This window comes from Pezoporus flaviventris, unplaced genomic scaffold (assembly GCF_033815535.1).
Source record: "Pezoporus flaviventris isolate CSIRO_AGI_PZ_B2104156 unplaced genomic scaffold, CSIRO_AGI_Pfla_v1 ptg000259l, whole genome shotgun sequence".
In the NCBI taxonomy this organism is placed as follows: domain Eukaryota; kingdom Metazoa; phylum Chordata; class Aves; order Psittaciformes; family Psittacidae; genus Pezoporus; species Pezoporus flaviventris.
Genome location: NW_026892806.1, coordinates 236,735 through 307,411, shown reverse-complemented (window position 1 = coordinate 307,411; position 70,677 = coordinate 236,735). Strand labels below are relative to the sequence as shown.

The window sequence follows — 70,677 nt, the reverse complement described above, 5'->3', positions numbered from 1 at the left end:
AAGAGGTCACCGAGAGGAAGTCTGGCTCAGCCCATGGCTTTGTGTTTCAAGGACCTGACAGCCATGGGTGCAGAGATGGGACTGAAGGTACAGAAATGCCAAGTGAGAGCTAGCTGGGAAAGCAAGATGGGTGTCAACAGCCTGAAGGGAAAGAGGTGCAGGCATGGGTCAGTGTAGGACAGCCTGCAGCAGAGATGACAGGGTTCTGGCATGACTGAAAGGCCCGAAAGAACAAAAGGCCTCTGTGCCCTGGGCTATGGCAGTTGCCTCTTTCATCAAGGCCTATGAGGAGAACTTTCATTCTCAGGATTTCAGGCTCTGCTTCTCCAAGGGCTGTGGTCAGGGCTTGGCCTTTCTGCATCATCAAACAAACCAAGGGTTTTCTCACCATCAGACACCTGCACTTTGCCTTTCTCTCCTGTAATCACAGCCTGCAGTTACTTGCTTTAACGAGTCCCTGGGGAGGCTTTGTCAGCAGCAGCCCTCAGTGGAGCCCATAAATGCTGAAGGGACTTGGGGCTTTGTTTCTGAATTGGACTTCTTGAGAGGTTTCCTCAGTCTTCTCTCAGCACCTGAGGTTCACGGACTCAGCCCAAATACACCATGGGACTCATTAAACCCTGATGAGCCATGTCTCACTGTGTAGTTTTTGTCAGGTCTTCCAGATTGTCTTCCAGGGAACTGGGGAGGTTTCTGAGTGCAGGAAGATTACAAAGGGCATCTGATAGAAATTATTTGAAAGGAAAATCTACGAAAGATGAGAGGAATGAAGGACACGGTGTAACAGGCAGTGCCGTTACAGGGGAAGATCGGCATTCCTTTGGGATCCCCCTTGTGAAAGGTTATTGTATTGGCAGAGGTCTCTTGGGAGGGAGGACAAGGCCATGTTGCAGGTACCTTTGATAAAGGTACCAAGGGCAACCCAGAGGAACCCAGGCTGTACAAGCTGCCTTTGGTGAGGCGTGTGCCAGCATCAGAGTCCTCTTGGGTGACACCTCTGGGCACCTAAAAGCCGTCCGAAGGGTAACTGCTGCCTGGCCAAGCTGAGAGCCTGCAGTTGCGCGTGAGGAGGCAAAGAGTGGATGTGGTTTCCCTCAGCTTCAGCACAGCTCTTGGCACGGTCTCCCTCAACGCTGCTGTACCCAAAGGAAGCCATTGCAGCCTGGGTGGGTGGACAAAGAGGAGGGTGAAGCACTTGTGTCAGCAGAGCCAGCTCCAACAGTTGAGGAGCCACCAGGGACATCCCAGGCACCAGGAGATGCAGGTGCCTGCTCCGGGGCTGTCACCTCCGCAGCCACCGCGACACCACAAGGAGCAGCATCAGCCAGGGCCCTTCTCCTGCCGCAGTACCCGCAGAGCCAGCAGTGCCACCATGAGTCAGGAATGTTGGGGGCTGGGCCCCCAGGTGAGAGCAGACCAGGTCGACAACAGCGCAGGGCTGAGGTGCCTCTAGCCTCTGACAGTGGCAGCAGGAGGCCAGAGAGACGCTGCTGCTGCAGTGCACGGCTCTGCGTGTGCAAGGTGATCTCAGAGAAAACTCCAGGAACAAACTCACCAGCAAAGTTTTCAAGCTGACAAGCAGGTATTCTTTCTTGCGGAGACGGGAGACACGGCGGATAGCTCCTCCTAACGTGTGTCTCTCAGTTGCCACACAAGCCGTCCTTTCATAGTCCCTGGACATACATACATATTCATAAGGCTGCATATAGATTACATCATTTTCCAGAGAGTTCCCCGCATGCGTGCAGAATTGTGGGGGTGGTGTCTGAGGGTCGTTTACTTCTTCCAACAATCTTCATCACTTCTGGCCACCTTTGAGGGATCATAGAGAAGTCATAGAGGAGTCATAGAGAAGTGATAGAGGAGTCTTAGTGTCATAGAGTCATAGAGGCATCATGCAGGAATCACAGAGTCACAGAAGAGTCAAAAACAGTCATAGAGGAGTCATAGAGGGGTCATAGAGGAGTCATAGTGAAGTCATAGAGGAGTAATAGAGAAGTCATAATAGAGTCATAGTGGAGTCATAGAGGAGACATAGTGTCATAGATTCATAGATGAGTCATAGAGGAGTCAGTGGAATCATAATGGAGTCATAGAGGAGGCAGAGAGGAGGCAGAGAGGAGGCAGAGAGGAGTCATATAGAAGTCATAGTGAAGTCATGTAGGAGTCATAGAGGAGTCATAGTTTCATAGAGCCAAAGAGGAGTCATAGTGGAGTCATAGAAGAGTCATAGAGAAGTCATAAAAGAGTCATAGTGGAGTCATATAGGAGACATAGTGTCATATATTCTTAGAGGTGCTATAGTGGAGTCATAGTGGAGTCTTAGACAAGTCATAGTGGAGTCAAAGTGGAGTCATAGAGGAATCATAGTGCAATCATAGAGGAGTCATAGAGGAATCATAGTGGAATCATAGAGGAGTCATACAGAAGTCACAGTGGAGTCATGTAGGAGTCATAGAGGAGTCATAGTGGAGTCATAGAGGAGTAATAGAGAAGTCATAAAAGAGTCATAGTGGAGTCATAGAGGAGACATAGTGTCATATATTCTTAGAGGTGTCATAGAGGAGTCATAGGGGAACCATAGATCAGTCATAGTGGAGTCATAGAGGAGTCATAGTGGAGTCATAGAGGAGTCATAGAAGAGTCATGCAGGAGTCCTTGAGGAGTCATAGAGTCGTAGAGGAGTCATAGAGGAGTCATATAGGAGTCAGAGAGGAGTGATAGAGGTGTCATAGAGGAGTCAGAGAGGAGTCATAGAGGATTAATAGAGAAGCCATAGAGGAGTCATCAAGGACTCATACAGATGACATAAAGGAGTTATAGTGGAGTCATAGTGGTGTCAAAGAGGAGTCATAGAGAAATCATAGCAGAATTGTAGAGGAGTTGTAGAGGAGTCATAGAGGACTCCTTGAGGGGTCATAGAGGGGTCTTAGGGGACTGTTAGAAAGGTCATTGTCGAGTGTCCTGGCTTTAGCAGTAGCAGTCATTTTTCTCCTTCTTAGTAGCTGGTGCAGTGCTGTGGTTTTGACTTTTGGCCTGGGAACAGAGCTGGTAACACCAATGTTTTTAGTTTCTGCTCAAATGTTTTGGTCTGACGAAGGACTTTGTGAGCCTCATGCTCTGCCAGGGAGGAGGGGAAGCCGGGAGGAAGCAGAGACAGGACCCCTGACCCAAACTGACCAAAGAGGTATTCCATACCACCACACATCAATCCCAGGATGTAACTGAGAGTTACCTGGCAGGGCTAGGACTCCAGGTTAGAGGAGGTATTGGTCGGTGCTTGGTCAGGCTGCGGGGCAAGTTATTGATTGGCTGCTGCTGAGGTGTTGTATTCTCTTCCCTTGTTACTTCCATTATCATTATTGTCATTGGTGGTAGCAGTTGTGATTTGTGTCATACCTGAGATACTAAACAGTTCTTATCGCAACCCATGGGAGTTGCATTCTTTTCAATTCTCCTCTCCGTCCCTCGGGGGGGGGGGGGGGGGGGGGGCAAGAAATGGGGGAGCAAGTGAACGAGCTGCCTGACTAGTTTTAAACCATGACACTTCCCTTGCCTAGCCTTGCCTGACTTGGCCTGGCCTGGCCTTGCCTTGACGCGCCTTCCTTTCATTGCCTTGCCTTGTAATGCCTTGCCTTGTATTGCCTTGCCGTGCATTGACTGGACTTGCCTGGCCTTGCCTGGCTTGGCCTTGCCTGGCATTTCCTTGCCTGTCCTTGTCTTGCATTTCCTGGCCTTTCCTTGCCTTTCCTGGCCTTGTCTTGCCTTTCCTTGCATTGCCTAGCATTGCCTTGCCTTGTCTGGCCTTGCCTGGCATTGCTTTGTCTTGCCTTGCCTTGCCTTGCTCTTCCTGGGCTGGCCTGGCCTTGCCTTGCCTTGCATTGCATTGCATTGCATTGCCCATCCTTGCATTGCATTGCCTTGCCTTGCCCTGCCTTGCCTTGCCTTACCTTGCCTTGCCTTGCCTTGCCTTGCCTTGCATTACCCTGCCTTGCATTGCCTTGCCTTTCCCTGCCTTGCTTTGCCTTGCCTTGCCTTGCATTACCCTGCCTTGCATTGCCTTGCCTTTCCCTGCCTTGCCTTGCCTTGCCTTGCCTTGCCTTCCCTTGCCTTACATTGCCTTACCATGCCTGGCCTGGTGTTGCCTGGCCTGGTCTGGCTTTGCCTTACCTAGCCTTGCCTTGCCTGTCCTTGCCTTGCCTTGCCTGTCCTTGCCTTGCATTGCCTTGTGTTCCCTTGCCTTGCCTCGCATCGCCTTGCATCGCCTCTCATTGACTTGCCTGGCCTGGAATGGCCTTGCCTTTCCTTGCTCTGCCTCACCTTGCCTGGCCTTGCCTTGCATTCCCCTGCTTTGTGCTGCCTTTCTTTCCCTTGCCATGCCTTTCTTTCCCTTGCCATGTCTTGCCTGGCCTTGCCTTGTCTTTCCTTGCCTAGCATATCCTGGTCTTCCCTTGCATTGACTTATCTTGCCATGCCTTGCCTTGCCTTGTCTTGCCTTGCCTTGAATTGACTTCCCTTGCCTTACCTTCCCTTGTCTTACCATGCCTTTCTATGATTTTCCTTCCATTGCCATTCCTTTTCTTGCTTTGCCTTGACTTGACTTGCCTTGCTTTGCCTTGCCTGGCCTTCCCTTGCCTTGCCTTGCCTGGCCTGGCTTTCCCTTGCCTTGCCTTCCATTGCCTTGCCATGCCTTGCCGTGCCTTTAATTCCCTTGCCATGCCATGCCTTGCCTTCCCTTGCCTTGCCTCACCTCGCCTCGCCTGGCTTCACCAGGACTTTCCTTCCATTGCCATGCCTTGTCTTACCTTGCCTAGCCTTGCATTGCCTTGCCTCACCTTGCCTTGTCTCGCCTTGCCTTGCCTCCCCTCGCCATTACTTTCCTTCCTTTGCCATTCCTTGCCTTACCTCTCCTCGTCTCTCCTCTCCTCACCTTGCCTGGCCTTTAATGGCCTTGCCTGGCCTTGCCTTGCCTCGCCTCGCCTCGTCTCACCTCGCCTTGCCTGGCCTTAAATGGCCTTGCCTTGCTTTTCCTTGCTTGACCTTGCCTTGCGTTGCCTCGCCTTGACTCGCCAGGTCTTTCCTTCCCTTGCCTTGCCTGGCTTTGCCTCGCTTTGCTTTGCCTTCCTTTGCCTCGCCTTGCTTTCCCTTCCCTTGCCTCGCCTTGCTTTCCCTTCCCTTGCCTTGCCTTGCTTTCCCTTCCCTTGCCATGCCATTCCTTCCCTTCCCTTGCCTTGCCTTGTTTTGCCTGGAATTGCCTCACATCGCCTCACCTTGCCTCATCTAGCCTCGCCCTGCCTGGCCTGGAATGGACTTTCCTTGCCTCGCCTCGCATCACCTCGCTTCGCCTCTCCTTGCCTCGCCTTCCCTTGCATTGCCTTGCGTTGCCTTGCTTTGCCTTGCCTTGCTTTGCCTCGCCTTGCTTTGCCTCGCCTTGCTTTGCCTCGCCTCGCGTTGCCTCGTCTCGACATGCCTTGCCTTTCCTTGCCATGCCTTGCCTTTCCTTCCCTTGCCACGCCTTGCCTTTCCTTGCCTTGCCTTGCCTTGCCTTGCCTTGCCTTGCCTCGCCTCGCCATTACTTTCCTTCCTTTGCCATTCCTTGCCTTGCCTTGCCTCTCTTCACCTCTTCTCGCCTTGCCTGGCCTTTAATGGCCTTGCCTGGCCTTGCCTTGCCTTGCCTCACCTCGCCATTACCTTCCTTCCTTTGCTTTGCTGTTCCTTGCACTGCCATGCCTTGCATGGCCTTGCCTTGCCTTGCCTAGCCTCGCCTTACATTTCATAGAATCATAGAATCATAGAATCGTTAGGGTTGGAAAGGACCTTAAGATCATCCAGTTCCAAACCCCCTGCCGTGGGCAGGGACACCTTACGCTAAATCATATCACCCAAGGCCTCATCCAACCTGCCCTTGAACACTGCCAGGGATGGAGCATTCACAACCTCCCTGGGCAACCTATTCCAGTGCCTCGCCACCCTAACAGGAAAGAACTTCCTTCTTACATCCAACCTAAACTTCCCCTGTTTAAGTTTTAACCCGTTACCCCTTGTCCTATCACTACAGTCCCTAATGGAGCGTCCCTTCCCAGCATCCCTATAGCCCCCCTTCAGATACTGGAAGGCTGCTCTGAGGTCTCCATGCAGCCTTCTCTTCTCCAGGCTGAACAGCCCCAACTTCCTCAGCCTGTCTTCATACGGGAGGTGCTCCAGTTCCCTGATCATCCTTGTGGCCCTTCTCTGGACTTGTTCCAACAGTTCCATGTCCTTTTTATGTTGAGGACACCAGAACTGCACACAATGCTCCAGGTGAGGTCTCACAAGAGCAGAGTAGAGGGGCAGGATCACCTCCTTCAACCTGCTGGTCACGCTCCTTTTGATGCAGCCCAGGATACGGTTGGCTTTCTGGGTTGCAAGCGCACACTGAAGCTGGCTCATGTTCATTTTCTCATTCACCAGCACCCCCAAGTCCTTCTCCTCAGGGCTGCTCTGAATCTCTTCTCTGCCCAACCTGTAGCTGGGCCTGGGATTGCTCCAACCCAGGTATAGAACCTTGCCCTTGGCATGGTTAAACCTCATGAGGTTGTCATCAGCCCACCTCACAAGCGTGTCGAGGTCCCTCTGGATGGCATTCCTTCCCTCCAGAGTATCAACTGAACCACACAGCTCGGTGTCATTGGCAAACTTGCTGAGGGCGCACTCAATCCCACTGTCCATGTCAGTGGCAAAGATATTAAACAAGACCGGTCCCAACACCGATCCCTGAGGGACACCACTCATTACTGGTCTCCAGCCGGACATTGAGCCATTGACCACAACTCTTTGCGTGCAGCCATCCAGCCAGTTCTTTATCCACCGAGTGGTCCATCCATCAAATTGATGTCTCTCCAATTTAGAGACAAGGATGTTGTGTGGGACAGTGTCGAACGCTTTGCACAAGCCCAGGTATATGACATCAACTGCTCTACCCCTTTCCATCAGTTCTGTAGCCCCATCATAGAAGGCCACCACATTGGTCAGGCAGGATTTCCCCTCAGTGAAGCCATGCTGGCTGTCACCAAGCACCTTGTTGATTTTCATGTGTCTTAGCATGACTTCCAGGAGAATCTGCTCCAAGATGTTGCCAGGCACAGAGGTGAGACTGACTGGTCTGTAATTCCCCGGGTCATCCATTTTCCCCTTCTTGAAAATGGGGGGTATATTTCCCTTTTTCCAGTCATCGGGAACTTCACCTGATGCTACGATTCTTCAAATATGGCCAGCGGCTTCGCAACTTCATTCTCCAGCTCCTTCAGGACCCGCGGATGGATCTCATCAGGACCCATGGACTTGTGGACGTTCAGATTTTTAAGATGGTCTCGAACCAGATCCTCTCCTACAGTGGGCACAAGGTCTTCATTCTCACAGTCCCTGTATCTGCCTTCCAAGACTTGGGTGGTGCAGTCAGAGCCTTTGACAGTGAAGACTGAAGCAAAGAAGTCATTCAGAACCTCAGCCTTCTCCAAATCCTGTGTAGCCAGTTCTCCTGAGAGCTCCGTGAGGGGGCCTACATTCTCCCTAGTCTGTTTTTTATTTGCTATGTACCTGTAGAATCCCTTCCTGTTATCTTTAATACCTCTAGCTAAGTTTAATTCTAACTGAGCCTTAGCTTTCCTAACCTGGTCCCTAGCTTCCCAGACAACATCCCTGTACTCTTCCCATGCTGCCTGTCCTTGCTTCTACCTTTTAGAAGCCTCTTTTTTTTTTCCTTCAGTGTTTCCTCAGCAGCTCCTTTTTGATCCAAGGAGGTCTCCTGGCCCTCCTGCTGCACTTCCTTCTGGTTGGGATGCAACACTCCTGAGCTTGTAGCAGGTGATCCTTGGATATCAACCAACAGTCTTGGGTCCCCCTGCCCTCTAGGGCTATATCCCATGGAACCTTACTAAGCAGGTTCCTGAAGAGGCCAAAGTCTGCTCTTTTGAAGTCCAGGGCAGTGAGCTTGCTGCACGCTCTTCTCACTGTCCTGAGGATCTCAAATTCAACCATCTCATGATCGCTGCAACCAAGGATGCCCTGGAGCATTGCATTTCCAACGAGCCCTTCCCTGTTGGTGAGCACGAGGTCAAGCATGGCACCTCTCCTTGTCGGCTCTTCTATTACTTGCAGAAGGAAGTTGTCTTCTACACAATCGAGGAACCTCCTGGATTGCTTGTGCCGGGCCGTACCGTCCTTCCAACAGATGTCAGGGTGGTTGAAGTCACCCATGAGAACAAGGGTCTGTCTGCGAGCGTGAGGCTTTACCTATCTGCCTATAGAGTGCTTCATCCGCAGGTTTCCTTGCCTTGCCTTGCCTTCCCTTCCCTTGCCTTGCCTTCCATTGCCATGCCTTGCCTTGCCTTTTCTTTCCCTCCATTGCCTTGCCTTGCCTCGCATCACCTCTCCTCGCCTTTCCTGGCCTTTAATGGCTTTGCCTTGCCTTATCTTGCTTTGCCTTGTATTGCGTTGCCTCACCTCGCCTCACCTCACTTTGCCTTGCCTTGCGTCCCCTCACCTTGCCATGCCTTGCCTTTCCTTCCCTTCCCTTGCCTTGCCTCGTCTTGCCTTGCCTTTCCTTTCCTTCCTTTCCCTTCCCTCGCCTCGCCTCACTATGTCTTTATTTCCGTTGCCCTGCCTTGCCTCACCTCGACTCACCATGAATTTCCTTCCCTTGTCTTGCCATGCCTTGCCTTGAATTGCCTCCCCTTGCGTAGCCTCTCCTCTCCTCACCTGCCATGACTTTCTTTCCCTTGCCATGTTTTGCCTTGCCTTGCCTTCCATTGACTCGCCTCGCCATGCCATTCCTTCCTTTGCCATGCCTTGACTTGTCTTGCCCTGTCTTCCCTTGCCTTGCCATGCTTTGCTATGCCTTTCCTTCCCTTGCCATGCCTTGCCTTGCCTTGGGTTTCCTTCCCTTGCTTTTTCTTGCATTGTCTTGCCTGGCCTTGACTGACCTGGCCTTTCCTGGTCTTGCCTTCCCTGGCCTTGCCTTTCCTGGCCTTGCCTTGCCTTGCCTTGCCTTGCCTTGCCTTGCCTTGCCTTGCCTTGACTTGACTTGACTTAACTTGACTTGACTTGACTTGACTTGACTTGACAGCCCTTTCCTGGCCTAGCCTGGCCTGGATATGCCTTGCCTTGCCTAGCATTGCTTTGCCTGCCCTTGCATTGCCTTTCCTTTCCTTGCATTTCCTTGACTTGCCTGGCCTGGAATGGCCTGTCAGAGGCTTGCCTGGCCTTTCCTTGCCTTTTCTTGCCTTGCCATTTCTTGCCTTGCCTTGCCTTGCCTTCCCTAACCTTGCATTGCCTTCCCTTGCCTTGCCTTCCTTTGTCTTGCATTGCATTGCCTTGCCTTGCCTGGTGTCCTGGGTTCAGCAGTAGCAGTCATGTTTCTCCTTCTTGGTAGCTGGTGCAGTTCAGTGTTTTGACTTTTGGCCTGGGAACAGAGCTGATAGCGATGTTTTGGTTTGGCCAAGGACTTTGTGAGCCTCATGCTCTGCCAGGGAGGAGGGGAAGCCGGGAGGAAGCAGAGACAGGACACCTGACCCAAACTGACCGAAGAGGTATTCCATACCACAGCATGTCATGCCCAGGATGTAACTGGGAGTTAGCCGGAAGGGCTGGGAGACTGCAGGGTTGGAGGAGGTATCGGTCGGTGCTTGGTCGGGCTGAGGGGGGCAAGTTATCGGTCGGCTGGTGCTGAGGTGTTGTATTCTCTTCCCTTGTTATTTCCTTTATCATTATTATCATTGGTGGCAGCAGTAGTGATCTGTGTTATACCTTAGTTACTAAACTGTTCTTATCTCAACCCGTGGGAGTTGCATTCTTTTCGATTCTCCTCTCTGTCCCTCTGGGAGCAGGGGGAGGGCAAGAAAGGGGGGGGAAGTGAGCGAACGAATTACCTGACTGGGTTTAAACCACGACAAGCAGCTTCAAAGTCCCCTCACATTTAGAAATGATGCTTTAAACCCCACTTTTCCTAATGCAGTTCTTGGCTGAGGCTTCAGGTTGCATGAAATGTAGATTATTGTAGAATCATAAAGTAGTTTGGGTTGGAAAGGACCTTGGTTCCAGCCCCCTGCCATGGTCAGAGACACTACACATTAGACCATGTCACCCAAGACTCTGTCCAACCTGGACTTGAACACTGCCAGGGATGGGGCAACCACAGCTTCTCTGGGCACCCTGTGCCAGCGCCTCAGCACCCTCACAGGGAAGAGCTTCTGCTTTACATCCAACCTGAACTCCCCCTGTTTCAGTTCTAACCCATCACCCCTTGTCCTGTCACTACAGTCCCTGATGAAGAGTCTCTCTTCAGCATCCTTGTAGCCCCCTTCAGACACTGGAAGCTGCCCTGAGGTCTCCACACGGCCTTCTCTTCTCCAGGCTGCACAGCCCCAATGTTCTCAGCCTGGTTCCATACAGGAGCTGCTCCAGCCCCTGAGCATCCTCATGGCCTCCTCTGGACTTGATCCATGTCCTTCTGATGTTGAGGATACCAAACTCAGTTTGCCCTTTAAATTTTTTTTTCATTAAATAGTCTGGGCTATCCATACACAATTTGAAGTGCTAATTCCTGGTGTTTTAAATGATTCTCTTCTCCATCAGTTGTTTCCTATAGATCCACAGATCCCTCTCAGAAAGTGTCCCCATTGCACATCTTTACTCCTGACAAAGCCATCCCAGATTTTATAATGAAAGCAAACGAGAACACATCAGATCACAAAACAGGTAAGGTCTCAACCTTTATCCCAGGTAGGTGAAGGATTTAATTCCTTGTTGTTGACGTATGTAAATCACGCCCATCAGCACCTAAATAATCCCAGCTGGGCTTATTTAGGTGCTCTCTGATGCTGAATTAAATGGGTGAGGATGCCTATACAGTAACCAAGTTCCTGGGCTACTGGTGGATCCATCCTGGTAACTAACCTGCATGGGGTAGGAAACCCACCTTTTGTTACAGAGGATTAAGTGCTAGGCAGGAATAACCAGGGTCGTTCCCTACTAGGGCTTTTGGGGAGTAAAGAGGTGATTTCTGTCCTTTCCTGGAAGGCCCTGCAGCCCCCTCTCATCTTTGGGAGCACAGTAATGGAAGCATTTCTGATTGAAAAGTAAAGGCAGCTGCATCAAAATGAAAAGGAAGTTGTGCTTTTATATTTTCATTCTAAGTAGCAGCATGAACTGAGATGAAGGAAAACTGGATTTCTCCTACACTGAGGCTTGAACACATCTAAGAGTGCTTCCCAAGAGGTAATCTTGTTTTTGAATACGGATATGACACACTACATACTGCTATGTACTAAAAAACTACCTTTGGGGATTTTTGAAGGCTGGATAAAACTCTTAAAGGCAACAGTTTGGGGCTGGTATTGTTCAAATAAGACCTTCTTGTGCTATTAATTTTAAAACCTGTTGGGTAGATCCTGACCTGGTTCTTGGGAGCCCTTTGGGCTGACCCTTGCCTAGTCTGACAGCTCCCTGGCAGTTAATGTGTAATCCCCTGACTTGTTTTACCCCTGGCTCTGTGAATACCACAAAGGACAAGGCTCTGGAAGGACGGGTAGATGCTGCATGGGAGAAGAAGGAGCAGCATTACCCTTCTAGCTGGAGCCTGGAGAAGCTGGGAGTATTAAAACCCATTTCAAGTGGATCTGAGACCAAAGAGGAAGAAATCCCTGATGTGAAAACCATGCTTTGTCCTGTGGCATCCACAGGATCCACAGGCCTTGTAGCAAACCTTACCTCCTCTGCTTTATTTCAGGGCAGCAGAAACCATCACCTTGAGGAACCAGAGGGATGCTGGTGGTGTGAGCATGGGGCTCTTTTGCTTCATATTTTAAACGATCCTTTTCTTCACTCATTAGACAGTTTGTGTTGTATAACTCTTGAAAGAGCAGCTAGCCAAACACTGTGTGATTGCTGGGGGGAAGCTGTTGTGTATAGCACAAGCTGCAGCCTTAGAAACACCCCAGGTTTCATATCTGCACTTTGGATCACTTCAGACCAAGCACTTGGTTTGTCAAGCAAGAAAAAGCGAGGGTGAGCCTTTGTTAATTGTGAGCTTCAGGTCAATTCTCCCCTGGCAGGAGATGTGTGTGTCTGGGCAGGTGGATGCTGCAGGGGGGAGGATTGAGCCCCAGACCCAAACAGTTTGATTTTCATTATTTGGGTCACATCATCCAGCTCCGTGATGATGTTTCAGGAGCTGCTTTGCCTCCGGCATCTCTATGTAAGCAGTGAAAAGCAGCTCTAAATCCCCATTAATAACACCAGGAGACCACATGCATTGCTCACAGGACATCTGAAATGAGGAGTCTGGCTCTGGAAGTGAAACTCACCCCTTCAGCAAAGGGTCATCGAATAATGGTGATTTAAGCACGGCTCTGCTTGTCAGATACCAGGCAGCGAGCACTCCTGCTTTGCTCTCTGGTGTAACTCTGTCAAGTGATGATTAATGTTAGGCAGGAAAAATCAATGAGGATTTATTCTGCCTCTCATAAGCTGTGAATTTAGGAGCTGCTGATTTCTCCCAGGCAGAATTTATCTTTGATCAAGCCTGAATGTATCTTTTGTCTCCAAGTTAGCATTGTGTCTAAAGCAAAGTAAGGTGAGAAATCCTGGCTCTGCACCATCCTACCCTAAGGAAAAGCCACATTTGCCCTCAAAGAGCTCCTCCTGGGACTCAGAGAACAGCTATTTATTCCTCATGTACTCATACTGGACTGGCAGCACCCAAAAGATGAGAAATAATTCCCTTTTCCCAGCAGTTACTGGGGAATTCAAGGACTTTCATGTGTCAATGGCTTGAGAGGAACTATGAGGAACCCTGTAGTTTATTCATTCTGGTATTGCCCTCCCTCCTTGCCTTAAAAGACCTACTTGCTTCCAAGTGTGTTGGTGGTGGTTGGGGTGTTCAGCCAAGACTGGCCTTGGGAATTTGGTGTTTTCCTCTCTCAAAGACAATTTAACTAATATTGACTTATTTATATGTATGTGTGTGTATATATGTATATGTACACACTTTATATTGACTGAAAGTCGTGTAACTGAATGATAGACAAAACCTGACATTCTTAATATTATTGAGGGAAGGGGGGTCTGAGGAGGCTGTGGGAGCGAAAGCTGCTGCCACATCTATGCAGGGTTTGAAAACACATTTGGAGCTCTTCAGTACTGTGGAAGTAAGGAAGGAATATGTAGACATGATGTTTCCCTGTGCATCATTAGTGCAGTGTATATCAATCATGGTAGAATTATTCTCTTTTAATTTCAGGCTGTGTAATGTGCTCCTTCACTTCACTCCCAGTCCCCAAGCCTTTGCTTTAGCCCAGTACCCAATGGGGAAGAAAGACATTCAAAACCACACAGAAATCCTTTTCTACCCTCCTTCAGTGCATCTCCTGGACTGTCAGTCTGGTGACTTCCAGCAGAAAAACAGGTTGACATTGGAAACGTCTAAAGCCAACTGTGCACATTCTTCTCTTTCTTCCTTCCCCACATTTTCATAGCTTGGTTTCCTATCTGCCTCATCCTATGTCTTTTCTAAATGTCTGGGACAAGGTTATCATTTAATATTTCTACTAAGGGTTTTATAGTGTCTCTTCATCTAGGAGAAGCATTCAGGACACACTGGCACTCAGGATTCTTCAGATGAAGACTGGGAAATCTGACTTCATCCGGTTATATCCTCAAAGCAGCCACGTTTGGAGCCAATGCTTTTGACCAAAGTGTTGTACAATCACTAGTCAAGTGTATGGAAATAAAGCTGTCTTTTGGAAACTAATCCCCATGAGCACCTCAAACCATCCACATAGAGGATGCTTTGTTCTGTTTGTTTTCAGCTCCCTTCAATGCAATATTAGATGATCTCTGTGGAAGTAAAGGGCTTTCTCAGGGAAACAATGAAAGGAAGAGGTATGTGATAGATGGGGAAATACGTAGCAAACTGTCCTGGGCCTGTCTTCCTGGGTAGGTCTCTGCAGGAGAACTGGTCTTGGAGGTGTTGATGCAGCCAGAAGGAGTTTGGGGAGAGAGGAATTGAGAGGTTGTTTTGCTGATCAAGTCAAACTAATTATCCGATGGAGGAGGGTCCTCTGGGAGAACAGTTTGCACAACACAAGCCTCTGAGGTAATGCCTCCTGTGAGATAAAACCCCTCCACCAGCCAGCCTGGAGCATCCTACTCCCAAGCATCTCTCCTTCAACCCATCGCATGCGCTCCAGGACGAGCTGCAGGCACTTCATCCACCACCACCTTCCTCTTTAACCAAGCAGGTACAAAAGGGTTTGATGGGTGATGGGTCCAGATTGACCCTGGTCATGCTGCCTCTCCCATGCTTGATGGCATGTTGAATTTCACTCTTCTTCAGGGACTGTATTGATAGGGCAAGGGGTGATGGGTTTGAACTGAAACAGGGAAATTCAGGTTGGAGATAAGGAAGAAGTTCTTCCCTATGAGGGTGCCGAGGCGCTGGCACAGGGTGCCCAGAGAAGCTGTGGCTGCCCCATCCCTGGCAGTGCTCATGGCCAGGTTGGATAAAGGGGCTTGGAGCAAGATGCTCTAGTGGAAGGGGTCCCTGTTAGTGGTAGTGGGTTTGGAGCTGTATGAGCTTTAGTTTCCCTTCAACCCAAACAGTTCTATGATAAACTATGTTGTGAATAAGAGTGCACTACTACGGGGCAGGTTTGCTTCAAAAACAGCAACCTTCCAGACCCCATCTACAACAGATTTAGTGATATTTTAGCATGAGAATATCCAAGCTAAAGCCTTAAAATTTTGGTTTATATTTTATGTCTTTTGTATTTTACACCCTTAGGTGGATATTTGGGTTGGTCATAGGAAGCTCACTGCAATCACAGCAGAGCTCTGCTAGAGCCAAGACCACTGCATTCCCTTAACCTTATGCAGCGTGCGGGTTCTTGGCAGGAGGTTGGGACTGGATGACTTTTAAGGTCTGTTCGACCCAAACCATTCTATGATAGCCTGCGGTGTGAATAAAAGTGCCCTAGTACGGGGTAGCTTTGCTTCAAAAACCCACATTCCTGACCACATCTACAACAGATTTAGGGGTATTTTAGCACTGATGTAGCCATTCATAGATTGATATTCCATTAAATAATTCATCTGCAGAGGAATTGTATGGTGGAGATAAAAATATCCAAGCTAAAGCCTTAAAATTTTGGTTTATATATGATATATTTTACACCCTTAGGTGCATATTTGGGTTGGTCATAGGCAGCTCACCGCAATCACAGCAAAGCTCTGCTGGAGCCAAGACCACTGCTTTCCCTTAACATTACGCAGGGTGGGAGTCCCTCAAAAGCAGATAAACTTAGAACATAAAACAAATTTCAAGTACATGGCTTTGTGTTGTGATGAAAACAATGCAGCACAAGTAATGAATCTACAGAAGAGCACTGATCCACTCTGAAAAAAAACCAAAAAAGAGAGAAAAATAAACCTTAAAATTCCCAGAAATCAGTGACGAAAATACAAAATCTTTTCTGTTTTCCGCATTTTGAGATGCACTTCTTTGATTTTATTGTATTACGTTTGGATAGACATGGTGTTTTGCAGTGTTTCATTAGTGTGTATCAATCATGGTAAAATTATTCTCTTTTAATTTCAGGCTGTGTAATGAGCTCCTTCACCTCTTTGACTTCAGATCTTGGGCTACACACAGAAATACACCGTTACAAATACACCATTTTCCATTGCATTTACTTTATGGATTAAACTCCAAATAAACTTCCACATTATTTCTCTTGTAGGGATGTATTTCACTGATTCCTTTCATTTCCATCCAAATCCATCAACTTGTCAAAATGACAGAGACTGGAAACCTCACTGTTCTAACCAGCTTCATCCTCTTGGGTTTCTCTGATGCCCCAGAGCTACAAACCACCATCTTCACAGTCTTCTTATCCCTCTGTTTTAATGGTGCTGGGGAACCTGACGATGATCCTGCTGATCAACACTGACCCCCACCTCCACATCCCCATGTACTTCTTCCTGATCCACTTATCTTGCATGGATGTTTGCCTTTCCTCCGCTATCATCCCAAAAGCTCTGGAGACCTTCCTGCTGGGGAGAAGCCACATCTCCTTTTGGGGTTGCTTTGCCCAGATGTATATTTTCCTGGGTCTGGCTATCTGTGAGAGCTTCCTCCTTGGGGTAATGGCTTACGACCGATACACGGCTGTGTGCAAGCCCCTGCTCTACACCACTGCCATGACCAGGGCGCGTTGCTATGGCATGATGGTACTGGTGTACACCATCGGGTTCCTCACCTCCCTGGTGCACATCACACTGGCGGGGAGGTTGTCCTTCTGTCAGGCCAGGAGCATCAACCACTTCTTCTGTGAGCTGCCCACCCTCCTGCAGCTCTCCTGCTCAGACACCCACAGAAACAAGTTTGTGCTGGTGTCCAGTGTTACATTTAACGCAATGGTCTCTCTCCTGATGATCCTGGTGTCCTACATCTACATCCTCCACACTGTCCTGCAGATCCCTTTGGCCATGAGGAGGCTGAAGGTCTTCTCTACCTGCGTCTCCCACTTGGCTGCCATCACCATCTTCTACGCACCCGGGATCCTCACCTATGTCCAGCCTCATGAGGCATCCTCATGGGATCAGGCAAAGCTGGTGTCGGTGTGTTACTGCATCCTCACCCCAACCCTCAACCCCCTCATCTACAGCCTGAGGAACAAGGAGGTGAAGGGGGCTCTGAGGAGGCTGTGGGAGAGAAAGCTGCTGCCACATCTAGGCAGGGTTTGAAAGCACATTTGGAGCCCTTCAGTACTGTGGAGGTAAGGAAGGAATATGTGGAATATGTGATTATGGAATTGAGCATTACTGGCCATTATTGGTCATTCTTGCTCACTACTGGTCATTATTACAGATAAGGAGATCATACAGCAAGTGCAGGGTATGGAGAACCAGCACAACGAATGGTTCTCTTCAAACAGGTTCAGGTGGTTTTAAGCAAGGCCTGAGCCTTCAGTAATTCATCCAAATAAGTATCAGGTATTTAATAGCAGGACTGAGACGGCACCATTCTGTTTTGTGTTTAAATTGTGCTAAATGAAATTAGAGCCCTCAAAAAGGAGGCTCAGACTTCACATAAGGCACTGACCACTGTCTCCATTGCCTGCTTTATAAGCATTTCCTCAATGATGAACTGCGGGAAGGTCAAGAGGATTTGATCCAGCTCTGCTGTCCCCAACACAAGGTGGACGTGGAGCTGCTGGAGCAAGTCCAGAGATGCAACAAGGATGCTCAGGGGCTGGAGCAGCTCCTGTATGGAGCCAAGCTGAGAACATTGGGTCTGTGCAGCCTGCAGAACAGAAGCTGTGTGGAGACCTCAGAGCAGCTCCCAGTGTCCGAAGGGGGCTACAAAAAACCTGCAGGAGGCCAAGGGGAATGGCTTGAACCTGCCAGAGGGGAGACTGAGATGAGCTCTTAGGCAGAAGCTCTTCCCTCTGAGGGTGCTGAGGCGCTGGCACAGGGTGCCCAGAGAAGCTGTGGCTGCCCCATCCCTGGTAGTGTTCAAGGCCAGGTTGGACACAGGGGCTTGGAGTAAGCTGCTCTAGTGGAAGGTGTCCTTGTCCGTGGTAGGTGTTGGAGCTGGAGGAGCTTTAAGGTCCCTTCCAACACAAACCAGGCTGGGATTCTGTGAAATAAAGCTCTGACAGTCTGTTGGTCAACAAAGCCCTTGTGCTAAATGGGGACAAGTCATATCTGAGCCTCTGCTCTGCTGCAAATTTAAGTAGGGGTGTAAAGAGCCTGAGTGCAGGTCTTCCTCTCCCCTGAACACCCAAGGTGCTGCTTGCCTGGGTATCTTGACGAAGCTGATAGAGCAAGTGTGGTACTCAGCTGTCTGCTTCTGGGATTTCAAGCTGCATTATTCACCCTGCACAAGCACACCCAGGTATTCTCAGTGCCTCTTTCCGGATTCATGTAGTTCTTTTCAATAATCTTTGAATTATATTATTCTTCTTTTCCAAATTAGGTTGAGGGTTATTTCTCCCTCTGCTATACTGATTTTCCCACTCCCCAAGCCTTCAGTTTAGCCCAGTACTCAATGGGGAAGAAAGACTTTCAAAACCACACAGAAATCCTTTTCTACCCTCCTTCAGTGCATCTCCTGGACTGTCAGTCTGGTGCCTTCCAGCAGAAAAACAGGTTGACATTGAAAACATCTAAAGCCATCTACATTCTTCTCTTTCTTCCTTCCCCACACATTCATAGCTCAGTTTTCTCCTCTCATTGCCCCATCCTTTGTCTTTTCTAAATGTCTGGGACAAGGTTATCATTTAATATTTCTACTAAGGGGTTTATAATGTCTCTTCATCTAGGAGAAGCATTCAGGACACACCGGCACTCAGGATTCTTCAGATGAAGACTGGGAAATCTGACTTCATCCTGTTATATCCTCAAAGCAGCCACGTTTTGAGCCAATGCTTTTGACCAAATTGTTGTATGTTGTATGGAAATAAAGCTGTCTTTTGGAAACTAATGCAGCCAGAAGGAGTTTGGGGAACGAATGGTTCCTTCAAACAGCTTCAGGTGATTTTAAGCGTGGACTGAGTCTTCGATAATTCATCCAAATAAGTATCAGTTATTTAATAGCAGGACAGAGATAGCACCATGGTGTTTTGTGTTTAAATTGTGCTAAATGAAAGTAGTTCCCACAAAAAGGAGGCTCAGCCTTGAGGTAAGGCAGTGACAACTTCCTCCATTGCCTGGTTGATAACTGTTCATCCCAAGCGAGCTTGAAGATCTGAGGGAAGGACCAAAGGTTCAATACAGCTCTGGTATCCCCTGCAGTTCTGATACAGTTTTGGTGTCTATAGAATCCTAGAATCATAGAATAGTTAGGATTGGAAAGTACCTTAACATCACCTAGTTCCAACTCCCCTGTCATGGGCAGGAACACCTCACACTAAACCATCTCACCCAAGGCTCTGTCCAACCTGGCCTTGAACACTGCCAGGGATACAACATTCACAACCTCCCTGGGCAACCCATTCCAGTGCCTCACCACCCTCACAGGAAGGAATTTCTTCCGTATATCTAACCTAAACTTCCCCTGTTTAACTTTTAACCCGTTACCCCTTGTCCTATCATTACAGTCCCTAATGAAGAGTCCCTCCCCAGCATCCCTATAGACCCCCTTCAGATACTGGAAGCTGCTCTGAGGTCTCCATGCAGCCTTCTCTTCTCCAGGCTGAACAGCCCCAACTTCCTCAGCCTGTCTTCATACAGGAGGTGCTCCAGTCCCTGAGCATCCTCGTGGCCTCCTCTGGACTTGTTCCAACAGTTCCATGTCCTTTTTATGTTGAGGACACCAGAACTGCACACAATGCTCCAGGTGAAGTCTCAGAAGAGCAGAGCAGAGGGGCAGGATCACCTCCTTCGACCTGCTGGCCACTCTCCTTTGGATGCAGCCCAAGATACTGTTGGTTTCTGGGCTGCAAGCACACACTGCTGGCTCATGTTCATTTTCTCATCAACCTGCACCCGCAAGTCCTTCTCTGCAGGGAACATAAGAAGGCCATGGAGCTGCTGGAGTAAGTCCAGAGGAGGCCATGAGGATGCTCAGGGGCCGGAGCAGCTCCCGTATGGCGCCAGGCTGAGAACACTGGGGCTGTTGAGCCTGGAGAAGAGAAGCTGCTTGGAGACCTCAGAGCAGCTTCCAGTGTCTGAAGGGGGCTACAAGGATGCAGGAGAGGAGCTCTTCATCAGGGATTGTAGGGATAGGACAAGGGGTGGTGGGTTCAGACTGAAACAGGGGGGATCCAGATTGGATGTGAGGAAGGAATTCTTCACTATGAGGGTGCTGAGGCACTGGCACAGGGTGCCCAGAGAAGCTGTGCCTGCCCCATCCCTGGCAGTGTTCAAGGCCAGGTTGGATAAAGGGGCTTGGAGCAAACTGCTCTAGCGGAAGGTGTCCCTGCCCGTGGCAGGGGTTGGAAGTTGAGAGCTTTTAGGTCCCTTCCAACATAAACCAGTCTGGGATTCTGTGATACCTGATATGAGCATCCAATACATTTATCCCGTGTAAGTGAGCTGGAGCAGTGCTAAGGACCTGTGATAGGCACACATAGGTTAGCATGTGGCCAGAAGTGTGTCCCAACTAAAATCTTCCTGGGATGTATGGTCCTCACATCTTTTCCTTTTTGGATGCTCAGTACCAGCTCTGTGCTTTGTGGATTTGACTATGTCGCATCCCCTTCTGTATGTCATCACATTATTGAGGAGGAAGATGCTCTAAATGAAACAGTAGATGGAGGGTTTTTAACATTTAATCCAAACACACCATTTCTGTTTAATGAACTGTACAATTGCTGGAAGAACATGTACTTGTATAATGACAAACTGAATAAATTTGTGGTTTAAAATAAGCACCTTTGGAAAACGTGGTCTTCTGCAAAGAACTGTGATGAATAATGAATGAATGCAATGGCAACCAGTCAAAATCTAATTTAAATTGGTGTGAAGTGAAATGCTCACTTTATAAGCTTTTAATCAAAGTTTCTGATGGAGTTTTCATGAAAAATAGAGACATTTGGAAAATTCCCTCAAGAAAAGAGAACACAACATGCGAAGCATCTTATCCAGATAGAATAAGAGAGGGACTCTTCATTAGGGCCTGTAGGGACAGACTGGGGAATGGCTTTAACCTGCCAGAGGGGAGACTGAGTTGAGCTCTAAGATAGAAGCTCTTCCCTGTAAGGGTGCTGAGGCGCTGGCACAGGGTGCCCAGAGAAGCTGTGCCTGCCCCATCCCTGGCAGTGTTCAAGGCCAGGTTGGATAAAGGGGCTTGGAGCAAACTGCTCTAGTGGAAGGTGTCCCTGCCCGTGGCAGGGATTGGAAGTTGAGAGCTTTTAGGTCCCTTCCAACATAAACCAGTCTGGGATTCTGTGATACCTGATATGAACATCCAATACATTTATCCCATATAAGTGACCTGGAGCAGTGCTAAGGACTTGTGATAGGCACACATAGGTTAGCATGTGGCCAGAAGTGTGTCCCAACTAAAATCTTCCTGGGATGTGTGGTTCTTACAACTTTTCCTTTTTGGATGCTCAGTACCAGGTCTGTGCTTTGTGGATTTGACCATGTCACATCCCCCATCCCTGGCAGTGTTCAAGGCCAGGTTGGACACCGGGGCTTGGAGCAAGCTGCTCCAGTGGAAGGTGTTGGGGTTGGAGCTGGAGGAGGAACTTTAAGCTCCCTTCCAACCCAAACCATTCCATGATTCCATGATTTTGCATAACTGAGGAGGGGTGATTCTCCTTAACACAATAAAGGAGCTCTTTGCTTCCTTTTGCTCCATTTTTCATCCTCTGCACACAGGAATACATCAGAGGAGGCTGAATGCAGAGCTGCCGCTGTGTTTAGGGCATTGGGTGGTGGAAAACCCAGTTCCTCTCTCCTTGAGACATCAGGGAGTGCAGCCACAGTAATCGCCATGCCCAGCGTCACTTGAGTCCTTCTCACACACCCTCTGCCATAGGCTCAGGCTCTATTTAAGCACAGTCCTGGGACTGGGCCCACTTCCAGGGCTGTGCTGTAACTGGGCTTGCTCCTGGTCTGTAACAACCATGAACTTGACTCTTAGTTTACCCTGGGAAACTAAGGGAAGAAGCACTGGAAGCTGCTGCTGTGCTCAGGCACAGGAGGACCGTGCTCTGCTTTGTGGCCACTTTCAGCTCCCAGCTCGCCTTCCCATTGGAAATAACTGGTCCTAGCTGCTCCCTTGAGGCACCTTGCGTCATGCAAACAGCACAAACAGCTGTCAATGAGAGGCAAGACCCTCTGGTGTCCAAGCTAGGGACAAGGCAAGCTCTAATGGAAACTAAGTGTTATAAACATCTCCCCCTCCTTGTCTGTGTCTGTCTCTTAGGGAAAATGACCCCTGTTCAACTGGGTGCTCCAGATAGATTTTGGTTTACTCTACATCAGGCATCCAAATGCAAACTCCTACATCTGAGGGGGAAAAAAGAAGTTAAAATTCTAGGCATAGCATACAGTGAGTATGCTTAGTCATGATTTCCATGTCCAACTAACAGAAATGATGCTGGGAGTCTTTCTCTTTTATTTTTAGCTATGAAAAACACGTCAGGACTAACTTGAGTGCAGCCATGTGCAAAGTACCATGAAGTAACAAATGATCCCCCCCTCTCCTTCAATGCATCCAGGTCTCTATTTGCTACAGAAAGAGCTTACTGCTAAAGGTCTCTAACAGGTTGCAGTTGGTTATTTCTGCTTTGCAGAGCATGAAGTTCTGCAGCATTCCTCAGTGGTACCTTCTCAGTTAACAGGTTGTGTTGGGGAAGAGTTGGGAGGGAGGAAATAATCACTTAAGCAGCCCCACGGGAAGAAAATAGGGGAAGAAACATACTTCTCCCTAAAGTCATTACATTCAATCATACTAAAATCCTCGTCAATAGGGGAGAATCCTACTCTCAGCTGCTACTTCTCCTAAACCAGATGTGAGATGAAGCCCACAGCAAGGAGGTAAGAAATAGGTGGCCTTTAAGCTCCCTCCAACCCACACTGTGCTGTGAAACCTCTTTGGCTGAGCTGGATGTTTGTGGTGGTAGGAAGGAAGGTGCAGGATGACAGACACAGCTGTGCTGCCTCCAGGCTGGGATGTTCTGGTCACACAGCGATTTAGCATCTTCCCAATGCTCAATCACAGCACATACCATGCTCATCCTCTGGCAGCTCAGTGGCTCTGCTTCTCCTCCCGTTTCCTTAATTTGCACTGCACATCCTTCTGGAAGCAAATGGGATTTTATGCATTTCCTTGCATTAGCCCAAAGTAAAGTGATGTTTTTCAGATATACGTCCTCAAAACCCTTCATCCCCCTTTGAACTTACCTCTGGATGAATCGCTGCTTGAATCAGTGCAACTTCTAAAGCTAAACTGAAGAGGGAAATTCCTCATGGGCTTATTTTTGCCACCTCCTATGATATCACATCTATTTCCCCCCCCCCCAAAAAACAAGAGATGACAAGAGAACATTTATCAGAGACCTACATTGAGGGGATGCTTAACATCACTGAGTCTCTGCAGAGTTTAAGGCATGGTTAGAATGTGCTGTACCTGCTCCTGTAAAGACATTCAGTTCCTTCCTCCTCCAGACAGCTGACACCAAATGAGTTAAAAAGGGAAAGATTAGGAGTTCTATCAACCAGCTGGGACCAGGTTGGTCAATGAGCAGCTCGCAATGAGGTTATTTGCTGTTGCTTTTCTAAGGGCATCTTTAACATCCTTGTTCCTCAAGCTGTAGATCAGAGGGTTGAGCATAGGGACAAGGAGGGTGTAAAACACAGCGGTGACTTTCTCTGTCTCCAGGGAGTACTTGGAAGCTGATTGCATGTGGCTGAGCCCAGCAGGGACGTAGAACAAGGTAACGGTCAGGAGGTGGGAGGCACAAGTAGAGAAGGCTTTGTGCCTTCCTTCAGCAGACCTAATCCTCAGGATGGACAAGAGGATGTATACATAGGAGGTGATGATGAGGATGAGCACAGACATGGAAATGCTCCCATGAAGAATTACAAGCAAAAGCTCATTGAGGTGGCTGTTGGAGCAGGAGAGCTTCAGCAAAGGGTTAGTGTCACAGAAGTAATGGTTGATGGTGTTTGGACCGCAGAAAGGCAACAGCAGCAAGCAACAGGTTTGGATTAGGGAGTTCAAAATACCCCCCCCCCCATGTATGATGCAGCCACCAGCTGAACACAGACCCCCTGGGGCATGGAAACCGTGTAGAGCAGTGGGTTGCAGATGGCTACGTAGCGGTCATAAGCAATCACAGCCAGCAAGAGCACCTCTGTGGTCACAAACGTGAGGAAGAAGAAATGCTGCAGGAAGCAGGCAGGGTAAGAGATAGTTTTGTTTTCCACCAAGAAGGCAAGAAGCAGCTTTGGAGCAAAGACAGAGGAGTATCAAAGATCGACAACAGAGAGATTGCAGAGGAAGAAGTACATGGGGGTGTGCAGCTGGGGGCTTGTCTTGATCAGTGCCATCAGCCCAAGGTTGCCCGTATGAGTGATGAGATAAATCATGAAGAAGATTACAAAGAGGAGTCTGCAGCTTGGGCTCGCTTGTCAGGCCGAGGAGGATGGAGTGTGTCACTGCAGTGTGGTTGCCTTCAGCCCTGTTACTGTATTGCATGACAGCATCCCTGTGGGAAGGAGGAAAGAAGGAGTGAAATAGGGAAGAGCAATGCCATGTGGCTTGCATGTACTCTGTTAGGCTGGACATTAGAACAATAAAGATTTGATAGTTAAGGCAACATCTAACTGTGGTTCTTGGTGAATCTTCACAGGCAGAGAAACACATCCAAAAACCCTTCAGAAATCTCTTAATCATGAGGCTAAATCAGACCTTTTCCTTTTAAAAACCCAAACCCCATCTTGAACCATTTGAAAACTGGAGAAGAGCTGAAGAACTTGCAAACTTGTCATGACATTTCATTAAGGGGGCAGAAAAAGGAACTGTACATTCCATTTGCTCCATGAGAAAGACTGAAAACATCTGAGTGTTGTCCTGGGTTCAGCAGTAGCAGTCATGTTTCTCCTTTGTGCTAGCTGGTGCAGTGCTGTGTTTTGACTTCCAGCCTGGGAACAGTGCTGGTGATACCAATGTTTTCGGTTGTTGCTAAGTGATGTTTACCCTGACCAAGGACTTTGTGAGGCTCATGCTCTGCCAGGGAGGAGGGGAAGCTGTGAGGAAGCAGAGATGGGGCGCCTGACCCGGGCTAGCCAGGGAGGTATTCCATACCACAGCATGTCATGCCCGGGGTGGGGGGTAACTGGTAGTTACCCGGAAGGACACGGGCTTCCAGGTGGGACTCGTTTTCTTGGCCGGTGGTGTTGTATTCTCTTCCCTTGTTATCTTCTCTTATCATTGTTGTTGGTGGTGGTAGTGGTGGCGATTTGTGTTGTACATTGGTTGCTGGACTGTTCTTGTCTCAACTCGTGGGAGTTGCACTCATTCGATCCTCCTCCCCATCCCTCACAGGAGCAGGGAAGGGGAGAGCCCCAGTGGGGGGTGGGGGGGCCTCAATTGCTCTCAGCCCGGCACCACTCACTGGGAGTGAGTGAACAAGCTGTCTTCTGGCTAGGGTTTAAAACAAGACACTGGAAAACACGCTTCTCCTTAAACCAGGGCTACATTCTGTGCTGGGATGGACAAGAGTTTCTCTGGCTGCAGCCTGAGACCTGACAGTGACTGTGTATTGGAAAGAAAGTTGTTGTCCAAAGAGATTGTTACTTAAATATTACTTGAAATTAATATATTTTATTATTTAAATGTTATTAAACATAACAATAAACTTTATTTCAGGGTTCAGAGAGCAAAAGGGAGAAGCTGGTGGCTTTGCCCTGCTGGCATCAAACCAACTGGTATCTGAGCTCATGTTTTATATTAGCAAATGATTTCTGGTGTTATTTCTGGTTTTAAGGAAATATTAACTGATGTTTCCAAATATTTCAACTCCAGACCACAAGGTTTGGTCATGTGAAATGACAGAGGGGATATTGAGGTGAGCTATTAGGCAGAAATTGCTCCTTGTGAGGGTGCTGAGACACTGGCACAGGGTGCCCAGAGAAGCTGTGGCTGCCCCATCCCTGGCAGTGTTCAAGGCCAGGTTGGGCACAGGGGCTTGGAGCAAGCTGCTCCAGTGGAAGGGGTCCCTGCCCGTGGCAGGGGTTGGAGCTGGAGGAGCTTTAAGGTCCCTTCCAACCCAAACCTTTCCCTGATTCTATGATTTCAGGGACAGAGAAAGGATTAATGCAAGAATTAATGGTTTCACACTCTTTTTGACTTGATGCCATCTGAAAGTTCTCCATGTGCTTTATCTTGCAGATAAGGGTAAATCTGAGATTTCCTATTGTGAATTTGCAGCATGGGAAATTCCAGTTAGAAACAGAGGGTGGGGAAAAACCCCACTTTAAGAGCTGTCAAACACTGAAATAGGGGCCAGGGAGGGTGTGAAATCTCTGCTCCTGTTTGTCCCCAAGACTCAGCAGGAAAACAACTGTCATCTGGGTTAAATAATAACCAGGGAATTATCAGGAAGCTTTGGGAAGAAAGCAGGATTCAGCTGATTGACCCTGGGTGCCTGTTAGTTGTGTGTTGTTAAGAAATGAGCAAACACTTTGATCCTGGCTTGATTCAATTCAATCATGGAGCTTCTACCTCCAGCCTAGGTTATTGCATGTCTCCAGGATAGCCCTAAGGCTCAGCCATGGCTCCAGATTTTACCATGCTCCTGGCAGTGGCTGCAGGCCTATGGGCTGAAGTAATGGGATGGTTTATGTATGCAATGTGTGTCCATCACCCATCAGCTCTCTGCGCAGGAGGGCAACAGGAGAGACTTAAGTGCAGGCAATGCCATTCATGCAGGCTGCCATGGGCTGACACATAGGAGGTCTAAAGGCTGATGAGCAACACCACAGCTCCTGTGCTCTGTTGTGATCAGGCTGCCATGGAGATCATGGCTTCTATTGCTGCCAACAGGGGAATAGAAAGCAAAGGTGTGGATCAGGGGACAGGGGTTCCTTGATAGTATCTGCCCTTTGGTGAGGATTCATCACTATCACGTCTTAAAATGCTTTCAAAGTGCTTTCATTCATAACAGAGGTCACACAAGTACCATATTTCACTTAAATTCTTTGCTGTCTGAAATGAAATGAGGTGAATGGTGCTGGAAATCATTGAATGAGGTTTGTACATCAAAACCTAAAAATACTGCCTGCATGGCATCACACTTATTTGCTGTCATCTCTATTTCTCTTGCTAAAGGTGTTTTTGTCCTTTTCTTAAAGCTCTTAATGATTTTAACAACACCGTCAAGAAATGGAGTTTGATTCAGTGGAACGATAGAATTCACTCTCTGTTTATTCTCATTTGCCAAACAAAAGGGAGAGCAAAAAGGAAAAGAGCTTTAAGCTCACCAAGTTCAGCCGTTCCACAGCACTGCCAAGGCCACCACTAACCCATGACACTGAGGCCTTGCCTATAGGTTTGTGAACACCTGCAGAACCGGTGCCTGCAGCCCTGCCCTGGGCAGCCTGTTCCAATGCCTGAGCACCCTCTGGGGCAGGAATTGTTCTTCAGCTCCATCTAAACCTGCCCTGGTGCAGCCTGAGGCCATTTCCCCTTGTCCCATCCCTTGTTCCCTGGGAGAAGAGCCCAGCCCCACCTGGCTCCATCCTCCTGTCGGGCAGGTGTAGAGAGAGATAAGGTCCCCCCTCATACTAAGATGAAGAGAAGTGCATGCTTGTAGTTGTCTACCTGTGTCTTGATTAGGTGAAATAAAATACTAATTAACCAATTAGTTGAAATTAACTACTAAATAGATTTATCAAAGTTTGGAGAGTGAAATTAGTTTTATTCTCAATCACATCAACCAGTGCATCGTGTAAGTCCGGGTGCAGAAGACCCCCAACATGTTGTCCATACCTAACCAAAACCCGAGCATCTCCCCCAGTATCTCTATTTTATTTGGCCCTAAACTTACAACATTCAATATCACTTTATTTTCAACAGTCTTCTCAGAGCCTCCTTCATCTCCTTATTCCTCAGGCTGTAGATCAAGGGGTTCAGAATGGGAGTCACCACGGTGTAGAGCACCAGAGCCCATTTATCTCCTCCTCTTGAGTTGTCTGAGCTGGGGAATAAATACATAAAAAAGGAAGCTCCATAGAAGATGCTGACAGTGGTGAGGTGGGACGTGCAGGTGGAGAAGGCTTTGCGCTTGCCCTCGGCTGAATTGATGCTCAGGATGGTGGCGATGATGGCCACGTAGGAGAGCAGGATAACCAGGATGCTGGACACACCAAAGAGAGATGCTGCAGTGGTCAGGATGATGTGGCTGAAGGTGGTGTCAGAGGTGGAGAGTGAGATGAGAGGGGAAATGTCACAAAAGAAGAGGTCGATGGTGCTGGAGCTGCAGAACGACAGGGTGGACATGCTGATGGTCTGTCCCACACCATTGGTCAGCCCCACGAGGTATGAGCCAGTCACCAGCTGGAAACAGCACTTTGGGGACATGACAAGGGGGTACAGCAGGGGATGGCAAATGGCCACGTAACGGTCATAGGCCATTGCAGCCAGCAGGAAACATTCAGTTATCCCAAAGATATCATAGATGAAGACCTGAGCCACACACCCAGCATAAGCAATGCTCTTCTTCTCTGACACCAAGCTAACCAACATCTTGGGGGTGACGATGCTGGAAGAACAGAGGTCTACAAAGGCCAGATTGCCCAGGAAATAATACATGGGGGAGTGGAGGTGGGGGCTGGCCCTGATTAAGATGATGATGCCCAGGTTGCCCACAATGGTGACAAGGTAGGTGAGCAGGAAGAGCAGGAACAAGTAGACCTGAGTCACCGGGTCCTCTGTGAACCCTGCCAGGCTGAACTTGGTCACTTGGGTGCAATTGCTTTGTGCCATGGGCTGGATGGTGCCTTGTGTGTGAGCTCCTGGCTGGAGGTTTCTTCTCCAAGAGGCAGGGATGTCCCAGGTGGAAAAGCCTCTGTGTGGTGGGAGCTGCTCAGAGACAGTCCCACAGGATGGAAAGGGAAAGTTCAGGCACAGATCAATGAGGAACAGGTTGGTGAAAGTCCTGTGCCAGCACAGGTAGAACAAAGGGGTGCTCAAGCAGTTAAACACCATGGCACAACGTGGTGTGTGCTCCTCTGGCTCCCCTTGAGATGTTGATCAATGACCCCTGTGGAAAGCAGTGGGAAGGTTGCACACCAAGGTAGCTTTACCTTAGCGCTGCACTTCATTGCCTGCGTTAATGCTGAGCCTGGGGCTTGGAGACCATCTGGATCAACCTGGAACACAGAGAAACGTGATGTTTTCACAGTGCACAGTTGATCCTTCATCCTCTCATGGGCATTTGCCAACCACCTGCTTCTTCCCTCTCTGCTTCGGTTTCTTCCTAAATGGAACGAATTCCTGACCTATGGAAAGTACAGGTTGGACAGGGCAACCTGCTCTAGTGGAAGGTGTCTCTGGCCATCACAGGCGGTTGGAATTGAGTGAGATTTAAGGTCTCTTCCAACACAAACCATACTATGATCCTATGCAACCTTACACAGTGGTTAATATCAGTTTCCCCTCCCTCCTGACACACTTTGTCAGATCTAAAACCTTTTATTGGTTAATTTGTTCCTTGAGTCTCCAATAGAAGTGGGCAAACCCCAGAGCTCAGCAATCTCTTCTCAAACACGTTTTTGGGGAAAAAAGTCATCTTTTCGAGCTGCCTCATCTCAGCAATGGGGAGCACCCTGAATGTCCTGTACAGGAAAGCTTCTGGTGCTCATCCAGAAGCCCTTTCTGGTCAGTGAGGAGAGGAAGTCTCCTGAGTGTGTTCTCCACCTGGGTGATCTTCAAACCTGCCTTCTCAGCAGCAGCGTGGGGATCACACAGCACAAAGCAGCTCCCTGGGAAGCCCAGAGCATCATCAAGCAGCCCAGGACCCTGCAGTAGGGCAGGAGATGAAGACAGGAGCTGCTGCTTGTTGGCAAGAGAGAACCACAGGAGAATGATGGGCTGGAAGATGCTGCCCGTCACTTACATCTCAGCTCTGTCTCTGCTGCCCTCCTCATGCTCTCGGAGATGGATGTGAAGATGAATGTGCCTGGAGCTGTGCAGGGAGCCTGGGAATGAACCAGCATCAGCAAACCCCCTTCCTATTTCAAGTGACGTGAGGATGTGGGACTGTGAATCTCTTTGGGCCCCAGGAGGTGACAAAGCCCAAAGCAGGTCATTATCTCTTCTCTGTGTTGATTAGTTCGGAGAAGAAATATACCCAGAGGAGATGACCTCAGCTTGAGCAAGCAACAGGGCTTTGGGCTCCCTTAGAGCAAACCACAGAACAGCCCAACCTTTCAAATCCACTTTTGAAGCATTTCTGAGGCAGTTACAGCTTCACAAGGGCCATGGTTGACATTACCATGGCAGGAAGATGAGGGGAATCTCTCTAATGGGAGCTGGTACCGGGGTCCATAAGCAATGTCAGGCACCACAGGCAATGAACCAGCTTTCCACCCATTTTCAGTTCCTTGTACTCAAACCATAGCTCACAAGTTTGGCTGCAAAGGAGCCAACAGAAGATCGTGGTGACCTTGCTAACGGTGAGGTAAATGCTGTCCTCTACTTCTTGTCCATGCAACCATCAATGCTCACATCACCCAAGTCACTCAGGTTGGTCAGGCGTGACTTGGCCTTGGTACCTCTGTGCTGGCTGCTCATGGTCACCCTCCTGTCCTTCCTCTGCCTGATGACGGCTTCCTGGGGAATTTGGTTCTTAATCCCATGGGGGACACAGGCAGCCCCAGTCCTTGTGCTCTCCCTGATGATGACATTCACCTTCTTCCACACATCATGCTGGAAGCACAAGAGACAAAGGAGAGCCTGAGGGAGCGGTGCCCAAAAGTGGAAGGAAGGAGATAGGGAGGAACAGTGAAGAGTGCGGTAAAGGACTGAAATGGGCAGCACCAGGGGAAAAGGGCCCTTCTGAAGGGATGCTTTAGGGTTGCCCCTGTTGCTGGTGGCTCTGATGGATGCTCCCAAGCCCATCACAGAATCCCAGCCTGGTTTGTGTTGGAAAGGAACTTAAAGTTCCTCCAGCTCCAACCCCTGCCACAGGCAGGGACCCCTTCCACCGGAGCAGCTTGCTCCAAGCCCCTGTGTTCAACCTGGCCTTGAACACTGCCAGGGATGGGGCAGCCACAGCTTCTCTGGGCACCCTGTGCCAGCGCATCAGCACCCTCACAGGGAAGAGCTTCTGCCTAAGAGCTCATCTCAGTCTCCCCTCTGACAGGTTAAAGCCTTCATGGGGGTTGTGGGGAACCTCCTTCTACAGCCAAACATGAAAAGAAAGTGCATGTCACACGGATTCCCACCAGAGATCATCCGGATCCCCTGGCAGTGCACACTGGGAGCAAATCCCCACAATCTGGGCACCATTTTGGGTTCCAACCCCTTCCAGAGCCACATCCTCCCCTTTCCTTCTCTCTCCAGTCGTAAAACCAGGCATAGGAGCCTCAGGACACGGTGCGATGCTGCGGATGAGGCCCCTCCATCCTCCTCCTGTTGTCAACTCTGCCTCTCTCACCTCCTCATCTCCCTGTTCAATATCACGACCACAGCCACAGCCTGGCTGACAGTGGGAGATGAATGGGACTGAGTCAGTCCTCCAGGGCATGGGATATGTGTATGAATGTGTAGAGATGTGATGGATACAGGGGAGATGTGAGGAGATGGTCCCTCCTTGCTTTGCATCAGTCCTGGTCCCAAATCCTCTCACTGGTCACAGAGTCCCTGTGGCCACCCTGCAGCACATGGAGGGCAGAGGCTCTCTTCTCTGCTATGATGGCTATAGGAAGGATTTAAGCACTGATCCCAAAGAATTGAAAGCTGAGTCCCAGTTTGGAGCCAGCTCCATGCAGAGCATAGGGGGATTTCAGCCCTTGCCCAGTGCCTCCACCACCAGGGTACCACCAGTGGCAGAAGCCATCAGCATCCATATGAGAATGTCCCTTGTTTCCTGCAGAGCCCCAGCATCCTTCATCCTGCCCCATGGTGTGCAGTGAGGTGCTGGAGTTTGCAGTTTGAGGGGGACTATGGAGCAGCCCCTTTGCTCTCTGCCCCCTCCAGACTTTATCCCTGTGTCAGTGACCTCCCTGCACACATTCCTGGTCCCCAAGGCCATGGCTTCTCCCCATCCATCTCCTGCTGTCAGGCTGGGATTGAGCATGGAGGTGGGAGGTGTGGGACAAGATGGTGAGGTTCCGGGTGCCAGCACAGAGACAGGACCAGCGTTTGGAATGGGTGCAAGGGGACAGGGGACCACATTGCACATTTCTCTTCCCTATTCCAGAGCTGCCGAGGCTCTGCACAAGCAGCCACAACGCTGTGGATGCTGCAACACTTCCCTGTGCTTTTTAATATCATCAGGTGTTGATGGCTGAGCTTATGGTACCCAGGGGGACTTTGACCAGGAGAGGGAGTCACAGCAACCCCTATGTCCCTTCAAGCGGATGTATGACATCACCCTAATGAAACCAAGAGGAGAAGGAACATCAAACTTCATTTCAATTCACAGTCACCAGCTTTGAGGAAGAAATTAGCCACAATTATCCCAGGCTTCTTTTCCTCATGTAAAACACCAGTCAGCTTTATTGAGTTATAGCCTTGGTCACTGATAAATATCTGTTTTTCTCACAAGATTCTTGACCTTCTCCTTCAGCTCCAATACAATTCCTCACTCTTATCTGTGAGCTCTTTATTAATGCCTCTGGGGTGGGAGGGAAGAGGAAGTGTAGTTTTACATTTGCTTGCTGAAAAAGTCAGAGAAAAGGTTCCAAAAGATTCATTGCATTTGTTTGTGCCTTTCAAAGAGAAGTTGGTGGGAATCAAGATCTCAAGCTGCACCTTAAAATGTCAAGGGGAATCCCTCCCCAGGCTGCAGCTTCACAAGAGATTTCACTCCAAAGAAGAAATTGTAGATAATATAATTTGTAATACAAAATGATGAACTGTGCTGAGGCCACCCACTGTTAAGGACAATTTGGGCACATCAAAGGATCCTTGCATTTATTTTAAGTGTGTTTTACATTCATCTGAAGTGCCGTTCACTCAAATGGTGAGAGAAATGGAATTCCATCTGGAGATAAGCACCCACATCCCACGGCCATGCCAAGCTCATGCTAAAGTACACCAGGAAATCAAATAGTGGTTTTCATATAAAAGTTAAGCATGTGTCTAGTTTCCATGGATGAAAGACAATCCCGAACACACAATCAGTGATAACTGAGAGTTTTCTGGGTGTCAAGCCAAAACACACTGGTGTGGGAAAATCTTTCTTTTACCTGTTGTGAGTGGGAATTAACTTGTATTTGTAATGTATATGGATGGTGAACAGTCTCTTGTGTGTGCTCTGCTGAACAGCAACTTGATAGGAGATGTTGTCTTAAGGCAGGGGAAAAGTGGCTTCTGTCTTTGTGAATGAATGAGCTAGAATCAGTATTGATGGCTTGGCTTTGCGAGCAAACATTTGGGAAGGGCTTTAACCACGCTTACTACAAGCACGATGACCAAGGGCAAGTGGGATATCCAAATCTGGTTGGAAAAAAGGTTGCTTAGGCAATCAGGAAGTGTCCAACCACAACTGTCAACTCCTGATCTAATTCAAAGTACCCATGCTCTGGTCTGCCCATATGCAGCATTGAATCTGCAGCTTCCCATGCACCTTGTCACCTACTGTTTCGACCCTTGCCTGCCCATAGACAAGTGAGAGTGAGCCCTTCCAGACTCCTCAGTGGATTTTTTTAGGTGAAGCGCAGCTTGCGTAGAACTGGCCCCACCCTTTAAACCTGAGATTTAACTGCCACAACCTAGCTAGCTAGGACAGTGACAGCAAAGTCCACAGGTCGTAGGTTTTGTAAGAGTGTCCTTCTCTTTGATGGAAGACCATACAAGGCTAGGCAAGCTCCATCAGCCGGGGTTTGAAGACAGGAGTTTTCCTTCTCCTATGAGGAAAGCCTGTCTTCACTAATGAAGATTCGGAAAGACCTTTATCCATGCATTCTGAGCAAGACTGTCATCTCCTGGGTCAATCACAAGCGACCAATGACGCATCTAGGCAGGTTCTTAGAGGCGTTGTCATAAGCCCGCAGATGGTAGCCTCGCACCAGTGGCTCCTCAGACAAGTGCACGCACCAAGGGTATGAACCTGTGGTTCCTCTCGTACTGAGCAGGATTACTATTGCAACAACACACCATCAGTAGTGTAAAACTAACCTGTCTCACGATGGTCTAATCCCAGCTCATGCTCCCTATTAGTGGGTCGGCTCTTCCTATCATTGTGAAGCAGAATTCACCCATACCAGGTAGACAACAGAGGTCCTGCCCTGGAAGTCTAATATCATACTTGGTAAAGGAAAATTAAATAATGACCAGAGAAAAATACTGGGAAATAAGTTCCCCTTTCTACTCTATTTCTATCCCTGAGAAGAATAACTCCATTTTTACCCATGCAGGGACGTGGTCTGGATGGAGAGATACTGCCAGAGCAGTGAGCACTGGCTGCGCTGTTGGGGGCAGAAGGTGATGGTTTCTACTCTGCAGGAGCATAGGGACTGCCACAGGGGTTTGTTTCCTTAATCTCTTTAAACAGAGACAAAGGAGAACACCACAGTGTGTAGGGACCATCCCACAGTACCTGAGCGAGAGAAGTAGAGCAAGGACACAGAACAATGTCAACTGCAGCCAAGACTCCAGAGCATCAGGAAAGTTGGTGATGGTGAAGCAGATACAAGGCCAAGCCAAGTCAATCCCCTGGTCAGAATCCTGTCTAGCAACTGCTAAAAAGACCCTTGAGGAAACTTAGATCAGAAAATGGATGACCTGGGGAATTACAGACCAGTCAGTTTGAGCGGGGGGGGGGGGGGGAGATCAGCGTCCAGGAACCTCAACTCAGAGCGACAAGAGCCACCGAGGGAGCCTCAAGTCCTCGACAGGACCTGCCCAGCAGCCGGCAGCTCAGCTGACGTGAGCAGCTGACTCACAGGGGGCGGAGCCTGAAGCAGCGGCACCAGCCTTGACTGGTTAAAAACCTGCCCCAGGGAGCGCGAGCAAACAGGAGCGTGACGAACAGAGCGGGTCGAGGCAGTTCGCGCGGGCAGGTGAGCAGGATGGTGAGCACTCATCGTATGAGCAGGGCCCGGTCAGGGAGCTCTGCTCTGGCTGCCCCGGCGGTGGCAGCGTAGGCACCCAGACAGGGCCGATGAGAGGGGAGGCTGCAGCGCAGAGCTCAGGGGGTAGAGACTGTCTGCACTGGTCTTGTGAGGGAATGGTGCACAATGGGCTGGGCGGCACTAGGTGCTCCCTGGTGGAGGTCCTCCTGCAGCAGGTGGCTGAGCTGGGGGATGTTGTTAATAGGCTGCGAGATGTCAGGGAATCGGAGAGGAAGCAGGAATGCTTGCTCCCAGCCCAAACTGTGCAGGGGCCTCAAGCTTCACCTCTAGGTCATGAAGGCAAGAAGGAGGCCGTTAATCTGGGAAGCTGGGAATTAGTGACAAAAAAAAACAACAAATAAAGTAGGAAAAGGACAATCAAAAGCAAGGGGCTTCCCCCTAAATCTGTTGTCCCCAGGCAGAACTGCTTTGCTGTCCTGCAGGGGGCTAATGAGAAAGAAACAGCCGGCTGATGCCCTGGTAAAGAAGATCTCTACTGGTGCTGCCAGGAAAAAGTGGTGGGTCATAGTAGTAGGGGACTCTACACTGAAAGGGACAGAAACACTCGTCTTCGGCCTGACCCTGTCTCAAGGGAGGTGTGTTGCCTACCAGGGGCATGGATCAGGGATGTGACAGAGAGGCTGCCTGCTCTAGTAAGTCCCATGGACTATTAACCACTTCTGGTGATACATGTGGGTGCTAGGGACATAGATAGTAGTAGCCTGGGGAACATAAAGAAGGACTACAGAGCCCTGGGAGAGGTAGTTAGGGGCTCTGGAGCTCAGGTGGTCTTTTCATCAATTCTCCAGGGTACAGGGGAGGACCTAAAAAAAGCCAGGAGGATTAGCCAGGTTAATAACTGGTTAAAAGGGTGGTGCCATGGTCAGGGGTTTGGGTGTCTTGAACATGGGACCCAAGTTTGTAGGCCAGGTCTAGTGGGGGCTGGTGGAGCTTGCCTGATGGTAAGGAAGGGAAACAGCAGTTTTGGTAAGAGGCTTGCCAGACTGGTCAAGGAGGCTTTAAACTAGATGTGTTGGGGGAGGGGGCATCATTCCATCCCAACACACCCAGTCAGTGTCCAGCACCTATAATAAATGCTCGGAGCAGTGTAGAGATATCCCAGCTGCTCCAGCTAATGAGCCGGCTTCAGTTGGAGCTCGGCTCAGATGCCTCTATACAAATGCCTGTAGCATGGGGAACAAACAAGAGGAATTAGAGATGTGTGCATGTCTAGGGGGGTATGATATAATGGGAATCACAGAAACATGGTGGGATGGCTCCTATGACTGGAGTGTTGGGATGGAAGGTTACAGGCTCTTTAGAAAAGACAGGCCTGGCAGGCGGGGAGGGGGCATTGCCTTTTATGTTAGGGATAGGCTGGAGAGTATGGAACTGTGTCTGGGGGCAGGTGAGCAGTCCACAGAGAGTTGTGGGTCAGGGTTAAAGGGAATATAGCTATGGGAGACATTACTGTAGGGATCTGTTATAGACCGCCTGATCAAGGAGAACCTGCGGATGAAGCACTCTATAGGCAGATAGGAAAAGCCTCACGCTTGCAGGCCCTTGTTCTCATGGGTGAACATGCTTAGTAAGGTTCCATGGGATACAGCCCTAGAGGGCAGACGGGCCCAAGACTGTTGGTTGATATTCAAGGATCACCTGCTGCAAGCTCAGGAGTGTTGCATCCCAACCAGAAGGAAGTGCAGCAGGAGGGCCAGGAGACCTCCTTGGATGGATAAGGAGCTCCTGAGGAAAACTGAAATGAAAAAAGAGGCTTATAATAAGTGGAAACAAGGACAGGTGGCATGGGAAAAGTATAGGGATATTGTCCGGGAAGCTAGGGACCAAGTTAGAATTAAACTTAGCTAGAGGTATTAAAGATAACAGGAAGGGATTCTACAGGTACATAGCAAATAAAAAACAGACTACGGAGAATGTAGCCCCCCTCAGGAAGCTCTCGGGAGAATTGGCTATACAGGATTTGGAGAAGGCTGAGGTTCTAAATGACTTCTTTGCCTCGGTCTTCACTGGCAAAGGCTCTGACCACACCACCCAAGTCTTGGAAGGCAGATGCAGGGACTGTGAGAATGAAGACCTTGCGCCCACTGTAGGAGAGGAACTGGTTCGAGACCATCTTAAAAATCTGAACGTGCACAAGTCCATGGGTCCTGATGAGATCCATCTGAGGGTCCTGAAGGAGCTGGCGAATGAAGTTGAAAGTCGCTGGCCGTCATATTTGGGAAATCATGGCAGTCAGGTGAAGTTCCCGATGACTGGAAAAAGGGAAATATAACCCCCATTTTCAAGAAGGGGAAAATGGATGACCCGGGGGATTACAGACCAGTCAGTCTCACCTCTGTGCCTGGCAACATCTTGGATCAGGTTCTCCTGGAAGGCATGCTAAGGCACATGAAAATCAACAAGGTGCTTGGTGACAGCCAGCATTGCTTCACTAAGGGGAAATCCTGCCTGACCAATGTGGTGGCCTTCTATGATGGCGCTACAGAACTGATGGACAGGGGTAGAGCAGTTGATGTCATCTACCTGGACTTGTGCAAAGCGTTTGACACTGTCCCACACGACATCCTTGTCTCCAAATTGGAGAGACATCAATTTGATGGATGGACCACTCGGTGGATAAAGAACTGGCTAGATGGCCGCACACAAAGAGTTGTTGTCAATGGCTCAATGTCTGGCTGGAGACCAGTAACGAGTGGTGTCCCTCAGGGATCGGTGTTGGGACCGGTCTTGTTTAACATCTTTGTCGCTGACATGGACAGTGGGATTGAGTGTGCCCTCAGCAAGTTTGCCCATGACACCGAGCTGTGTGGTTCGGTTGATACCCTGGAGGGAAGGAATGCCATCCAGAGGGACCTTGACACGCTTGTGAGGTGGGCTGATGCCAACCCCGTGAGGTTTAACCATGCCAAGTGCAAGGTCCTACACCTGGGTGGGAGCAGTCCCAGGCACAGCTACAGGTTGGGCAGAGAAGAGATTCAAAGCAGCCCTGTGGAGAAGGACTTGGGGGTGCTGATGAGAAAATGAACATGAGCCAGCTTCAGTGTGCGCTTGCAGCCCAGAAAGCCAACCGTATCCTGGGCTGCATTCAAAGGAGCATGACCAGCCGGTCGAAGGAGGTGATCCTGCCCCTCTACTCTGCTCTTGTGAGACCTCACCTGGAGCATTGTGTGCAGTTCTGGTGTCCTCAACATAAAAAGGACATGGAACTGTTGGAACAAGTCCAGAGGAGGGCCACGAGGATGATCAGGGGACTGGAGCACCTCCCGTATGAAGACAGGCTGAGGAAGTTGGGGCTGTTCAGCCTGGAGAAGAGACCTCATAGCAGCCATCCAGTATCTGAAGGGGGTCTATAGGGATGCTGGGGAGGGACTCTTCATTAGGGACTGTAGTGACAGGGCAAGGGGTAACGGGTTAAAACTGAAACAGGGGAAGTTTAGGTTGGATATAAGAAGGAAATTCTTTCCTGTTAGGGTGGTGAGGCATTGGAATGGGTTGCCCAGGGAGGTTGTGAATGCTCCATCCCTGGCAGTGTTCAAGGCCAGGTTGGACGAGGCCTTGGGTGATATGATTTAGCGTAAGGTGTCCCTGCCCACAGCAGGGGCGCTGGAACTAGATGATCTTAAGGTCCCTTCCAACCCTAACAATTCTATGATTCTATTATTTCCATGGTTTTCCCCACTCAAGGTCAGGAAGGTGTTGGCAGGCTGCTCCTCACAACTCTGAGACTAAGAAATGAACTGGACATCATGTTCTGTAGGTAATAGAATGCTGTTGGCTGTATTTGAGGGGATTCATAGAATCCCAGCCTGGTTTGGCTTGGAAGGGATTTTAAAGCTCATCCAGGTCCAATCCCAACACCTTCCACTGGAGCAGCTTGCTCCAAGCCCCTATGTCCAACCTTGCCTTAAGCACTGCCAGGGATGGGGCAGCCACAACTTCTCTGGGCACCCTGTGCCAGCGCATCAGCACCCTCACAGGGAAGAGCTTCTGCCTAAGAGCTCATCTCAGTCTCCCCTCTGACAGGTTAAAGCCTTCATGGGGATTACGGGGAACCTCCTTCTACAGCCAAACATGAAAGGAAAGTGCATGTCACACAGATTCCCACCAGAGATCATCTGGAACCCCTGGCAGTGCACACTGGGAGCAAACCCCCACAGTCTGGGCATCATTTTGGGTTCCAATTCTTTCCAGAGCCACATGCTCCCCTTTCCTTCTCCCTCCAGCAGTAAAACCATTCACAGGAGCCGCAGGACACTGTGCGATGTTGCAGATGAGCATCCGCCATCCTCCTCCTGCTGTCAGCTCTGCCACTCTCACCTCCTCATCTCCCTGCTCAATACCAGCCCTGCAGCCACAGCAGGAGATGGATGGGGCTGAGCCTGCTCCGCAGGGCATGGGATATGTGTATGGATGTGGTGGACATAGGGGGGTGTGCACGGATATGGTCCCTCCTTGCTTTGCATCAGTCCTGGTCCCAAATCCTCACACTGCTCACACTGCCCTCGTGGCCACCCTGCAGGACATGGGGGGCAGAGGCTCTCCTCTCCGCTATGATGGACATAAGAAGGATTTAAGCACTGATCCCTAAGAAGTTAAAGCTGAGTCCCAGTTTGGATCCAGCTGCATGCAGAGCAGGGATGGATTTCAGCCCTTGCCCTGTGCCTCCATCACCAGGGCACCAGGAGGGGCAGAAGCCATCAGCAACCCTATGAGAATGTCTCCCATTTCCTGCAGAGTGCCAGCATCCTTCATCCTGCCCCATGGTGTGCAGTGAGGTGCTGGAGTTTGCAGTTTGAAAGAATGCAGGTTTTAAGTCTTAATGCAGGTTTTAAACTATCACCTGGAGATGCTGACAGCTTTGGAAGATATTTTTGACAGGCTAGCAAGGAGCCAGGTAATAATGTTAAGTGTAGATCAGAAAAGACCAAGACATAGGGGAAAAAAATAACCACTAAGGGCAATAAAAGAGTGTAGATAAATCAGATTGTCTGTGGTCTTGTTGCACAAACAAGTCATAGGAAGAAAGTAAGACCTAGAAATGGTTCCAAACCAAGCCTGGAAGCCTAAGGAAGAGGCTGGGGAAGTCAAAGTGCTTGGTAAAAGTGAAGCTCTGGTGTCCTCTGTCACAAAACCAGCAGATAAACATCATACCAAAGATACTTCCAAACCAAAGTGTTGCCAATGTACTGAAGACTGAAAGTCTAATGTTATACCTGGTAAAGGAAAAGGCACTAAGGAAAAGATAACAACACTTGAATGTAAGGATCAATTTGTTTCTCTGCTTTTCACCACTGAAAAACTACCTCCTAATTTGCTCATGTAGGACATGTTCTGGATGGAAAATGACTGTCAGAGCAGTGAGCTCTGGCTGGGCTGTCAGGTGCAGAGGGTGATGGGTTCTACTGTGCAGGAGCCTGGGGTCTGCCACAGGGGTTTGTCTCCTTTATCTGTCTAAACAGAACCAAAGGAGAACACCCTGGTGTGCAGGGACCATCTCACGGTACCTGAGCAAGAGAAGCAGGGCAGGAACAGAGACATGGACCAAGTTCAACCAAAGCTCCAGAGCATCAGGAAAGCTGGTGATGAGGAGGCAGATTCAAGACCAAACCAAGTCAGGTCGAGTTAATCCCTTGTTCAGGATCAGGTGAAAAAATTGCAAGGAAGATATATGAGAAATCCTAGATGGCCACCAAAAGACTGCATAGGTGTGCTGAACTCCTACTAAACTGGAAACCAGAACTGCTCTAGTAAAGCTCAATCTGCCTGTTCTGAGCTTAAATAGAGATGAGGGAACAACAGGAAGAGGGTGGGGTTGGAGCCCAGCTGAGGCTGGTGAGGGGGATAAAGGCCTATTAGGTCACAATGGGACAATTCCTCCCTGCATCAAAATGCCTGTTTTTCACCCTTGAATACAGTGGAAGTCCAGAGGCACCTGCTCAGCTGTTGGACATCCAGGCACTACAGGTGGGTAACCCCATTTGGGCTGGAAAACTGGGTTCACCCTCCACAGAGGAGCATCAGCAGCTCCAGAGATGGAGTCACTTGCTCTTCATGTCCCTTTTGAGAACTGTGTGCGAGATCTGGAATGTCTCTAAACCCATTTTCATTGTGTCAGTATGTTCAGACCAAAACATTTGCATGGTCCACAAGTGTGTAGGAAGCATCCTATGAGCTGCCTGTAACTGCTGCTGTGCAGCTGTTCTCAGGGACGGCTCATACACTCCACATCCCTCAGATGCCCAAGCACCACAATGCATTTCAGAGGTGATTTCACACCCTTTGCTTTTCCTTCTTTTTGTTTTTCTCTGGCAAAACATGAGCAGCCCTGGAGGCTTCCTCCCAGGAGAGCACAGGCAACTGTATTTACAGCCTAAGCACCACAAGCTGGGCTCTTGGAGTCTGGCAGGAGCTCACCTCTCTTCACATCAGGTGCTTAACAGAGCTGATGCTGGCACATAGATGTTCTTGCTGCGTTGGGGATAAATCCTTGGCTCCAATCACTCGGTGGCAGAGGGAAGGCACAAGAGGTAACACCAACACAAAGCAGAGCCTCGCCTGCACTGAGGCAGTGGGCTTGTGTCTGCATGTTCTTGCATCCTCTTTGGTAAAGCTGTGTCAGAAAACAGCCTTACCAATGTGGGTTTTCTTTATAAGAAGAGGGAGTAATGTCTGATGCAGGTTGTGTTTCCTTTGCATAGGCAGCTAAAGCAGATGCACTAATTTGTTCAAGTGTTAAATGAGGAGGAATCTTACTTTGTTATAAAGAAATAAAAATTTCAGATTGACAACAGAATATAATCACTAACAAATCAGAATTTGGAATCAGCGTGTTTTAAATATCAACTCTGTTTTTAAGGAAGCAAATTAGTGCCCATGGGTTTAGGATGGTTTATTGTCCATTTAACCAATGTTAATGTTATCTGTTGTTAATGATCTCAAATAGTTTGATAAATGTGATTTGGTGACATGAATGATAATTAGAAGTCAAGGCAATACACCTAGAGGACATTAATGTCTAAAATAGGATTTCACTGGGACTGGGACTTTCTCTTGCTCCAGGTTTACATTCACTGCTACGAGGTCCCTGTGAGGTGTCTTCCAGCACAAATTGCTGCCAAACCGAAAGTGAATAAAGATCTGATTCTTTCAGCATACCTGAAAACACACGTGTTTGAATAAATCCATAGTTTTATGTTATCCCAGCAACAAGTGCCATTTGTTGCTTCTACGTGCTCCCTGTCCTATTGAAAGTACCACAAGTGAAAAACATATATATAATGTGGGATAGAAAATACAGTAAACTATATTAATTCCACCAAAATGTCAAAGTTAAACTAGTGACTGAGTGTAGTTAGATCCACTCCTGAATATCTCTTTTTAATCAGTGTGATGTTTTAATTCCTTTTGTCTCAGCAGGTAACACCTGGTCATGGGAGGAAATCACACACAGACTGAATTCATCCTGTTGGGAATTACAGACAGCCCATATGCACAGACTCCTCTTTTTCTCTTGTTTCTATTGATTTACATTGTCACTCTGGTGGGAAACTTCAGCATTATCACATTGGTTCGGGTTTCTCCCAGCCTCCACACCCCCATGTACTTCTTCCTCACCCATTTTGCCTTCACTGACATCTGCTATTCCACAGTCATCTCCCCCAGGATGCTGGCAGACCTGTTATCAGAGGACAAAACCATTTCTTTTACCGGCTGCATGATGCAGTTCCTCAGCTTCACTTTCTTTGGCAGTGCTGAGTGTCACCTCCTGGCCATGATGGCCTATGACCGGCACGTTGCTATCTGCCAGCCCCTGCTTTATGTGACCATCATCTCCAGCCGTGTCTGCTGGCAGCTGGTAGCATCATCCTACCTATTTGCCTTCCTCAGTGCCATCATCTACACATGGTGTGTGTTTGGAGGTTCCCTCTGTGGTCCCAACTGCATCAACCACTTCTTCTGCGACATCATCCCTGTGCTAAAGCTCATGTGCTCTGACACCCACATCAGTGAGATGGTCATCTTTGCCCTCATCACCATCAATGCGGTGTGTGCAAGTGCGGTCATTTTTCTCTCCTACATCTCTATCATCCGCACCGTGCTGAGGATGGGCTCAGCACAGAGCAGGGCCAGAGCCTCCCACACCTGTGCCTCCCATTTGACTGCTGTTGCCTTATTCTTTGGGACAGCATTCTTCATGTACCTACAACGTCCATCTAGCCACAGGACCCTGGATAAGTTGGCCTCCATCTTCTACTCCGTGGTTACCCCCATGCTCAACCCCTTCATCTACAGCCTGAGGAACAAGGAGGTGAAGCTGGCTCTGGTGAGGTGCGGGAGAAGGTTCTTAAATGGCTGGCAACATAGAAGAGTTCTGTCATCTAGGACATGAACAGCTCATCCTAACTGAAGAAGACTGCGATGCACTAAAACAACGATATTTTCCACTAACCCTCATGACTTTATTTACGTTCTTCCACAATTCCTGCTCAGAAGCCAGTGACAGTATTGAATGAGAAAGAGACCCAGCCATCACATCTTCCTTGGAAGGAAATCATTAGGAGGGGAACCTCAAACTTCAATTCACTTTGCAGGCACCATCCTGGAGGTAGAAATTACCTTCAATTATCCCAGGCCTCTTTCCCTCACAGGAAACACCAATCAGCTTTACTGAGTTACAACTTTTGTCACTGAAAAAGTTGTCTTTTTCTTGCATGATTCTTGACCTTGTCCTTCAGCTCCAATAAAATTCCTCCCTCTTACCTGCGAGTTCTTTACCTGCTGCTGGGGTGGGAGGGAAGAGGCAGTGTAGTTTTACATTTGCTTGCTGAAAAAGAGTCAGAGAAAAGGTTCCAAAAGATTCATTGCATTTGTTTGTGCCTTTCAAAGAGAAGAAGCGGGTGGGAGTCCAGGTCTCAAGATGCGCCTTTGAATATGAATTCCTCCCCAGGCTGCAGCTTCACAATAAATTTCACTTCAAAGAAGAAATTTTAGACAATATAATTCAAATCAATGGATCCTCCCATTCAATTTAAGTGGAGTTTTACATTCATTTGCAGTGCTCTTTACTTAAATGGTGAGATAAATGGAATTCCAGGTAGAGATCTGCACCCACATCCCATGTCTATGCCCAGTTTGTTCTAATGCATACCAGGAAAATCAAATGGTGTATTTCACTTACCAATGAAGCCTGTGGCACATTTCCATAGATGAAAGGCAATCCTGAACACAGAATCGATGGTAACTTAGAGCTGTCTGGGTCTGAAAGAAGCCAAAACGCACTGATGTCGGAGAATGTATCTTTACTGGTTGTGACTGCACATTAACCTATGTTTAGGAGGTATGTGGGTGATGAACAGTCTCTTTCATGATCTTTAGCTGTGGAAGAGCATTTTGACACAGCTAGTAAGAAGCTCAAAGCTGAATGTCCAGTGTAATTCTAAAGAGACCAAGAGGCAGGGCAAAAACTCTACAGACAATAAGGTAAAGCAGGTAAATCAGACTGTCTGTGGTCTTCTGGCACAAGTCAGCTGTAGAAACAAAGCAAGACTTAGAAATGGTTCAAAACAAAGTCTGGAGGCCTAAGGAATACCGTAGGAAAATAATACACCTTGGTATCAAGTGAAGCTCTGATGTCCTGTCACAAACCCAGCAGATTTCGACAAAGCTACTTCCAAAGCAAAGTGTTATCAAACTACTGAAGAGCATAAGTCAAATATTACCTATGTTAAAGGAGAACGCAGTAAGGACCAGAGAATAATACTTGAATATAAGGAGGGAAGCCCAAGATGGAGATATGTCCTGGGTTCAGCAGTAGCAGTCATGTTTTTCCTTTGTGTTAACTGGTGCAGTGCTGTGTTTTGACTTCCAGCCTGGGAACAGTGTTGGTGAAACCGATGTTTTCAGTTGTTGCTAAGTGATGTTTACCCTGACCAAGGACTCTGTGAGGCTCATGCTCTGCCAGGGAGGAGGGGAAGCTGTGAGGAAGCAGAGATGGGGCGCCTGACCCGGGCTAGCCAGGGAGGTATTCCATACCACAGCACATCATGCCCGGGGTGGGGGGTAACTGGGAGTTACCCGGAAGGACAGGGGCTTCCAGGTGGGACTCGTTTCTTGGCCGGTGGTATCGTATTCTGTTCCCTTGTTATTTTCCCTTATCATTGTTGTAGTTGATAGTAGCGGTGGTGATTTGTGTTGTACATTGGTTGCTGGACTGTTCTTGTCTCAACCCGTAGGAGTTGCACTCTTTCGATCCTCCTCCCTGTTCCTTCGGGAGCGGGGAAGGGGAGAGCCCTGGTGGGGGGGTGGGGGGGGGGGGCCTCGATTGTTGTCAGCCCGGCACCACTCACTGGGAGTGAGTGAACAAGTTGCCTGACTGGGTTTAAACCACGACAAGATAAGACAAGACACCTCAGGCCACATCAATTCCCCTGGTCAGAATCAACTCCAGCAATTGCTATGCAAGTCCATAAACAAGCCTAGGTCACCATCAAAGGATTCCATACGTGTATACACCATCCACAAAAATCAAAACCACAACTCCTCTAAAAAAGCTCAGCCTCCAGGGAATGAGCTCAAATAGAGACTGGGGGGCAAAAGAGTGGGGATGGAACCCCAGCTGAGGCTGCTCAGGGGAATACAGGCCTGTTAGGTCACAATGGGACAATTCCTCCCTGCCTCAAAATGCCTGTTTTTCACCCTTGAATACAGTGGAAGTCCAGAGGCAGCAGCTCAGCTGTTGGACATCCCGGTACTACATGCGGATAACCTCACTGGAGCTGGAAAACTGGGCTCTCAAGTGTCCACAAAGGGACAGCAGCAGTTCCAGAGATGGAGTCACTTGTGCGTCATGTCCCATTTGGGAACCTTCTGCAAGATCTAGAATATCTCTAAACCCATATTCATTGTGTCAGCAAGTTCAGACCAGAGCCTTTTGCATGGTCCCCAAGTATGTAGGAAGCATCCTATGAGCAGCTCATCACTGCTGCTCTGCAGCTATGCTCAGGTTTGGCTCATCCACACCACGTCTTTCAGATTCCCAAGCACCACAATGCCTTTCAGAGGTGATTTCACACCCTTTGCTTTTCCTTCTCTTTGTTTTCCTCTGGTAAATCATGAGCAGCCCTGGAGGCTTCCTCCCAGGAGAGCACAGGCAACTGTATTTACAGCCCCAGCACCACAAGCTGGGCTCTTGGAGTCTGGCAGGAGCTCCCCTCTCTTCACATCAGGTGCTTAACAGAGCTGATGCTGGCACGTCGATGTTCTCTGCTGCATTGGAGATAAATCCTTGGCTCCCATCACTCGGTGGCAGAAGGAGGGCACAGGAGGTAACAGCAGCACAAAGCAGAGCCTCCCCTACACTGAAGCAGTGGGACTGCTTCTGCATGTTCTCGTATCCCTTTTTTTGGGAGCTATATCAGAAAGTAGCCTTACCAATGTGTGTTTTCTTTATCAGAAGAGGGAGCAATGGCTTATGCAGGTTGTGTTTCTTTTACATAGGCAGCTAAAGCAAGATGAACTGATTTATTCTTGTTTTGTTATAAAGAAATGCAGCATTTCAGATTGTCAGCAGTATGTCATCACTAACAAATCAGCCTTTGGAATCAACCTGTTTTAACATCAAGTACTTTTGAAAGCAAGCAACTTAATGCCATGGGTTTAGGGTGTTTCAGCATGCTGGAGCTCAGAAACTTATAAATTATGTATTTATCCATGGGAATGTTATCTGTTGTGAATGATCTCAAATATTCTGATAAATGTGATCTGGTGACTGGAATGATAACTAAAAGCCGAGGGAAAAATGTCTGGAGGTCATTCATGTGTAAGCTGGGATTTCACTGGGAATGTGACTTTTCCTTGCTTCAGGTTTACGTTTACTCCTATGAGGTTCCTCTGAGGTGTCTTCTAACACAAATTGGTGATTGAAGATCTGATTTTTTCCAAATATAAAGAACAGATATCTGTGAATAAATCCAGAGTTTTAATTGTCCAAGCATAAAAATCTGAAAAATGGTATTTGCTGCTTCAATATGCTCTTTGATCTTTTTGAAATATCTCAACCTAAAACCATGAAGTACATAAAATTGGGGTGAAAAAATGCAGTAATGTATACTAAAATGTAATAGTTTAAACGGTCACTGATTAGAGTTAGCATGGTCCAAATCTGAATCTCCATTTTTGATCAGTTTGATGTTTCTCTTCCTTTTCCCTCAGCAGGTAACACCTGGTCATGGGAGGAAATCACACGCAGACTAAATTCATCCTGTTGGGAATTACAGACAGCCCACGTCTGCAGACCCCTCTTTTTGTCTTTTTTCTATTGATTTACATTGTCACTATTTTGGGGAACGTTGGCATTATCATCTTGGTTCGGGTGTTTTCCAGCCTCCACACCCCCATGTACTTCTTCCTCACCCATTTTGCTTTCACTGACATCTGCTGTTCCACAGTCATCTCCCCGAGGATGCTGGCAGACCTGTTATCAGAGGACAAAACCATTTCTTTCTCTGGCTGCATGATGCAGCTCCTCACCTTTGCCTTCTTTGCTACTATTGAGTGTCACCTCCTCGCCGTGATGGCCTATGACCGGCACGTTGCTATCTGCCAGCCCCTGCTTTATGTGACCATCATCTCCAGCCGTGTCTGCTGGCAGCTGGTAGCATCATCCTACCTATTCGCCTTCCTCACTGCCATCATCTGCACATGGTGTGTGTTCGGAGGTTCCTTCTGCGGTCCCAACCGCATCGACCACTTCTTCTGTGAGCTTTTCCCTGTGCTAAAGCTCGTGTGCTCTGACACGCACAGCAGTGAGATGGTCATCTTTGCCTTCATCACCGTCAATGCAGTGTGTGCAAGTGTGGTCATTCTTCTCTCCTACATCTCTATCATCCGCACCGTGCTGAGGATGTGCTCAGCACAGAGCAGGGCCAGAGCCTTCCACACCTGCGCCTCCCATTTGATGGCTGTTTCCATGTACTTTGGGACAGGATTCTTCATGTACCTACAACCTCCTTCTAGCCACAGGAGTCTGGATAAGGTGGCCTCCATCTTCTATGCTGTGCTCATCCCCATGCTCAACCCCTTCATCTACAGCCTGAGGAACAGGGAGGTGAAGCGGTCTCTGGTGAAATGCGGGAGGAGGTTTTTCAGCCGCTGGCAACATAGAAGACTTCTGTCATCCAGGACATGAACAGTTCATCTCAAGTCAGAAAGCCTATGGGGCACTAAAACAAAGGGATTTTTCCCAATAATCCCAATGATTTGATGTAGATTCTTCCAAACTTCCTGCACAAAACTCAATTACATTTTTAAATGAGATATAGATCCCTCAAATCACATCTTCCTTCCTTGGAAGGAAACCAAGAGGAGAAGAAACCTCATACTTCATTTGTCATCATAGTCAACAGCCTGTAGGAAGAAATTAGCCTGTAGGAAGAAATTACCCTCAATTATCCCAGGCCTCTTTCCCTCACAGGAAACACCAATCACCTTGATACAGTTGTAACTTTTGTCACTGATAAAGATGTCTTCTTCTTGCAAGATTCTTGACCTTGTCCCTCAGCTGCAATCAAATTCCTCCCTCTTACCTGTGAGCTCTTTATTAAAGCTGCTGTGGTGGGAGGGAAGAGGAAGTGTACTTTTATATTTGCTTGCTGAAAAAAGAGTCACAGAAAAGGTTTCAAAAGATTCATTGCTTTTGTTTGTGCCTTTCAAAGAGAAGAAGCTGGTGGGAATCAAGGTCTCAAGCTGCACCTTTGAATGTTAAAGGGAATCCCTCCCCAGGCTGCAGCTTCACAGGAGATTTCATTTAAAGGAAAAAATTGTAGACAATATAATTCATAATGGAGGATGATGAACTGTGCTGAGACCACCCAGTGTTAGGGACATTTTGGGCACATCAAGACCTCCTCCCATTCATTGTAAGTGGTGTTTTACATTCATCTGACATAACCTTTTACCTAAATGGTGAGAGAAATGGAATTCCACTTGGAGATAAGCACCCATATCCCATGTCCATGCCCTGCTCATGCTCAAGCACACCACGAAAACCAAAATGTCTATTTCATATAAGATTTAAGTTTGTAGGAAGCTTCCATAAATGAACGAACAAAGAACTGATGGTAACTGAGAGCTGTCTGGGTCTCAATAAAGCCAAAACACACTGATGGGGAGAATATCTTTCCTTTAGCTGTTGTGAGTGAGAATTAACTTATATTGGGAAAGTATATGGATGGTGAACAGAATTTTTATGTGCTCAGAAAAACAACAGTATGAAAGCATAAACTGTCATAGGTGTGGGGGCAATGTGGCTTCGACCTGCAGTCAATGAAGGAGCCAGAATCTGTATCCTTAAATGCTAAAGGGCTTGGCACCTTTGATATCAGAGAACTTCCTTCAAAACTTTCACCATATCTTGTTTTCTTCCATTTTGTTGGATATTTTGGCTTAGACTATACATATAGAATCATAGAGCCACAGAAAGCCCAGGCTGGGCCTCAAAAGATCCTCTGGTCTGAGCTTCTGTGAAAACAGGAGTCTAAATGAGCAGTGTCATGTGTAGGGCTCATCACTGTCTGATGAATTACCCATTCTGGTGTCCTTATTTCCTCTTGGGTTTAAGAAAGCTTCCAAAGCAGAGACAACTGAAATGGTCAAACATTTACCCAGACTGGATGCTACTTCACTCATAGAGGACTGGATTGCCATAGTCCTGTGTGGAGGAAACTGCTCAGTGAGTTGGCAAGAGAAACCTCAGTTTAACATGCCGGGGAGGCAGCATGGTGAATTCCAGCAACACAAGAAACAGGCTTGAGGTTTTGGAAATACATTTTCTACTGAGAGCATCATCATATGAATTCTGTTTCAATCTTTGCAGAGAAGGGATCTATAAAATGCAGCCACCCCGGCTGTAGACACAAACTTCCCACGTCAAATACATGATGGGGGTCTTCTGCATGAATGGTTCTGATACCTCAAATAGCAAGCACCTTTTTGGCAGGAAGAGCTGGACATGGGTCTGTGCTTCAGGTGCTGTTAGATCAGCCTAAATGTTTTGGAGAAGGATATTGTTTTTTGTGGAGATGATTCAAAACCTGGCCTCTATTGACATGAACATTAAAGATGATATTCATATGACAGCCTTGTTAACCTAACAATTAGTTAGCAATTCTCATCTTTAGATACCATATAGTCCCTTCAGATCATCCAGTCCCAACCCCCTGCCACAGGCAGGGTCACCTTTCGCTAGAGCAGCTTGCTCCAAGCCCCTGTGTCCAACCTGTCCTTGAACACTGCCAGGGATGGAGCACTTACCACTGCTTTGGGTAACCAGAAGTCATGAAGTAACGTGTGTCTGTTCCTGAGCTGTCCCAGTTATTTCTTCACTATGATGTCTGCACCACACAGACATAATTCCATAGTCCTAGACCATTATCCCAGTGAAACATTCACATGAGCATGGGTAGGTGGATCAGACTGGATGAACCATGTCAGGAAGCATAAAGGCATCTGGGACAGAGTTCAGTTGCCTGAACATTGACTATTAACACCCTGGAGATGCCCCTGGGTCTCCCTCTGAGCTTTCAGATGTGGCTCCAGAATGACCCAACCCTTCTGAAGGTTGCAGGATGTACATGTCAAGTGCTTGCCAAGGTCCTGGGCACTTCAGGACAGAGCAAATGGCACCACATTTCTATATAAGGGAGACCAAACCTGACCTGTGGCATTTCATTGCATCTGACTCCTTCCCTGCAACTTAAGTGACAGTTTCCACCACCAGTTATAGGAAAACATGCAAAAAAAGTGGTTTCTTAGTCCTTCAATTATCTTATATTTTTTCCCCCTTTATAAAGTTTTAGTCCAACTGAAAAGACAACTAAATTAACTCTTTCAAGACTGTTGGGAGGAGGGATTAGGAGTTCTGAAGTAGTTTCACATTCTTAAAATTTAGATGAATAAAAGTTGAGTCACTAAATCACAGTTTTGTGTCTCCATCCATGCTCAGTGAAGGTGTGTTTCTGTATCTCTAGTATTTGTTCAGATAAAAAGAGCAGTTTCAAGAGTTCAAGTTTTAACACACACACAGACACACACAGACCTCTCTCCCCTCACTGTGTTTCCATCCCCATCACAGGCTGTGGTCAGGCTGCATGAACTGGGCTCCTTTTAGACTCATTGAATCAACCAGGTTGGAAAAGCCCTTCAAGCTCATCCAGTCCAACCATTCCCAGCCCTGCCAAGGCCACCACTAAGCCATGGCACTGAGGGACACATCTACACAGTGTGTAAACACTTGCAGGGATGATGACTGCAGCCCTGCCCTGGGCAGCCTGTTCCAATGCCTGAGCACCCTTTGGGGCAGGAATTGTTCCTCAGCTCCATCTAAACCTGCCCTGGTGCAGCTTGAGGCAGTTTCCTCTTGTTCTGTCTTTTGGATTAAAACAAACTGAAAATAGGTTTGAGGGGGGCAGCTGATCCAGTTTGACCTCCAGGAGGCCTTCACATCCTGACTGGAATTAGTTTAATCCAGAGAAAGCTATTCTGACATGCATATACAAGTCTTTCTGATGTTCAGACCTGCTCTGGACCACATGCATTCTCACCAGCTGTCCTAGGATGTGATAAAACATCCTTTTATTCCCAACCACCCAAGAAGGGACCTGACTATCTCATAACTAGGCAAGGAATTTTAGATGTTGAGTCAGGTGACCCATGCTTATTCTCCAATCCCAAATTCATAATGGTAGGAAAATCACATTTATGAAAGCCAGTCAGAAATGGAGGATGGAGGTAGTGGACTTCAACATGCCTCAGTTTAACAGTTTAAGAACATTTTTAACAGGTAAAGAACTAAAGAGAGACACAAATAAATCCATCCCTAGGCAACTAATCACAAGAAATTCAATGTATGAAGTGGCCTTGAGGAGGCCCAAAAGTGAAGAGAAATGCAATGAGCTTCCCCAGCTCCCTTTATTAGGGGTCAAAAGCAGGAAGGGACAAAGCACCCCATTAGCAAGAACCACATTATCTGCACATGTCATGAAGACTGGGAAGTGTCTTTAAAGAGAGAGTAGGACCAAGCTTGCATGGGCACAGAAAGCCCTCCAGCAGGCCCAAAATCCAGGCTTTCACAATACAAGCACTCACAGCTATTTCCATCACAAGTGATGCTGCTCACTTTGCCAAAGCAAGAAGTGGTACCTGGGGACCAAGCGCCCTTCCAGGAGTCATCAGCTTTAACAAGACCTTCTGGGGTTTACCAAGGAAGTTTCCTCATCACCACAAAAGCTTCTCAGAAAACTTGGATGTGACTTCCCTCATTCTTCATAACAAGCCATCAGAGACTAATTAGCTGGGGATAACAAGAAAGAAACTTTCTTCTTTGTTAACAACAAAGTTCACTTCTACAGCTGCCTTGCTTGACAGAGATGGCTCATGGCCAAAGCCAGTGAGTTGGAGGGTCAGTGTGTTGGCATGTTTGTGTATTAAGGACAATTTCATGGGCCTGGATCATAGAATCCCAGCCTGGTTTGTGTTGAAAGGGACCTTAAAGCTCCTCCAGCTCCAGCCCCAACACCTTCCACTGGAGCAGCTTGCTCCAAGCCCCTGTGTCCAACCTGGCCTTGAACCCTGCCAGGGATGGGGCAGACACAGCTTCTCTGGGCACCCTGTGCCAGTGCCTCAGCACCCTCACAGGGAAGATCTTCTGCCTAAGAGCTCATCTCAGTCTCCCCTCTGACAGGTTAAAGCCATTCCCCTTGGCCTGTTCCTGCAGGCACCTGTCCTAAGCCCCTCTCCATGTTTCCTGAAACCCCTTTAGGCACAGGTTTATTGGGAAAAGTTCCTTTCTTATGGCTCTAAAAAGAGCCAACCAACACTAGTATCTTCTAGGCAAAAATTTCCTATCCATCTATGCAGAATTTAACCCCCTCGTCAGGAAGTTAATTATCTGCTATTAGCAACCTTTCTAAAAGCAAACACACAGCCAGGACACTGCCGACATCCATTTTGCTTTCCTATTCTGTCCAGGAAGTGATTTATGCATGCTGAGCTTTGAGGCTCTACTGCATTAGACATTATTAACCAACAGAAATGATTGAGGACAGGTTGGATGGTGATTGCAGCAACCTGCTCTACTGGAAGGTGTTTCTGCCTGTGGCAGGGGGCTGGAACTGGGTGAGCTTTAAGCTCCCTTGCAACCCAAACCATTCCATGGTTGTATGAAAAGCTGCTTTCACCTCCTCACTTTTGAGTGGGGTTCCTGAAGGACCCCAACACATCAGCACAGTGAGCTGATGTTTCCCATTAGACTTAAACTTACTCTTCAGGCTATGGCCTCTGTCTGCTCTGAACACAACCCACATTGTAGCTGTGTCTGCCCAGCACCCTTCACTGCAAGTGGAGAGAACCATCTACTTTTTCCAGAAGAAATCCCTGATATGGATGTTTAAAATAGATCCAAGCTGAATCAAAGACCCCAGATGCATCCTTGTCTCCATAAGGGGAACCTTCTGTGACTAATTCAGATGTGAAAGCCTACAGTTAGATAAGATGACTCCTTGGACCAATGTGACTCAACCCCCAAACCCTGGAATGAGAAATCATGAGTAAGCTGCAGCTGGGATGGAAAATAAGCTTTGCCTGGATGGACAGATATAAGTTAATGAAGAAGTGATAGAGTAGTTCTGGACAACACAGAGTCTTTGAGCCATGAAATAGGTTGGACATGTCTGGATACAACATATGGCCAGAAGCATGGAGCATCTGTGTCGTCAGCTCCAGATGATATCCAAGGAAAAGACAAGCCTGCTCAGACAGTGCCTTGAAAGGCTGTTCCCGAAACAAGTCGGGTGACTGCTTATCACAGGGGATGAAGTTCCGCTGTGCTCCTAGGTCAGCATGCTGGCAGCTTTCCATGGTGCAGGACAATCCAGAAGAGCAAAATGCCCAGCTACCTCCTACGGAGGAAATAAGTACATTTCCTATGAGGAAAGAAGTAGATGGGCACATGAAGCTGAGAGCTGGTCTTCATAAGGTTCCCCACCACCATGGTGATGGAGATGAGTAAAAGAGTTCCAAAGAGCAGCTTCTACACGTTGGGAAGCCCAAGAGGACAAACGTGGTCACACTCACGTGCTTTCCTCCAGCCACTCTCTTGGCAGCAGGAGACAAAGAAACATGGGAAGAGGTTAAATCACTTCTCCCAGCTCACAGGAACACACAGGGCATGAGGTTAATGCAGGATTTGGGGTTTCCTTTAGGACTGCACCCAATTCCTGGGAGATAAAACCATGATGATTGAAGGTCCTAAATAATATATTAAAAATAATACCTTGATAAAATAATAGGCAATAGTTCCTATATGGAAAAAAATAATCTTAAAGCTTAAATCCTAAAGCTGTGGCTGCTCTGTTATGGAAAGAATTGCTCCTGCAAAACATAAGCATCTTCCCATAAGCATCCAAATTCTTTTTAACAAGGAGGCTTGTTTGGGATGATTTCTTTGCTGTCTGTGGGAGTTGTTCTTATTTAAGGACAAGTAAATACAATAATATCATGCCTTAATCTGCCACAAGAATTAGTGTTGCATTAAATAGATAAGAAATCGAATTGGATTGATTTTCTGACTCTGTAGTGATGTTTGAGTCAATTAAAGTGAGACCAGAATCCCTGAATGCAATTCCATGTACTTGTAGCTTCAAGGGAAAAACCAGCCCCTTCTCATCTGAATTATTCTTGCATATATTTCTTCCTCTGTTCTTCCTTATATTTAAAGAACATGTGTGTATATATAGATGTACACAAGATGACTGCTGTTCGTGTTAACCTGAAATACGGAGGCCTTAAAAAGATGAGATGACCTTCAAATAAACATGTTGCCTGTTGAGAAATGAGCATTCCTCCTCCTTCCCCTACCACTTCACTCTTTCCATCAGCCCCTTTTCAAGCAAGATGACCATTTCTTCAGCACAATTCATCTTCTCCCTCCACCCTTCCCAAAGTAGCTTTTACTTCCCCATTCCCCAGCCTGTGCTCAGATGTTCATTGCACAAGGTCCCTTGACTCACCACCAGTGCTCTTCTCATGTTGCTGGTGGGTGCCTTTGCTGCAAGGGCACATTGATGGCTCATTTCAACACAGTGGACACCACAAGAGCCTTGTCCCTCTCTGATAAGGTGCTCTCCAGCCTGTCTTAGTGCTTAGAGCAAGTCCTCCTCATAGGCAGGACTCAGCATTTTCTCTTTTTGAAGTCTGTCTGATTCCACCTGCCCATTTTGGACCCAAAACTGGCCTTTGAAACAACATTTTGCATTATATGCCTCGAAATTTAAATAACCTCAGGGTGGCTTTTTACTGCTTGCAAAAGGAGGAAATGACACCAAGACTGGGACTTGTTCCTTGTAGAAAAAAGCAGCTGACAGCAGACAGGGCTTTAACACCTTTAAATGGGTTCAGAAGATCCAGCAGAACTTGTCTACACCCACCTCAGGCAGGAGGATGAAGACAGTTGCTGTTTCCCATTGCTAAGGGCTCACACACTCAATGGCCATTTCCTCATTGTCCTGGGTTCATCAGTAGCTGTCATTTTTTCCCCTTCCTGGTAGCTGGTGCAGTGCAGTGTTTTGACTTTCGGCCTGGGAACAGAGCTGATAACAAGGATGTTTTGGTTTGGCCAAGGACTTTGTGAGCCTCATGCTCTGCCAGGGAGGAAGGGAAGCCAGGAGGAAGCAGAGACAGGACACCTGACCCAAACTGACCAAAGAGGTATTCCATACCACAGCACGTCATGCCCAGGATGTAACTGGGAGTGAGCCGGAAGGGCTGGGAAACTGCAGGGTTGGAGGAGGTATTGGTCAGAGCTTGGTCGGGCCTGGGGGGTGAGTTATCGGTTGGTTGGTGGTGAGGTGTTGTATTCTCTTCCCTTGTTATTTCCTTTATCATTATTATCATTGGTGGTAGCAGTAGTGATCTGTGTTATACCTCAGTTACTAAACTGTTCTTATCTCAACCCGTGGGAGTTGCATTCTTTTTGACTCTCCTCTCCATCCCTCCGGGAGCAGGGGGAGGGAAAGAAGTGGGGGGAAGTGAGTGAACGAGTTGCCTGACTGGGTTTAAACCACAACACTCATCCTCATTCTCCTCCTTCCCCTTGTGTAGTACTTACATAGGTAAGTTGCAGATACATAAAGAGTAGACATCTCAAACACACACCTTGCATCTAATACCACTGAAACCAGCCGTTCTCAATACCACAGCTTGTCTAAACAAAGGGCAAAACATCACCCATCCCACATCAAATACCCACATCTTATCACACACAGAAGCATGCCAGAAGCCAGCCTCCTCATTGCCTGCTCATCATGACCCACCAGGAAGATGCATTGCAATGCTGGCTGCTGCTTCTGCTTCCTACGAAATGTGGTGTTTGCTCTGGCTCCTGGTCAGATGATAACCCCATTGAAGGCAGTGGCAGCCCTTAGACACAGCAAACCACTGGCTTCCTTAAACACACACAACAAGGAGCAAAAAGCTTTGGGGTTTGATAGCAGCAGCTCCAATGTGAAGCCACAATGAGCAGAGTGATAGGGTTGTAGCCACAGACTTGTGTTTTTAAGACACTAAGAGCTCATGTTCCTATTTAAACACTTGGTGATGGTGAAGGAGAGAGCAGCTGGACATAAAGTCATTGAATATTGTTGTAGAAGGTACCAGAGAGACCTTATTGTGGCCTTTCAATAACTTAAGAGGGGCTACAAGAAATCTGGAGAGGGGCTTTGAACAAGGGACTGTAGGGAGAGGCCAAGGGGAATGGCTTTAACCTGCCAGAGGGGAGACTGAGATGAGCTCTTGGGCAGAAGCTCTTCCCTGGGAGGGTGCTGAATCACTGGCACATGGTGCCCAGGGAAGCTGTGGCTGCCCCATCCCTGGCAGTGTTCAAGGGCAGGTTGGACACAGGGGCTTGGAGCAAGCTGCTCCAGTGGAAGGGGTCCCTGCCTGTGGCAGGGGTTGGAGCTGGATGAGCTTTAAGGTCCCTTCCAACACAAACCAGGCTGGGATTCTGTGATGGGCTTGGGAGCATCCATCAGAGCCACCAGCGACAGGGGCAACCCTAAAGCACCCTTCAGAAGGGCCCTTTTCCCCTGGTGCTGCCCATTTCAGTCCTTTACCACACTCCTCACTGTTCCTCCCCATCTCCTTCATTCCACTTTTGGGCACCGCTCCCTCAGGCTCTCTCCTTTGTCTCTTGTGCTTCCAGCACAATGGATGGAAGAAGGTGAATGTCATCATCAGGGAGAGCACAAGGACTGGGGCTGCCTTGGTCCCCAGTGGGATAAAGATCCAAATTCCCCAAGAAGCCCTCTCCAGGCAGAGGAAGGACAGGACGGTGACCATGAGCAGCCAGCACAGAGGTACCAAGGCCAAGTCACGCCTGACCAACCTGAGTGCCTTGGGTGATGTGAGCATTGATGTTTGCATGGACAAGAAGTAGAGGACAGCATTTACCTCACTATTAGCAAGGTCACCACGATCTTCTGTTGGCTCCTTTGCAGCCAAACTTGTGAGCTATGGTTTGAGTACATGGAATTGAATATGGGTGGAAAGCTGGTTCATTGCCTGTGGTGCTGGGATTGCTGATGGACCCTGGTACCAGCTCCCATTGGCGAGGTTCCCCTCACCTCCCTGCCATGATAATGTCAACCATGGCCCTTGTGAAGGTGTAACTGCCTCAGAAATGCTCCAGAAGTGGATGTCAAAGGTGGGCTTGTTCTGTGGTTTGCTCTAGGGGAGCCCAAAGCCCTGTTGCTTGCTCAAGCTGAGGTCATCTCCTCTGGGGACATTTCTTATCCAAACTAATCAACACAGAGAAGCGATAATGACCTGCTTTGGGCTTTGTCACCTCCTGGGGCACAAAGAGATTCACAGTCCCACATCCCCACATCACTTGAAATAGGAAGGGGGTTTGCTGATGCTGGCTCATTCCCAGGCTCCCTGCACAGCTCCAGGCACGTTCATCTTCACATCCATCTCTGAGAGCATGAGGAGGGCAGCAGAGACAGAGCTGAGATGTAAGTGATGGGCAGCATCTTTCAGCCCATCATTTTCCTGTGGTTCTGTCTTGCCAACAAGCAGCAGCTCCTGTCTTCATGTCCTGCCCTACTGCAGGGTCCGGGGTTTCTTGATGATGCTCTGGGCTTCCCAGGGAGCTGCCTGTGCTGTGTGCTCCCCATGCTGCTGCTGAGAAGACAGGTTTGGAGATCACCCTCATGGAAAGCACCCTCAGGAGGCTTCCTCACCTCTGAGCAAAAAAGGTTTCCTGGATGAGCACCAGAAGCTTTCCTGTACAGGACATTCAGGGTGCTCCCCATTGCTGAGATGAGGCAGCTCCAAAAGATTACTTTTTTCCCCCAAACATGTGTGCAAGTAGGGATTGCTGAGCTCTGGGGAGTGCCCATTTCTGTTGGAGACTCAAGGGAAAGGTTAAAGAACCATGAAAGTTTTTAGATCTGACAAAGTGTGTCAGGAGGGAGGGGAAACCGATACTAACCACTGTGTAAGGTAGCATAGGATCATAGGGTTGGCTGGCAAATGCCCGTAAGAGGATGAAGGATCAGCTCTGCACTGTGAAAGCACCACGTTTCTCTATGTTCCAGGTTGAGCCGGATGGTCTCCAAGCCACAGGCTGAGCACTAAAGCAGGCGATGAGGTGCGGTACTAAGGTAAAGCTACTTGGGTGAGTGGAACCTCCCTACTGATTTCCAAAGTGGTCATTGCTCAACATCCAGAAGTGAGCCAGAGGAGCACACACCACGTTGTGCCATGGTGTTTAACTGCTTGAGCACCCCTTTGTTCTACCTGTGCTGGCACAGGACTTTCACCAACCTGTTCCTCATTGATCTGTGCCTGAACTTTCCCTTTCCATCCTGTGGGACTGTCTCTGAGCAGCTCCCACCACACAGAGGCTTTTCCACCTGGGACATCCCCGCCTCTTGGAGAAGAAACCTCCAGCCAGGAGCTCACACACAAGGCACCATCCAGCCCATGGCACAAAGCAATTGCACCCAAGTGACCGAGTTCAACCTGGTGGGCTTCACAGAGGACCCGGTGACTCAGGCCTGCTTGTTCCTGCTCTTCCTGCTCACCTACCTTGTCACCATTGTGGGCAACCTGGCCATCATCATCTTAATCAGGGCCAGCCCCAACCTCCACTCCCCCATGTATTATTTCCTGGGCAATCTGGCCTTTGTAGACCTCTGTTCTTCCACCATCATCACCCCCAAGATGTTGGTTGACTTGATGTCAGAGAAGAAGAGCATTGCTTATGCTGGGTGTGTGGCTCAGGTCTTTCTCTTTGATCTCTTTGGGATGACCGAGTACTTCCTGCTGGCTGCAATGGCCTACGACCGTTATGTAGCCATTTGCCATCCCCTCCTGTACCCCCTTGTCGTGTCCCCACAGTGCTGTTTCCAGCTGGTGACTGGCTCGTACCTCGTGGGGCTGACCAATGGTGTGGGACAGACCATCAGCATGTCCACCCTGTCCTTCTGCAGCTCCAGTGCCATCGACCTCTTCTTCTGTGACATTTCCCCTCTCATCTCGCTCTCCACCTCTGACACCACCTTCAGCCACATCATCCTGACCACTGCAGCATCTCTCTTTGGTGTGTCCAGCATCCTGGTTATCCTGCTCTCCTACGTGGCCATCATCGCCACCATCCTGAGCATCAATTCAGCCGAGGGCAAGCGCAAAGCCTTCTCCACCTGCACATCCCACCTCACCACTGTCAGCATCTTCTGTGGGGCATCCTTCTTCACTTACTTAAACCCCACCTCAAATAGCTCAAGAGTAGGAGACAAATGGGCTGTGGTGCTCTACACCGTGGTGCCTCCCATGTTGAACCCCTTGATCTACAGCCTGAGGAATAAAGATGTGAAGGAGGCTTTGAGGAGACTCTTGAAAATAAAGTGATATTGAATGTTGTAAGTTTAGGGCCAGGTAGAATGGAGATGTGGGGAGATGCTCAGCTGTTTATTAAGTATCTCAGATGGGCAACATTTGCTGGGGGATTCTTAACTTCCATGATGCACTGGCTGCTTTTATATCACCTCCTGCATATGCAAATAAGAACATTACAAAATCTTTTATAATTCCCTGCGCTCAATGTATGAGCTGTGTTTTGTTTTGCATGACTTTCACTTCGCAAATCAGAATAAAGAGAGAGTGAATTCTACTGTTGCAGTAAATGGAACTTCATTTCTAGACGGTCAGTAATGGCCATAAGAAAAGTATACAAACACAAGATAAATAGAGAGGACAGGAAATATCTGGCACAATGTGCAGGAAGTTATTTTAGACTTTGATTCTCAAGTCTCATTAAAAGATTTCCAGCACCATTCACCTCATTGCATTTCAGACAGCAAACACCTTAAGTTAAATATGGTACTTGTGTGACCTCTGGAATGAATGAAGGCACTTTGAAAGAACTTTAAGATGTAGTAGTGATGAATACTCATCAAAAGGCAGACCCTATCAAGAAAACCACTGTCCACTGCTCCACACCTTTGCTTGCCATCTCTCTGTACACAGCAATGATCTCCATGGCATCCTGACCAGAAAAGATCATAGGAGCTATTGTGTTGCTCATCAGCCTTCAGACTTGATATGTGGCAGCCCATAGCAGCCTGCACCAATGGCATTGCCTACCCTGATGTCTCTACTGCTGCCTTCCTGCACAGAGAGTTGATTTGTGGTGGAAAAACAATATATACATGAAAATTCACCAAAACGTTCCAATGTCTGCATTACCCCAACCCATAGAGCTGCACCCTCTGCCAGGGCCATGGTAACCTGGAGCATGGCTGAGCCTCAGGGCTATCCTAGAGACATAAAATCATGGAATGGTTTGTGTTAAAAGGGACCTTAAAGCTTCTCAGAAGACTTGGATGTGACTTATCTCATTCTTCATAAAAAGCCATCAGAGATTAATTAGCTGGGGACAAGAAGAAAGAAACTTTCTTCTTTGTTAACAACAAAGTTCACTTCTACAGCTGCCTTGCTTGACAGAGATGGCTCATGCCCAAAGTTGGAGGGTCAGTGTGTTGGCATGTTTGTGTATTAAGGACAATTTCATGGGCCTGGATCATAGAATCCAGCCTGCTTTGTGTTAAAAGGCACCTTAAAGCTCATCCAGCTCCAACCCCTGCCACGGGCAGGGACACCTTCCACTAGAGCAGCTTGCTCCAAGCCCCTGTGTCCAACCTGCCCTTGAACACTACCAGGGATGGGGCAGCCACAGCTTCTCTGGGCACCCTGTGCCAGCGCCTCAGCACCCTCACAGGAAAGAGCTTCTGCCTAAGAGCTCATCTCAGTCTCCCCTTGGGCAGATTAAAGCCATTCCCCTTGGCCTGTCCCTACAGACCCTTGGCCAAAGCCCCTCTCCAGGTTTCCTGCAGCCCCTTTAGGCACTGGAGCTGCTCTAAGGTCCCCCCTTCAGGAGCCTTCTCTTGTCCAGGCTGACCCAGCCCAGCTCTCTCAGCCTGGCTCCAGAGCAGAGCTTCTCCAGCCCTCACAGCTTCTCACCAAAGATCTACCTCATCCCACATTCACAGCTCACTTACACACAATGATGTGCCCAGCTTTGCAGCACAATTTATGTCTAAAAAGACAATAACAACATTTTCTGGCAGATATCTAAGGTAGGGAAAGCATCATCAGCTTGAAGCACCAGGAAGTCTGCCTGGTTGTGTCTGGGTTATTGGTTCTAATCATTCTCATTCCATTCACTAAACCTCAGTCACTCAGGAGTGACACAGTCTGTGCTCGAGTGTGCCATGATACCAGACCCCTCCAGTGAATTTTAACGTAAAGGGATGCAGAAAGCAAAACCTACCCAAAAAAAAAAAACACACTATTGGGTCTGTGTGGTTTCTTTCCCTAAATAGATCCATTTTGGGTCCATAACCCCTAAGAAGTTGTCCTGAGAATCAGAAAAGTCACCCAGACAAATGCATAAGAAAATGCTCATCAGCTGCACTTGAAGCTTCATTTCATTCCACTCAAATCTGTATCATTTCAACACTGACTTGATGAGCACTCAGTTGCCTAAAAGGGGATGAAATGAATCATTCAGTGGCTTTAGCAAGTGATGCACAGGCTGGTGCCAGTCATTGTGGTCAGTCCAATGGATTGGGATGGGATTTCTCCTGCAGGACTTCAGGAAGAAATGTCAAAATTCAATTAGAAAGAACATTTGGGGTTCCTCTGCTTGGGTTTTTCTTTGACAGATCATTTATAACTAACTCAGTGCTTATACTGAACATACCAGCTAAATCTCAGCATGGTTTAGCTGAATGTTGTTGTCTACAGGCTTGGTTCTTCATCTGACCCTTCTCACCCTATTGTTGCCAGGTCCTCTAAGAAGCAATTCACCTTACTCCAAAACAACCACCCTAAATAGCTGAACTGAGTACTACCCAGAAATTCCCACTTCTCACTGTTGACTGCAGAGCTCAAGTTATTCCCTGCACCAGGACAAAGGGGTGTCATAGAATCATGGAATGGTTTGGGTTGGAAAAGACCTGAAAGCCCAACCCCCTGCCATGGGCAGGGATGCCTCACACTGCACCAAGTCACCCAAGACTCTGTCCAGCCTGGTGCCTGTTGACTTCACCTTGATAATCCCCATGTTGAGAGCCCAGATCCACATCTGCAGGAGCACAGAGCTGAAGGATGCTCTGGGGAAGACTCCAAGGAAGAGTTCTTGTTTCCTCCTACATTCAGGCTGGTAAAAAGATATAATCAGCTCAATGTAAAGAACATGATTGTTCTTGAGATTGCACCTTTGTTCTGCAGTGATGGAAACAGTGATCACATAACATGGAGAGCTACAAAAAGGTCTGAAATGGTCTTTCTTGGTGCAGGGAGTAACTGAGGCCCTCTCTGGGGGATGCACGGCTGTGCAGCAACACTTCATTGGGGCAAAGGCCACACTGAGTATCTGCTTCAGGGACCTGGTGCCTAAGGAGATACAGAATGAAGCAATGGATAAATATCCCCAACCACACACCACAGGCAATGCTGGGACAGGAGAGGACACACCTGCTTGCTCTGCCCTCTGAGATGAGCTGGTCTGGGGCTGTCACACAGAGATCTTCAGTGTGCTTTTGTTATTGTGGTCTCTAAACTTGTGAGCCCATGTTAGACACTCATGGTGGTGATATGTTCTAGGTCACGGCTCCGTGGGACACATGGGATCTTGCTGGACAAGACCATGAGTGAGTATTCGCAGGTAAAAAGGGTCAACAAGGGGTACAGCATCGTATTAGCCAAGAAGGTAAATCTTCCAGGTGATTCATCTTTCTTTTCTTTGTCTCCTCATCTCTCTGCCCACCCCTTGTGGTACCTGATGACAAACATTAGAATCAACATATGAGGCCAGATAAGAAAATCATCAAGCCCATTGAGGAGCATCCAGCATGAGAGGCAATTGAGAGAGGGTCCTCCAAACCTGACTGGAGCATAGAGGAAACTGCAAGGAAGCAGCAGGCCACAGCTCATCTTCTGGTCTTCCTATGGAAGAGTCTATCACTTCCATTGGCTATGGAAGAGCTGAAGTCATTCATTTTTAGGCTGGCAATGTCAGGTGAGATTAATTCCAGCTTCTGTGCCTGTACTCAGCTGTGCAAACACACACTAGCACTGAATAAATGCTGCTTTCAGTAAAGTGCCTAAAACCAGAGGTCCTAACATACACAGACTTGTATTTAAGGCTTTTAGGTGCACATCCAGCCCTTCAGTGTTTGCTCATGGAAAAGGGAATAATCAATGAGACAATGCTTTTAGTGGTAGGACTGATGACAGTGAATCTAATCAAACTGTGTTGGGCTGTAGCAGATGGTGACCCTACATGCATTTGTCTTCAGCCTCTATCTCCAGTTTCTCCATGTGAAATTCTAATTAAAGAGTCTTAATGTATGAGCAATTTAATGTGACATCGAAATTGAGATCTCATATTCATAGAAGTGAGGGAATGCAAGGAAGTGCTCAAGGCCAGGTTGGATGGCATTTGGAGCAACCTGCTCTAATAGAAGGTGCCCTGCCTTGGACAGGGGGTTGGAACTGGATGAGCTTTAGGGTCCTCTCCAAACCATTTCATCATTCTCCGATAAAATAGCACAAGCAAAATCAGCATAACAGGTCTTCTCAATACAAAATTTACTCTGCTTTTCTCTTTTGTGTGTACAGCTGTGTCTTGGTACAGACAGCAATGCCAGCACCATAGAAGCCCCTCTCTTAACCCATGATCAAGACCCCACACTGCAGCTGTGAAATAGCCACTGGGATCCATGTCTCCAGTTCAGTTCCCTCACCAAGGAAGAGAGGAACCACAGCTCAGTCACCAACTTCATCCTCTTGGGGCTCACCACTGACTCAAAGCTGCAGCTTCTCTTGTTCATGGTGTTCACCTTAGCCTACATCACCACCCTCATGAGCAACATCACCCTCATAGTGGTGATATACTGCAGCTCACGCCTCCATACCCCAATGTACTTTTTCACTGGCAATTTGTCCTTCCTGCACCTCTGGTATTCCTATGTCTACACCCCCAAGATCCTTCTGAACTGCATCTCTGAGGAAAAGAGCATCTCCTTTGCTGGGTGTGCTGCTCAGTTCTTTGTCTCTGGACAAAACCCAGGGCTTATGTCCCCAAGGATGCACACAGCTAGAAGTGCACCGACCTTGTCTTGCTTGTGTCTTCCTTTGTCACTTTTCACAGCCCACGCAGGGACATAAGCTCTTCAGATCTTGAAGTTCATCATGAGGGACAGGAGATGGCACTGTGCAGACAGACCTCCTCTCCCTTCCACCTCCCCCCATATGCAAAATATATCTGCTATAAAATGGGATGTTAGCAGCAGTTGGGATTGTTGCACATCACCTTCGCACTGTGCTTTATCTGAATTAAACATTCATTACTCATGCCCAAATCAGTAGCTCAACTGGAGCTCCATGTGTCAGAGAATGTTTTGTGTGGGAAGGGACCTTAAAGCTAATCCAGCCCCAGCCCCCTGCCATGGACAAGGACAATTTCCACTAGAGCAGCTTGCTCCAAGCCCCATCCAACCTGACCTTGAGCACTGCCAGGGATGGAGCATTTACCACTGCTTTGGGCAACCAGAAGTCATGAAATAACATGTGCCTGTTCCTGAGCTGTCCCAGTTATTTCTTCACAATGATGCCAGCACCACATACACACAATTCCGTAGTCCTAGACTATTATCCCAATGAAACATACACATGAGCATGGGTAGAGCAGGTCAGATTGGATCAACCCATATCAGGAAGCATAAAGGCATCTGAGACTGACTTCAGTTGCCTGAACATTGACTACTAACACACTGGAGATGCCCTTGGGTGTGCCTCTGAGCTTTCAATGTTGCTCCAGAATGACCCAACCCTCCTGAAGGTTGCATGATGTACATGTCAAGTGCATGGCAATGTCCTTGGCCCTTCAGGACAGAGCAAATGGCACCACATATCTGTATGAGGGCAAGCAAACCTGACCTGGGGCATTTCATTGCATCTGTCTCCTTCCCTGCAACTGAAGTGATAGTTTCCACCACCACCAGAAGAAAACATGCAAAAAAGTGGTTTCTTGGTTCTTACATTATCTTTCTTTTTTCTTTATGAAGTTTTAGTCCTACTGAAAGGAAAACTAAAATACCTCTTTTAAGAGTGTTGGGAGGAGGGATTAGGAGATCTGAAGTAGTTTCATTTTCTTCAAATTTAGTCATTAAATCAGAGTTTTGTGTCCCCACCTGTGCTCAGTGAAGGTGTGTTTCTGTACCTCCTTTTAGACTCATTAAATCAACCAGGTTGGAAAATTCCTTCAAGCTCATCCAGTCAAACCCTTACCCGGCCCTGCCAAGGCCAAGGCCACCACTGACCCATGGCACTGAGGGCCACATCTACACAGTGTGTGAACACTTGTAGGGATGATGACTGCAGCCCTGTCCTAGGCAGCCTGTTCCAATGCCTGAGCACCCTTTGGGGCAGGAATTGTTCCTCAGCTCCATCTAAACCTGCCCTGGTGCAACTTGAGGCAGTTTCCTCTTGTCCTGTCATTTGGATTAAAACAAACTGAAAATAGGTTTGAGGGGGCCAGCTGATCCAGTCTGACCTCCAGGATGCCTTCACATCCTGACTGGAATTCATTTAATCCAGAGAAAGCTATTCAGAGATGCACATACCATGGAGAGAGAGTGCATGGTACAAGTCCTTCTGATGTTCAGACCTGCTCTGAACCACATCCATCCTCACCAGCTGTCCTAGGATGTAATAAAACATCCTCTTATTCCCATCCGTTCTAGAAGGGTCCTGACTATCTCATAACTAGGCAAGGAATTTTAGATGTTGAGTCAGGTGACCCCATTGCCATGCTTATTCTCCAATCCCAAATTCATAATGGTAGGAAAATCACATTTATGAAAGCCAGGCAGACATGGAGGATGGATGTAGTGGGCTACAACTTGTCTCAGTTTAACAGTTTAAGAACATTTTTAACAGGTAAAGAACTAAAGAGAGACACAAATAAATCCATCCCAAGACAACTAATCACAAGAAATTCAATGTATAAAGTGTCCTTGAGGAGGCCCAAAAGTGAAGAGAAATGCAATGAGCTTCCCCAGCTCCCTTTATTAGGGGTCAAAAGCAGGAAGGGACAAAGCACCCCATTAGCAAGAACCACATTATCTGCACATGTCATGAAGACTGGGATGTGTCTTTAAAAAGAGAGTAGGACCAAGCTTGTATGAGCACAGAAAGCCCTCCAGCAGGCCCAAGATCCCGGCTTTCACAATACAAGCACTCACAGCTACTTCCATCACAAGTGATGCTGCTCACTTTGCCAAAGCAAGAAGTGGTCCCTGGGGACCAAGCTCCCCTCCAGGAGTCATCACCTTTAACAAGACCTTCTGGGGTTTACCAAGGAAGTTTCCTCATCACCACGAAAGCTTCTCAGAAGACTTGGATGCTACTTCCCTCATTCTTCATAACAAGCCATCAGAGACTAATTAGCTGGGGATAACAGGAAAGAAACTTTCTTCTTTGTTAACAGCAAAGTTCACTTCTACAGCTGCCTTGCTTGACAGAGATGGCTCATGCCAAAAGCCAGTGAGTTGGAGGGTCAGTGTGTTGGCATGTTTGTGTATTAAGGACAATTTCATGGGCCTGGATCGTAGAATCCAGCCTTGTTTGTGTTCAAAGGGAGCTTAAAGCTCCTCCAGCTCCAACCCCTGCCATGGGCAGGCACACCTTCCACTAGAGCAGCTTGCTCCAAGCCCCTGTGTCCAACCTGCCCTTGAATACTGCCAGGGATGGGGCAGCCACAGCTTCTCTGGGCACCCTGTGCCAGCACCTCAGCACCCTCCCAGGGAAGAGCTTCTGCCTAAGAGCTCATCTCAGTCTTTCTCTCCCATAGCCTCACAGTATCACAATATGCTAGAGATCGGAAGGGACCTCGAAAGATCATCTAGTCCAATCCCCCTGCCGGAGCAGGAACACCTAGATAATGTTACACAGGAATGTGTCCAGGCGGGTTTTGAATGTCTCCAGGGAAGGATACTCCACAACCTCCCTGGGCAGCCTGTTCCAGTGTTCCGTCACCCTCACTGAGAAGAAGTTTCTTCTCAAGTTTAAGTGGAACCTCTTGTGTTCCAGTTTGTACCCATTACCCCTTGTCCTATCATTGTTTGTCACTGAGTAGAGCCTGGCTCCATCCTCGTGACCCTCCCCCTTTATATATTTATAGACACTTATAAGGTCACCCCTCAGTCTCCTCTTCTCCAAACTATAGAGACCCAGCTCCCTCAGTCTTTCCTCATAAGGGAGATGCTCCACTCCCTTAATCATCTTTGTTGCCCTGCGCTGGACTCTCTCCAGCAGCTCCCTGTCCTTCTTGAACTGAGGGGCCCAGAACTGGACACAATATTCCAGATGGGGTCTCACCAGGGCAGAGGAGAGGGGAAGGAGGACCTCTCTCGACCTACTAACCACCCCCCTTCTAATACACCCCAGGATGCCATTGGCCTTCTTAGCCACAAGGGCACAATGTTGGCTCATGGTCATCCTGTCGTCCACTAGGACCCCCAGGTCCCTCTCTCCTCCACTGCTCTCTAACAGGTCGTTTCCCAAGCTATACTGGAACCTGGGGTTGTTCCTGCCCAGATGCAGGACTCTACACTTTCCCTTGTTATATTTCATCAAGTTATTCCCTGCCCAACTCTCCAGCCTGTCCAGGTCTCGCTGGATGGCAGCACAGCCTTCTGGCGTGTCAGCCACTCCTCCCAGCTTAGTGTCATCAGCAAACTTGCTGATAGTACACTCAATTCCCTCATCTAAATCGTTGATGAATATATTAAATAATACCAGTCCCAGTACTGACCCTTGAGGCACTCCACTAGTTACAGGCCTCCAACTAGACTCAGCCCCATAGACTACAACTCTCTGGCTTCTCTCCTTCAGCCAGTTCGCAGTCCACCTCACTACCTGATCACCCAGACCACACTTCCTCAATTTAGCTGTGGGAGACTGTGTCAAATGCTTTGCTGAAGTCAAGGTAGACCACATCCACCGCTCTGCCATCATCCATCCACCGTGTTATTTCCTCATAAAAGGCTAAGAGATTGGTCAAACATGATTTCCCCTTGGTGAAGCCATGTTGACTGCCCCTCATAACCCTCTTATCCTTGATATGCCTTAAGATGGCACCAAGGATAAGGTGTTCCATCACTTTCCCAGGGATGGAGGTGAGGCTGACCGGTCTATAGTTACCCGGGTTCTCCTTCTTGCCCTTTTTGAAGACTGGAGTGACATTTGCTTTCCTCCAGTCCTCAGGCACCTCTCCCGTTTCCCAAGACTTGGTAAAGATGATGGAGAGTGGTCTAGCAATGACTTCCGCCAGTTCCCTCAGCACCCGCGGGTGCATCCCATCTGGACCCATGGATTTATGGATGTCCAGGTTGCTCAACTGGTCTCTAACCCATTCCTCATCGACTAAGGCAAACCGCTCCGTCGACCTGACTTCATCTAAGGTCTCAGGGATACAGGGCTCTTCAGGACTGCCTGCAGCAGAGTAGACAGAGACAAAGAAGGCGTTCAGTAACTCTGCCATCTCTGTATCTTCCGTCACCAGGGCACCCATCCCGTTCATCAGTGGGCCTACATTGCCTCTGGTGTTAGTTTTGTCTGCCATGTATTTGAAAAAGCTCTTTTTGCTGTCCTTGACCCTTCTTGCCAGGTTTAATTCTAAGGATGCCTTAGTCCTCCTAGCTGTCTTCCTACATCCTCTAGCAGCAGCCTTATATTCCTCCCAAGTGGCCAGCCCCTCCTTCCATGACCTGTAAACTCTCCTCTTCCACTTGAGCATACCCAGCAATTCCCTATTTAGCCACGCAGGTCTCTTGGCCCTCTTCCTTGACTTCCTACCTGTCGGGATGCTCCGATCTTGAGCACGGAAAAAGCAGTCCTTGAATGTCAACCAACTATCTTGGGCCCCTTTACCTTCAAGCAGCCTTGCCCATGGAATTTCCCCTAGCAATTGCTTGAAAAGGCCAAAGTTTGCCCTGCTAAAGTCCAGGGTTGCAAGTCCACTTGGTATTCTACTAGTCCTACCACACAAGATCCTGAACTCCACCATCTCGTGGTCGCTGCAACCAAGGCAGCCCTCAACCCTTACTGCTTCAACCAGATCCTCCTTGTTAGTGAGGATGAGATCCAGCAGCACTCCTCTCCTGCTCGGCTCATCCACCATTTGCAGGAGGAAGTTATCATCCATACACTGGAGGAACCTCCTGGACTGTGGCTGGGTTGGTGAGTGATCCTTCCAGCAAACATCAGGGAAGTTAAAATCCCCCACGACAACCACGGCCTGTGACTGTGAGGCCGCTCTCAGCTGCCTGTAGAAGGCCTCGTCAACTTCCTCACCCTGATCTGGTGGTCTGTAACAGACACCTACAACAGTATCCCCCCTGCCAGCCCACCCCTTAATTCTCACCCACAGACTCTCAACTCGCTCGTCATCTGTCCCTGGACAGAACTCGGTGCATTGTAGCTGCTCTCGCACATAAAGAGCAACCCCACCACCCCTCCTGGCTGGCCTGTCTTTCCTGAAAAGGACATAGCCCTCCATGTGTGACTATATTCCAGTCATGTGAGCTGTCCCACCACGTCTCTGTAATTGCCACCAGATCATAGTCTCCTGACTTAACACAGGTTTCCAACTCCTCCTGCTTATTTCCCATGCTGCGCGCATTGGTGTACAGACATTCCAGGGAGCGAGCTGAGCACATCGATTTCACCCAAGGATTATAGGAGGCCTCCCAGTCTTCATCAGTTCTGGAGTGCTGCCCCACTGGGGCAAGCCCAGCTACAACCCCATCCCCCTTTGAATCTAGTTTAAAGCTCTCCAAATGAGCCCTGCTAATTCGTGCCCCAGCATCCTTTTGCCTCTGTGAGACAAACCTTTCCCACTTGTCACTGTCCAGACTGGTGCCCTATAAAACCAGCAGTTATCAAAGAATCCAAAGCCCTGCCTGTAGCACCAGTCTCGAAGCCAATTGTTTATGAACTGAATCTTCCCATTCCTTCCCACATCATCAGTGGAAGATGGAAGGAGTGAGGAGAAGATCACTTGAGCCCCAGACTCTTTCACCATCCGCCCCAAGGCCCTGTAGTCTTTCTTCATCCCCCTCAGACTGCAGGAAGCAGCTTCCCCCCCACCTGTCTGGAAGACCAGCAGTGGGTAGTAGTCTGTCGGGTGCACCAGGTTGGGGAGCGCCCTGGTGATATCCCTGATCCGGGCTCCAGGCAGACTACACACTTCCCTAT

General features: G+C 48.3%; 4 protein-coding genes and 1 pseudogene across 4 annotated transcripts; 3 read left to right on the top strand and 2 right to left on the bottom strand.

Moving 5' to 3' along the window:
* Positions 1–23,203: 23,203 nt before the first annotated feature.
* On the bottom strand, positions 23,204–24,190 carry LOC133263257 (olfactory receptor 5J3-like; annotated as a pseudogene).
* Positions 24,191–27,553: 3,363 nt separating this feature from the next.
* Positions 27,554–28,480, bottom strand: LOC133263248 (olfactory receptor 5AN6-like). Its single transcript, XM_061442963.1, has one exon. It carries the CDS (start codon positions 28,478–28,480, stop codon positions 27,554–27,556), a length of 927 nt encoding a protein of 308 aa, XP_061298947.1.
* A 13,746-nt stretch (positions 28,481–42,226) lies between these two features.
* LOC133263256 (olfactory receptor 8U3-like) lies at positions 42,227–43,186 on the top strand. Its single transcript, XM_061442971.1, has one exon. It carries the CDS (start codon positions 42,227–42,229, stop codon positions 43,184–43,186), a length of 960 nt encoding a protein of 319 aa, XP_061298955.1.
* Positions 43,187–47,023: 3,837 nt separating this feature from the next.
* LOC133263255 (olfactory receptor 8U3-like) lies at positions 47,024–47,983 on the top strand. Its single transcript, XM_061442970.1, has one exon. The coding sequence runs from the start codon at positions 47,024–47,026 to the stop codon at positions 47,981–47,983; it is 960 nt and encodes a 319-aa protein (XP_061298954.1).
* Positions 47,984–58,833: 10,850 nt separating this feature from the next.
* LOC133263250 (olfactory receptor 5G3-like) lies at positions 58,834–59,760 on the top strand. The gene has a single exon (XM_061442965.1). It carries the CDS (start codon positions 58,834–58,836, stop codon positions 59,758–59,760), a length of 927 nt encoding a protein of 308 aa, XP_061298949.1.
* The last annotated feature ends 10,917 nt before the right edge of the window (positions 59,761–70,677 follow it).

What these genes read in the sequence shown, in the direction of transcription:
- LOC133263248 (XM_061442963.1), bottom strand. Translation starts at nt 28,480, where the DNA reads ATGGCACAAAGCAATTGCACCCAAGTGACCAAGTTCAGCCTGGCAGGG.
- LOC133263256 (XM_061442971.1), top strand. Translation starts at nt 42,227, where the DNA reads ATGGGAGGAAATCACACACAGACTGAATTCATCCTGTTGGGAATTACA.
- LOC133263255 (XM_061442970.1), top strand. Translation starts at nt 47,024, where the DNA reads ATGGGAGGAAATCACACGCAGACTAAATTCATCCTGTTGGGAATTACA.
- LOC133263250 (XM_061442965.1), top strand. Translation starts at nt 58,834, where the DNA reads ATGGCACAAAGCAATTGCACCCAAGTGACCGAGTTCAACCTGGTGGGC.